Genomic DNA, 72,089 nt, shown 5'->3' on the forward strand with positions numbered 1-72,089 from the left:
AAAAGTGAGGAACATATTGAGCTTCTGCTCACTCTATGTAACAATGATGTAGACATCTAGAATATTGCTGTGAGAGTTATATTCCTACGTGATAATTTTTCTTAGGTTTGCTTTATAGACTCAAATCAAGGTGTGCAAGGACACACATGCTCTCTCCGAGAAAGGTCGAGTCGTGAACAACGATGATGTTGATGTTGCTGCTGATGACAATGATGATTAATAAGAATCATTATATACCAATTACAGAATCAAAGTGTAGCAAAATATATCAGAGTTAGTGGGATGTAAAAATATCATGTTAAAATTCATAAAGGCACACCCATATCTTACAAGTTTGAAAATGAAAAAATTTACATAAAAACACCGACAAACATCAATAATTTGATACACCCGCATCCATGTCTTCTGGACGATTTGATCATGATCATGGTCGTGCTTGCTACTTACATGGAATTCACTATAAGAGCAAGATTTACAAAGAAAATCGTTCACTTGTTAACTCGTCGTGTCATAGTCAAGCTAAGTTGTACAAGTATATGTTTCTTTATTTGGTTCAGAAGTTACTGTGATGAACTATGTTAAAGAAGTACAGGGCTTTTGCATCCGAGGGAGACACATCTAACAGTCTGTGCCTTGGATACTGGCCTTGTGCTGGGGCCAAGTTACTACAGAGGGATATGATTGTGTGTGTCCCAAATAAGTGATGACAATATATGGCCCAATTAAGTGATGATTATGGTTTGTTCTGGTTTGTTTAAACGATGGGCATAACAGATGCTTCACCTTAGACTTTTACGGTATTAACAGGTATTCCCATAGAGATGCTGGAATCAATTTTGATAAATTTATTTTTAATATGTATACTTATCATGCCATTTATAACTTCTTTAACACAGAGACGTGAATTCGTATGAAAACCAAATCCGTCCATTGTTGGTGAACTTGCCGTATCTCACAGGCAATATACTCTTCAGCATCAATTTCAAACAAGATGTTTATCGCCGTACTTGTGTAGTGAGATGACGCTTTATAGAATTCTTCCAGGTTGCATGATTGTCTTATAAAATATACAGTTGGACTAATATGTTATAGGTGATTTGGTATCCTTAAGTGTAGCACGATGTCCCTCCCATTCACATTATCCTGACACCAGCCTGACCAGTCCTAACACTAACCCCTGAACGCTGAGCTCCAAGCGAGGCAGCAGTTAGTACCACTTTTATAAGACTTTGGTATGACTCGGACGGGGATCAAACCCACGACCTCCCGCATCCGAGGCGGACGCTCTAACCACTAGGCCACCGGAGCGGTCTCTGTGAAAATGCAGATCACAATATAATAAATATGATTATGAAGATATACGGAAGCTTGCATGTAAACTAACTGTAAAACAGTTGGTGCATTACATCATTCATGGACAAATATTGGACACTGTTCGGAACATTTTCTTCCGCGTAAACGGACCGTGTTTTCATTACGCCGAGTTTACCAGCGATTGCAGAAATAGTTTAATAAAAGAAAGGAGTGTATGCACATATATTTATTCATTACGACTGGCTTAGGTCATTGTGTAGTAGTGCTTTACGTTCTGCCCACAAGCATGTACGACACTGGCTGCCAAAGAAGATTTCTGCTCCTCAGTTTTTGTTCCAGAGTCAACCAATGGCAGAAGCTTAAGCTGTAAAGAAAAAAAGAAATACATTAATGTAAATTAATGTCAATATCAGAATCTCTCTCTCTCTCTCTCTCTCTCTCTCTCTCTCATATATAGAAAGACGATATATAACAGGAATGACCCACCAGGCAGGCCCATGTTTTATCCTGCCGGAGATTAAAAAGTAAACTATTAGCATCAGACGACAAAAAATGTGTTGAAGACATAGGAGATATTATAGCACCCCTGAAGCCTCCACTACACAAAAGGTGCAGCCTGTTCAACAGTAGCATCATGTATTAACAGGTTTCAATATAAAATATAAACATTATTTTACCTCCAAAGCCGTCATGCCAGCGTCAGTATGGACGTCCACCTTTTCTTGGTCACTCAGTGTGAAGATGTAGCAATTCTGGTGATTTACTACCATCATCTTATGCTGAAATGAAGAATTTAGAATATGTATGTATGTATGTATGTATGTATGTATGTATGTATGTATGCATGTATGTATGTATGTGTGTGTGTGTGTGTGTGTGTGTGTGTGTGTGTGTGTATGTGTGTGTGTATGTATGTATGTGTATGTATGTATGTATGTATGTATGTATGTATGTATGTATGTATGTATGCATGGATGTATGCATGCATGTATGTATGTATGTGTGTATGTATGTATGTATGTATGTATGTATGTATGTATGAATGTATGCATGTGTCTAGGTTGTTGTTGTTGTTGTTGTAGTAAAGTTTAACGCCATTTTTCAGCACATGATAGGCTATACATGGCTACCAGTATTAATGGTGGAGGAAGAACCCGGGAAAACCCCGGAAAGAACCACCGACCCACGAGAAGCTAAAGGCAAGCTTTCTCACATACCCACATTGGCTGAATCCGAGACTCGAACCCACACAGACAGAGGTGAGATGGCAGTGATCCGTAACGGAGAGCGCGTTAGACCACTCGGCTGTGTCTAGGTAGTTATGTAGCTAGGTAGGTAAGTAGGTATGTAGGTAGGTATACGCAAGTAGTCAAACATGCATATGGTAACATATATACTCACCCACTAATGTACGTACGTATGTAAGCATTCATATATGTACGTGTGAATGAATAGATAATGCGAATGATGGATGGACGGTGGAGGGGAAGATTGGATTTGCTTGACTATTGTCCATATTATTGATATCTGATGGACAACCGAGTTTTGAAGAATATCTAGAAGAGTGGACAGAATGACGGACAGACAGAAGAACATACATTTATACGGAGAGTTTCAGATTAATAAAATGATAAAAATCATACACACACACACATACACACACACACACACACACACACACATATATATATATATATATATATATATATATATATATATATATATATATACTCGTAATAAAGGACTTTAAAGGAGGTATAGGTACAAATTGGCGGACAGTACTTACCGTGTGGAAGTCGTAGAAAAAGTTAAAGAATTCATGTACATTTGGCTCATGCGTAGGTCCGGTGCCAGTATGTGGATGATGAGTTTGCTGAAATGATGAATTAAGAACCGTGTGTACATATATGTGTGTCCATATTGATCTCTGATTCATTACGATGAAAAATATTTATCAATGGATTTTGTAAATCATTGTTTTAATGACATTAAACATTTGTTCTTTAATAGAACGAAAGAAACGATACAATTATTGACATTATATGTAAGTATTAAGAAAGAAACGGTATGGTCAATGATGTTATATTTACGTATTTGTCTTCGTTCAAAATACGTAAACTGTGAGGCAAAGTACCTCGAGAAAACACGTCCGCTGCATCGTTGGTAAAATGATTTTGCACAAACAATTAATTGAGACACTAACATTGATATAATTGTCGTTTGTATCAATTATTATTATTATTATTATTATCATTATTATTATTATTATTATTATTATTATTAGTAGTAGTAGTAGTAGTAGTAGTAGTAGTATTGCAGTTGTGCATCATATCTGGATGTCTCGAAGAGAAGGTAAAAAATGCAACTGCAATTGTTGAGTGATTTCCATAGTAACAATAAGTTTTAAAATTCAATGCACGCATTTATTTTTATTTATTTATTTATTTATTTATTTATTTATTATTATTATTATTATTGACATGTATGAAATTGAATTAGTCAAGTTTGAAACATAATATTCTACATGGATATATACATAATAGAGAGATAACCAAAGAAAGAATCATAAAAATAAAAATAAAATATGTTTCTTACTTACATGTCTGAATAACTTACCCCATACGAGATAGTAATAAGTACAGCTAGGACGACTACAAATTTCATTATGACGATGTTGAAAAGCAGCGCCAATCCGACTGAGTGACAAAGGAATTCCGACTGAGGGACGATCTTCAATACTCTCGTTATCATCTTTATATAGTCCCTCTTGTTGCTGACTTATCTCGGGGTTCATGTGCTAAGTCAATGACACATATCACGAATTGGCTTATTTTTCAACCAAGTATAATCACAGGTATCTCTATCTCATGGGGCCATGATGGAGACTCCACGATTTTTAGACATGATAAACGCAAATATCAAACATATATGAGAACCTATGTTTTACCTCTGTTCTACCAGCTTGGCTAATATATATATATATATGTGTGTGTGTGTGTGTGTGTGTTTTGGACTTTTAACGTAGCTTTAACAATTGTACAGTCACATCGCTACCATGTCTGCAGTGTGACAGTTTATAATGATGTCTAGCACTGGGGCATCATGCCTCAGACATGTAGCATGATGTTCCACCCAGTCACATTATCCTGACACTATTCCTAACACTAACTTCTTAATGCTGAGACCCAAGCGAGGCATGTGTGTGTATGTATGTATGTATGTATGTATGTATCTCTCTATCTATCCATCTAACTATCTATGTATCTATCCATCTAGTAGCGAAGCTGGTCTGCAAAATCAGTCGGTCTTTCCTATTATCCAGATCTGGAATGTAGAAGAGGGAAAAAGCTATATGCAGAAGATGATAAACTTTGAAGACATATTCTTGCAGTGACTTCTGATATTTATTTTGTCTGGTGACAATTATTCTCTTTACCAATTAACATATTCACTCTTATTCACAGAAATATACTTACGAGTCCAAACATATTAGGTGATTCTACGCTATTGTAAATGTTACGTTAATTCCTATTTTCTACAAAGGCGCAGTCTGCTTGTAAACAGTATAATGCGGGCGGATATTATACTTTTAAATAAGTTCTTTCATTGTTATGTCCAATTATCTAAACCGAAATTAGCAGGTAAAATGTTTGGATGTTTATGTAATGAAACATTTGGTTAGAACCATTATAGATTTCGTAATCTTCTACATCGAAATTCCGTAGATGAAATTATCTTGTCAAATGTTTTTTGTTTCCCCTCTCATTTTTTCTGATAGTCCCAAACTAGTTCTCTAACCTTTACACTACGGGCTGAATTGCTAGAAGTCAGAAATATTGTATAACGACTCCACTTATATACAAGGCTGACAATTTAAATATACTAGTAAACAAAGCATAGACTGGTGAAATCGATCGGCCAATGCAAAACGTCCTTACTGTGGGAACTATACAAAGAATTCCATGCTCCAGATCTTTTAAGTTCATAGGTTATTAGGAGATATGATCAGTAATGACAAACGTACCCGAATAGATGGTCTTATTCGGCAACTTTTGGTGCCTGTAATTATATTTAACACTATAGCTTTGTAAAACAAAATACGCGATATGATATCCGGCATTTCGATGTACGAGGGGACATCGGGTAATGCTTAACGGCTGCCAAACTAGTGTGGTGTGAATAAATTCAGCGGCTCTGGTGATTCTAGCGACGTAACGATGTACTATGTATAGTATGTACGCCTGTACCAGAAGTTGTAAAATAAAATTTCAAGGTGACGAGGCTTTCCGAGTTTGCAATAAACATTTATACAAGTTGTGTATCAATGATAAAACATCTAAAATGTACATGCATGTATATTCAGTTTATATAACATAGAAATATACATACTAGCATTCCCAATGGAGTTACATTTGAAATCTTCAAATCCGTGATCGGCGTGCCTGCTTAAAAATGAAGTCATGTAAAAAATAAATTGTAAATATTGAACATTTTGATTCCTTCTTTTTTCTAGCTTCCAGTTGTATTGATATTGATTTCTTAAATATGAAACACACTTATAATTTAAGTATGAAATATGTTTTAAATGAAAAATTAGAGCACGACAAATACAACAGGCTCAGCTTACTGAACATTAGACGTACAGCCATTTGCTTACGGCGAGGATATTGAAACGAATGGGGAATATAAACTTAGGGAAATGACAAACGAATAAGTGGTAATTCAAACATTCAAATGTACTTACAGTTTATTTAGTACATTATTATAATATAATTAACATTGACATCTAGCATCTTCTGCATTCTCATTTCCGTTGGTCGGTTTGTCTACAAATTTTACTTACATTTATTGGTCCAGAAACATCTCCGCACGACACAAGGAAAAGCCTATTTTACTTATATTTCTAATAGATTATCTTCCGTACCTTGCAACGATGGTCGAGAGTGAGAGAGTATACCATTGCAGGAAAATGGACATCGATTGGCAAAGCAACACTAACCAACTCGTGTACGATACATTGTGAAGCTGTCCTACAACTCGTGTTAATCTCTGACAGGATTGATTAACCTGCAAGTAATTTTCTGGCTTTATTCTTTTCTTTTTCCACTCCTAGAACTGTTTTTGTTTGTGTGTGCTTGTCGTGGTTTTCGTATTTGCTTGATGTTTGTCATATGATGGTGTATTGGTATATATTTATTTCATTTGCTTCAGAATTGACTGTCTTGAGAAAGGTTAAGGAATCAGAGGCTTCTGCGTCTGAGGTGCTTGTAGGAGACACATCTGGGGTAGATTGTGTCTAGGATACTGGTCATGCGTTGGTGTCCAACTTACAACAGCGGGATACAAATGTGCACGGTCATAATAAGTGTTGATGGGGTTAGCTTTTTTTTTTACAAAATAGGGGCATAAGAGATGCTTCTCCATAGAAAATTGGAGTGCTACTCTGTTGATGCTTGAATTATTGCATTTTCGATGAATTTAGTTTTCGTATGTAACATTCTCGTGTCATTTATAAATGGTTTTATCAGTCATAGTGGATAGTCAGAACTCTTGCCCTGTCACGGAGAGATTAAGCTTTAGTCCTGTCACTCAGAAATTATGCCTTTCAGCATCGACGTAAGCAAGAATTTTTGTCGCTTGATGTAAGTAGAGACTAGACGCTTTGTATAATTCGTACAGATTGCATGTCCTTTTTACAACTAATAAATACGCAGTTCGACTAATCTGTTACAGATGATTCATTATTTAGCATGTCAAAATCAATATATCAATATAATATATATGATGACGAAGACATATATGAAATTTGCACTTACATGATTGTAAACCAGTAGGTGTAAAACGCCTTGACTCATGATTATGAAACAAATATTGGACATTTTTCTGATTAACTTGCGCATGAAATATTGATTGTGTCTTTAGGGGTCTAGTAAAGAGAAACATATAACCACTCAATTGAAAACGTAAGCTTTCAGTACTCCTGTTGTTGATAATAGTACTCTTTATAATATATCCTGAGTTATGCAATATGGTCAAGACGCAATGAAATTGTATCTACTTTGGATGACCAATCGAATCAATCACACGCCTGATAAACCTGGTATGCACGATAGTTGTTAAGCTGAGTTTTCTTCCAAGACGTGTAGTAATTAAACTTTCGGGTAAATTGTGTACTATTATAAACTGTTTTTACATTGAATCAAATATTAAAATATAAAAATTAAAACAATCTTTCGACATGGTATCATTTTCTTGTTCGTAAAACGATGATATTATCTTTCAGCAGTTTTCCTCAAGGCTGATGTTTTATTTTAACAAACGAAATGAGAGCAGCATCGACATATTTATTAATTACAACATTTTACAGTGTATGGGCATATATATGTTTAATACAACTTTCTTAATCAATGTTATAATAGTGTCTTAATCCATGTTATAATAGTGCCTTATGTTCTGTCCACATGCATGTACAACGGTGGCATTCAGGGACGATTTCTGTACCTCAGTTTTTGATCCAGTGTCAACGAGTGGTAGAAGTTTAAGCTGCGATAAAAAAATCAATCAAATTAATGTAAATAACACAATCTATCTATCTATCTATCTATCTATCTATATATATATATATATATATATATATATATATATATATATATATATATATATCAACCTATCTATCAATCTATCTATATATCTATCTATCAACCTATCTATCTGTCTATCTAAATACGATATATAACAAGGATACCAGGCAAGTAGACCTCTGTTTTATCATGCCAGAGATTCAAATGTAAACCATTCTCTAAAAACAAAATGCATTGAAGAAATAGGCGTTATTAAAAACATTTGTGGAACTTAAGCCACTCAAACAATGCAACTTGTTCAACAGAAAAAAAATTGAAGATTTTAATGAAGAATAATACCATTATTTTACCTCTAAAATCGTCATGCCAGGGTCAGTATGAACGTCAACTTTTTCTTGGTCACTCAGTGTGAAGATGTAGCAACTGTGGTGATTTACAACCATCATTTTATGCTGAAATGATGAGTTAAAAGAGCTTGTATTTATGTATGTATGTATGTATGTATGTAAGTATGCATGCATGCATGCATGCACGCACGCACATACGTAGGTACGTATGTATGTATGTATGTATGTATGTATGTATGTGTGTATGTATGTATGTATGTATGTATGTATGTATGTATGTATGCATGTATATATGTGTGTGTATGTATGTATGTATGTATGTATGTATGTATGACTGACGGACTGACGAACTGACTTTATTTCCTCTTCAGAAGAGATGTCATTCAGTTAATTTTTCGTTAGTGCAGTAAAGATTGGAACATAGCTTGACATTAATGGACTTACAGTACAGTAAACATGTAATATATATATATATATATATATATATATATATATATATATATATATATATATATATCAACAAAAGTAAAGAAAACGCAATATCTAAACACATGAGTGAGAGAACTCATTGCAAACGAGATAAATACGCAACATAGATCAAGAGAGGAAAATAAAGGAATTAGAATTATTTACATTCGACTGGAACAATTTAAATGGATTATCATGTTCTCTCTCACTTAGAACACCTGTAAATAATTTATAAGATAGAAATGAAATGGGTCCATTTCCCTAATTTACTGAACAAGCAAAATACCAGATATGGTTTTCAAGTTCATTTGTTCTTCTGTACATCGTGTCTATACCTTCAGCCACCACACACATGAATGCCTGCCATGATTGATCATCCATAGAATCAAAGATGTCCACTCTCTTGCCTAAAAGGATATGAAGTAATGAGGCATTGTCCTGACATAAAAGCCAGTGCGAGTCTAGAATGTATATTGGATCTATTAATTTTTTCAATCAAAGTATTACGTTCGTCGTTTAGGGCTTGGCAGTATAGTAGCATATGCTTGGCTCTGTCTGTAGTCACTCTCCTGCAGAGTTTACAGCTATATTCATTCTCGGTTGAAATTGAACACATAGTTAAATAGGCAATGTTAGTGTAGATCCAAGGTTTGTTAGGAAAACATTTACCAAGCTTCCAGAGAGCAAGTGTTTGAAGACTAATATGGACACTTTGCATTATGTAAAATTTCAGGTCTCATTTCAAGTTTAGATCTACACAATGATTCTTCGCAGCAGTGATCTGACGTTTCAATATTCCTCCTCCAGTCTGGTTTCAGGACAGCATATAGGGTGTTCACGTATACGTGGAAGAAACCACCAAGCTGGTATTTCAAAAGAACATGATATATATCTTTAACAAAACCAGCTCTTGCTCTTGTGTATCAGGAAGTCAAGAAGTATTATGTTGACTATACTTTTCCATGCTAGTGAACCATTAGCTCTGCAGATTTTATTGAAGAAACCTAATTTGATTTTATCTACATATCCCACAAATGACCACAGTCCAAGGCTACTAATTGTTGTCTCTGTAGAAGAGCGCTGATCAAGCCCTATAATTCTTCTTGCAGCTTTTCTTTGACATACTTCTAGATCATTTACCTGGCTCTAGTTGGACCATTATTCGCATCCATATGTCATTGCAGGTAGTACTATTTTTGACCATATTTCAGTACTATTAATTGGATTCATTCCATCCTTTCCAATGCCAGTCCCAACAAGGGAATAAAATACTGATCTTCCTTTATCACAAGCATTTTTCACTGCATAAGTATTAGAAAGATTTGTGGAGAAAATAACTCCAGCATAGGTTCAGAAAAAATGATAGGAATCCTTTTATCTCCGATCATTAACATATCTTTTTGTATGATTTTGTTCTTCAAAAATATGACAATATTGCTTTTATCAGCATTGTACCGGAGTCTCCACTTCGATGCATAGTCATGGAGGTTGCGAAATAAAACACACATACCATTAAATGATAAAGATAGCAAGGTCATCCGCTAGTAAAACACAGGGGATGCTTAAGGTACCATCTTGTATTCCAGATTTTGTTGACTCCAGCAAGGATATTAGGTCATTTATCATGACTAAGAATAGCCATGCTGATAGCGTTCTTCCTTGTCCTACCCCTTGATTGACTGAGTATGGTTTCGAATGATGGCCGTTGAGCAGAACAAGTTCCCTAACTTATCGAAAAGAATTTCTAATCAATATCCACAGTTTTCCTTTAACTCCGAGAAAAAATAGCTTATAAAAGAGGCCATCATGCCATACCGTAGGCTTTCGGATACATACATACAATTCATACATATATACATACATATGTATGTATGTATGTATGTATGTATGTATGTATGTATTTACATATGAATGTGTGCGTGCGTGTGTATGCATGCATGCATGTATGCATGTATGTATGTATGTATGTATGTATGTATGTATGTATGTATGTATGTATGTATGTGTGCGTGTATGTACGTAGGTAGGTAGGTAAGTATAAGCAAGCAGTCAAACATGAATTCGGTAACATACATCGTCACCCACTCACGCGTGCGTATGTACGTATTCTTATATGCACGTGTGAATGAAAGGATGGTACAAATAATGGCTAGACGGTGGATGGGAAGACTGGATCTACTAGGTGTTATCGGCCGGATAACCAAGTGTACAACATATTTCACCACGAGTAGTTAGAATTACGGATAGATGGAAGATCGTACACTTAGACAAAAAGTTTTAACACAAGTAAAATGATAAAGTAAATTTAGAATCGTATGTACTGGCAAGAGAATGAAGAAGTGGTCAAATTATGGTGCCCAATGTTGAACGCGAGTATTTTTTTCTAAATGAAGAAAGGGAAGCAGGCAAACTGACAGATTGGCTGACAGTACTTACAGTGTGGTAATCGTAGAAAAAGTTAAACGATTCTTGCACATTGGGCTCATGTGAAGATCCGGTGTGTGTCTGATGTGTTGGATGAAGTGTTTGCTGAAATGATAAATTAAGTACCGTTAGGTATGCAAATATGTGTGTCCGTATTCATCCTTGATTTATTTAGATGAATTTTTTTCTTCGATGGATTTCTCTAATCATTAATTAAACGACATTAAACGATTTTGTATTTAATAAAAAAAAACGAAACGATATGGTCATTTACATTATATATATGTATTTGTGTTCGACATTTGTAAAATTTCAGACATTTAAGGCAAAGTAGCTCCACTAAAGACATCCTGGTTATTGACGGTAAGGTGATTATTACTCAAACAATTTAGTTGAGACATTATTATTATTATTATGATTATTATAATTATTATTATTATTATTATTATTATTATTATTATTATTATTATTATTATTATTACTACTACTAGTAGTAGTAGTATTACAGTTTTACAGAATATCACTATCACTCGAAGAAAACGTAAACAAATTCAATTGAATTATTCAAATGCTGCCCCTGGTAGCATTCATGTTTTAAAAAATATTATGCGGATCTTTTATTTTCATTATCATCATCGTCATCATCATCATCATCATCATTGTTATTATTATTATTATCATTATTATTATTATTATTATTATTATTATTATTATTATTATTATTTAATTGGTCAAATTAAACTGTAATATGTTATATGGATAAACCGATATTAGAAACAGTAAAATAGAAATTAAATGATAATAATAAAAATTAAAATATTTGATTGAATAACTTACCCCATATGAGACAGCAATAAGTGCAGTGAGGACGACGACAAATTTCATTATGACGATATTGAGAAGTAACGGAAATCAAACTGAGCGACAGTCTTCACTAGGGTCGTTGTTTCGTTATATAGTCGTTGTTGGCAGATGACCTATCACGAAGTGCATGTCCTAACTCGCGGAAAAATGTCACGAATTGATTTTTTTTTCCTACCTAAGTATAATCAAGGTCGTTGAGATTGCATCACGCGGCCAAGATCGAAACCCCGCGCTTTTCACACTGGCAACAGCTGTAAAAATTGCATCCGTTATTTTTACATTAAGTACACTTATTTTTAAGAAAACTAATTAATTAATACATGTTTGGCCTCATTAATTAATAATTTCTGGTCTAATTAATTAAAACATTTTTGGCCTAATTAATTAATACATTTCTGGCCTGATTAATTAATACATTGTTGGCCTAATTAATTTATACATTTTTGGCCTAATTAATTAATACATTTCTGGCCTCTGTTATATGGGCAAGTCGGTCCCAATTGTTACTGATTGCCGCATAATTGGAGACCGATCTTACAGCAATGAAGTATACCTAACAGTTCGCATCTTTGCGTCTCCCTTTACTCAGTGTTATCTTTTTTATGGTTTGTATATTTTCATCTCCAGCGTTACCAACAACGATCGTCGAGAGTGTATAGATACAATGCATATATTCCATTACATGCTATTGTAAGATAATATTGTTTACTGGATTGGACATTGTCCATAATAGAAACATTGTATCTAGTTTCTGACCTTGTTCAAAAATCAGCGACAGTTTTAGTGAGCAACATTTTATATATTTTTTTCTTTCTCAGAGTAAGAATCATTAAGCTGTATCAAGGTCATACCGACTATGTGATATTTATCTTGTAAAAAAAACCCTCTGTTTCCTGAAGAATGAACTCTTGACCCCCACTTGGGAGTTTGTTTTGTATTTTAGTTAGTCTTATAACTGATGTTATGATAAATGACTGCCAGTCGGGTTAAGTTGTATTATGTTGTGACCAGTTTGGGCTGAATTTTATTTTCTTCAAATTATTGAATTCAAGGGATTCTTTTTATCTGGAATTACAAATGTGCTTTGATATAATTCTTGGATAAAAACATTTCACTGGAATTTATAAAGGATTCAATACTGGAATACTTAGGACTTTTCATTATTAGGACTTGTATTTTTTATATTTGAATTATTTAGGATTTAATTCGTAAAACCGTAAGTTCTTTTTTCTCTTTTTTCACTTTTTGTTCTAGGGAAATAAATTAGTTCTTAAATGTTACAAAGCTTGTTATCTCTCTTTTCTGTTTCTTTTAAGTGACTCGTTACATTACACACACACACACACACACACACACACACACACACATATACAGAGATAGAGAGCGAGAGAGAATAATAAGTACACACCAAAAAGATCAGAGAGTGCTATCACTTGATTCTGAGGTCGAATGCTTGATAATACCGGGTAGGATTAATATTTGACACAAACAAAACTATCATACAGGTTAGAGAATTTATCGAACCTGTATGATGTTCCAATTTGTGTGTGCGTGAGTATGTATGTATGTATGTATGTATGTATGTATGTATGTAAACATGCATGTATGTATGTATGTATGTATGTATGTATGTATGAATGCATGTATGTAAGCATGCATGCATGCATGTATGTATGTATGTATGTAAGCATGCATGCATGTATGTATGTATATATATATATATATATATATATATATATATATATATATATATATATATATATATATATATATATATATATATATATTATGCGACCAATGAATGATAATGAATTATAGAGGGTTTATATCTGGAAATAGAAAACATATATACAATTATTATGCGCATTCATTATATGTACGTGTATGTGAGTGTGTATTCAAACAGATATAGGTGTAGACGCGTGCAACTGCATACTCTCTGGGACCGGATGTGCTTTTGGTTAACACAGTCAGTATACAGACTGACATGATTCTAAGTCATGCGCCACATGACTACATGCCTTATACTCGGCAACTCGGTCTAGCTGAGCCATCGAGTACTAAGGGATTGACAGTTGAGCATTCTTTTGCGATTTGCTTGGAATATTATCCGTAATGTGAAATGTGGACTGACATGACCACGAACATTTGCCATGTATATTTAGTTTTGACGGCAGCAGGTAAGAACATCGTGACCATTAGGTCAGATTACTGGCACCCTTCATTGTAAATAAACCATGCTGGCGTCATGTACAAAACGAATACATACATACATACATACATACATGCATACATACATGAATACATGCATGAATGCATGCATGCATACATGCATACATACATACATGAATACATACATACATGCATACATACATACATACATACATACATACATATGTTCATACATACACTGAAGTTTGTTAAAGACAATATTACTTTTGATACATATTACAAATGTATGTATGTATATATATATATATATATATATATATATATATATATATATATATATATATATATATATGTGTGTGTGTGTGTGTGTGTGTGTGTGTGAACTGGTCTGGAAATTTAGGTAGGCCTGTAACTTAGAATGGCTTTGACTTCCTCAAACCGTAAGGATAAAATGCCCAATTTGCTTCAGTTGACGCTAGCCAAAAGGCTAAAATGTTACAAAGGGGTCCATTACCTCTCGCGAGATGGATATAAAGGTGCAAGGGGTTTCACTGACTGCAACCACAGGGACAAAAAGGTGCAAAGGGTTCCACTAACTCTGGCCATATGAACACAAACTGCAAGGGGTTCCATTGACTCTAGCCACCGGAATACCAAGCTGCAAGAGGTTTGATCTAGTCATAGGGATAAAAAGGTACAATGGAGTTTGACTGACTCTAGTCATAGGGATAAAAAGGTACAATGGGGTTTGACTGACTCTAGTCATAGGGATAAAAAGGTACAATGGGGTTTGACTGACTCTAGTTAGGGATGAAAAGGTACAATGGGATTTGACTGACTCTAGTCAAAGGGATAAAAAGGTACAATGGGGTTTGACTGACTCTAGTCATAGGGATGAAAAGGTACAATGGGGTTTGATTGACTCTTGTCAAAGGGATAAAAAAGTACAATGGGGTTTGACTGGCTCTAGTCATAGGGATAAAAAGGTACAATGGGGTTTGACTGACTCTAGTCAAAGGGATAAAAAGGTACAATGGGGTTTGACTGACTCTAGTCATAGGGATAAAAAGGTACAATGGGGTTTGACTGACTCTAGTCATAGGGATAAAAAGGTACAATGGGGTTTGACTGACTCTAGTCATAGGGATAAAAAGGTACAATGGGGTTTGACTGACTCTAGTCAAAGGGATAAAAAGGTACAATGGGGTTTGACTGACTCTAGTCATAGGGATAAAAAGGTACAATGGGATTTGACTGACTCTAGTGAAAGGGATAAAAAGGTACAATGGGGTTTGACTGAGTCTAGTCATAGGGATAAAAAGGTACAATGGGGTTTGACTGACTAGTCAAAGGGATAAAAAGGTACAATGGGGTTTGACTGACTCTAGTCATAGGGATAAAAAGGTACAATGGGGTTTGACTGACTCTAGTCAACGGGATAAAAAGGTACAATGGGGTTTGACTGACTCTAGTCAAAGGGATAAAAAGGTACAATGGATTTGACTGACTCTAGTCATAGGGATAAAAAGGAACAATGGGGTTTGACTGACTCTGGTCATAGGGATAAAAGGGTACAATGGGGTTTGACTGATTTTAGGCATAGGGGTGAAAAGGTACACTGGTGTATGACTAACTCAAAACATAGAAATACAAAGCTGCAAAGGGTTACACTGACTCTAGTCATAGGGATACAAAATGTACAATGGGGTTTGACTGACTCTAGCCCTAGGAATGACAAGCTGCAAGGAGTTCAGCTGACTCTAGTCATAGGGATACAAAATGTACAATGGGGTTTGACTGACTCTAGCCATAGGAATACACAGCAGCAAGGGATTTGACTGACTTTGGGGGCGCTCACCAGATAATATGTACTTTTGAGAGAGTGACGTATGTAAGGTGAAGTAGTTCGCATTTAAAACATGCACAATGGAGAGAATGTTGGCATACCTCTATGTTACATTAATGTAATGTGAATGATTATTTCTTTTGGATATTGTACTTTTGGAAATTTTACATGATTTAAGCACACTGCTAACTAAAATGACTGCTCCCTTGTGCTAAAAAATCAGCCTGAATTAGTTCAAAGTACACTATACATAGCAGCTATTAAAATAGGGAAAATGAATTTTGCCAGACTAGACAATACCAGTTTCTGAGAGTGCAATGAATGAATTACCAAACATGTAAAATGTTTAAAAAGTTATCGGCCCTTTTTTTTATACAATTTACCTCCAAAGTTCAGGAAGTGAAAATGACCAAGCAGAGCTAGCACATTTTTGAAAGGTGCACATGTGAAGTAAGGCCAAGCTGTATACTCTATAACCCATAGTACACCAATCAATCATACACCAACATAAAGGGAATTAAAGATTCTTTGCATTATACCTAAGATATACAAGGTCTTTTTTAAATAGCCAGTATAACCAATGAGGAAAGCCGGGGAAATTATTTTTCTTTTGAATCCTAACTATGCAAAATACGAAACTGTATAGCGCCACCTTAGCCATAGGGATAAAAGGGTTAAATGGGGTTTGACTGACTCTAAGCGTAGGATTGAACATGTACAATGGGCTTTGCCAGATAATAGCCATAGTGATAAAAAATGTAGAATTGGGTTTGACTGACTCTAGCCATAGGAATACAAAGGTACAATGGGGTTTGACTGACCCTTGCCATATGAACACAAAAGTACAATGGGATTTGACAGACTCTAGTTATAGGGATAAAATGGTATAATGTGGTTTGACTAACACTATCCATAGGAATACAAAGGTACAACTGGGTTTGACTGACTCTAGCTATATGGATAAAAAGGTACAATGAGGTTTGACTGACTCTAGCCATAGGGATAAAAAGGTACAAATGAGGTTTGACTGACTCTAGCCATAGGGATAAAAGGTACAACGGGGTTTGATTGATTCTCGACATAGGGATAAAAGGATACAACTGGGTTTGACTGACTCTAGCCATGGCGATAAAAAGATAAAGTGTGCTGTGACTGATTCTAGCTATAGGGATAAAATGCAATATCTAGAAGTAAATTTAGTACAGATTTATTCAGTCTCATAGTTATTTAGTCAAGATGTCATATAAAGAGATATATACCAATATGGATATTATGTTGTGATACGAAAATATACACATAATGCCTAACATACTGTGTGAGTATACACTATATGACACGTTAGTTTGGGGCTCCTAGTGGCCGAGTGGTCTAATGCGCTCTCCGTTACGGATCTCTGTCATCTCACCTCTGTCTGCGTGTGTTCGAGTCTCGGATTCGGCCAATGTGGGTATGTGAGAGAAAGCTTGCCAGTAGCTTCTCGAGGGTCGGTGGTTCTTTCCGGGTATTTCCCGGGTTCTTCCTCCACCATTAATACTGGCCACCATGTATAGCCTATCGTGTGCAGAAAATGGCGTTAAACCCTACGACAACAACAAGTTAGTTTAATGAATTCATACTTTCCGCAAAGACAGAATTTTTACTAACATTATCACGTATGCAAATGTTATACTTTGAAATAGGTGGTGTCACTGAATATCTAAACCAAAATTTGCAGGTAAATATTTTGTTTGCTTATTTAGTGGGGAAAACAAGCTGTAATTGGATTTCTTGGTTTGAAATCTTTGAGACTATGCTCTTTAGTGCATCATAATTTCGTCGATTAAATGTTCTTAGTAAATGTTTTCATCTATTGCCTCTCCCATATTTTGATAGTTCCAATATCACTCTCTAACCCAGACTCTAGGGGCTGTCTTTACAAGTTCGAAATTTTCAGTGCAGACTCTGTTTATAAAGAAAACTGGCACGTGTAAATATTCTGGTAAACAAATCACTAATTGCTGAGTATTGCAATCGATTGGCCAATCCAAAACGATCATGTTGTGGTAACATGGCCACCCGACTGAAATTGATACAATGTCCGTGTTTCAAATCAACACAGGTAATACCATAATGGGATGTACGATTATTTACGACAAACATACCAGAATATATGAATATAATCTTTCAATTTTTGTACAGGTAATTTATTTGACAATCTTGCATTGTTGTACCAACTACGCGAAACTGTAACGAGCATTTCTGTGTATGAGGGATCAACTCAGAACGGTTACGTTTTACCAAAACAGCCTGGACTGAAGAAAAAAAAAATAAGTTGATAGGAGGATACACAAAGTACTGGCATATAGAATATACATCACTGAACCAGCTGTAAGCATTGGTGTGCACCTGAGCGAATATTAGAAGGATATGTGTTGGAAATGGGGTAAATTAAGGTTGAAATAGTATGAATAACTGAATTACATTTCCTAGATGACACTAAATGGAAGTAAGGGAGAGGGAGGGTGAGGGTGAGATACAAACAGAAAAAGTTTATCCATTCTCCAGATTGTCTCAAAGTGGATAACTCGAAAGAGTTCGTGATATTTAAGTCCCCTAAAGTCCCACGCTAATTGGATGCCTCTAGAACATTATAGCAGCAGAGGGGGCGAACAGACCAAAAGCTTTTTGCACAATAAGCCCTCCCCACGGAAACTATTCGATAGAAGGCTTATTTCGACGAAATAAACCATTTTATTCAGACCACAGAACAAAAAAAAATATCTAAAAAAATTCGGAGAGTCTCTCCTCGAGAAATTTTTCGAATTTCCCCAGGGATGCAATGCATTTCCGCTGGCAACTTGGGTTACTTCAATAAATCTGAAACAGTTTCCGTGGCGGGGTCGTTATTGAAAAATCCATGGGTCGGGTCCGTCCCCCCTCTGCTGCTCTACGAAGTCGAAGATTTCCAAGGAAACATTTTTATGTTAACCATACAGTGTATCAAGGCCGATACGGTATCGTGTCCGCGGGTCGTGTAAATTTATTGTCACAAATCCGTGAGGTTTTCTTTGAGCATGACTAAAGAAATTCTTAAACTTATTAATATCCATATCGCCGCTACACCAGGTTTGATGAATATTTCTCAGCGTGTGAACATCAACTCCATTAAACACAGCAAGAAGATTACAGTTGTCTCTGATCACTTTTGGTATCTGTGTGTAACGCTGAGTAACATAAATCACATCAGTGTTTTTATGACGACCCCGGGAAAATATTCTTGCAGGATTTTTTTGCTTGTCCAGCATCACATCATCATACACTACTAGGTTATTTATTTCCCCGTTAAGGTCTTCCACGGACGGAGCTTCTTCAATATCAGTTATAAATTCAACAACATCCTCGCCGTCTTCACTCAGCGCTTTTGCACTCTCATTAAAATCTTTTATAACATCATAACAACGTTGATCATCCACAGACGGAGCTATCAAGTATAGTTTGTCCCATTTCATCCACTTCATTATCATGTTCAGCAACAGCTGTGTTTTACCTGATCCTGACGGTCCTATGATGATCATTCTGATAGAATTTGGTAGCGCGGAATTATGCTTGACTGGTTCTTTCCTTCGCGTCGCAGAAAAATCAGTGATTTCCATTTGTATACAAAGAATAATAATTATGGATCTATATTGTGTGAAGTGTAAGGCACAAACCCCTACGAATGATTTAACAACCATTACAACAAAAAATAACAGACAAGCACTTTCTGGTAAGTGTGCGCGATGTGGCACAAAAAAATTTAGATTTCAAAAAAAAAGCCTGACAAAGTCAGCGGAGGTGACATCGCAGCAACCCTCGGACGACTTCCAGGTACCCCTTGGGCTAAATATCCCGGAGAAAAGCATCTCCCAGGATACAATTACTGCGGTCCAGGGACACGACTAGATATCAGACTTGATGAACAGTCTAAACCAAAACCGGGAGAGTATCCGATAAACGCTATCGACGCAGCGTGTCACATACATGATATTGCTTATCGAAGTAAAGATCTACAAGACAGGCATATCGCGGATGTGAAATTAATTCATGCACTAAGCGCCATAAAAAATAAATCATTTAGGGAGTCACTCGCTAATTGGTTAGTAAGATCAGCGATGAAATCTAAATTAGCATTAGGCGCTGGATAATTAATAACAATGGAAGCGATTTATTATTCCCCGGCCGGATACTGGAGGGGTAATGCAGCAATTAATAAACTCGCCAACGCGGCATCAGTAACACGCGAGGTTGCCAAAAAATGGCTGTCAAAACAAGCAATATGGCAAATCTACTTACCACCACCTCGACAAATCAACTTTGCACATTTTGATGTTAGTACCCCCAATGAAGTTCATCAGGCTGACATACTATTCCTGCCTCATGATACTGTCCGTAGAAAAACATACAAATACGCGCTAACAGTAGTTGATGTTGCCAGTAGATACAAAGAAGCAGAACCGTTAGCGACTAAAACAGCGTCCGAAGTCGCCTCTGCGTTTAAACGAATTTATCAACGAGGACCTCTAAACTGGCCACGATTATTACAAGTTGATCCTGGCAAGGAATTTCAGGGCGCGGTGTCATCGTTGACAAAGCAGCATAACGTTACCGTGCGACGAGGGCATACTGAAATTCATCGGGATCAGGCAATTGTTGAGCGATTTAATAGAACACTCGCTGAGAGATTATTCGGATACCAGTACGCGAGGGAATTCATTTACGATACGAGATCTCGTGAATGGGTTGCAAGACTGCCAAACGTGATAGCCGCACTGAATAATGAAATTACCAGAACAACAAACATGAGACCTGTAAATGCAATCACAAAAAAAAATATACCCGGCGTCGAACGTGGACATGTTTCAACGCAGCCAACGACGCTAGCGTCCCCGTTGCTGGGTAATGTCACCGTTAGGTATTTATACGAACCCGGCGAACTCGAAGGAGGAAAAAAAAGAGCAACCGATCCCACATGGAGTGTTACCACACATAAGATATCCAGCATAACCAGATCAACTGGGAGAAACGCAATCTACAGATTAGATTCGACTGCTCCTCAGCGTGGATTCACACGCGAGCAACTTCAGGTGATTCCCACGGATACACAATTACCACCTCGATCACTTAAATAACTGCAGCAGCACCTCTGCGTCGATTACACTCAAGACAGGTCAACATCACATTTTCACGTGTATGACCGCGACTGCTATCTATTCTATCTACGGTGAACTGCCTTGGATTATTTTTCGAATACTGCCACAGCAATAAACAATTACAACTCGCGCAGTGATTATTCTGCTGTTGTTGTAATTGTATAATAAATGTTTCGTCGAGATCAAACTCGTTGCCATTTTTTTTGTCGCTCTGTTTGTAACCGGCTAATTTCTTTCTTATTGTATCATCAGCGATTGATCTGTTGATGCTGTCGTTGATAACATCATCTAATACAATTCTTCGTAACTGACCTATCCTTCTTACTCTTGACACGGCTAAATAAACTAAATTTGACCACTCGATGCGATCATCAACAATCCAAACTGTTGTATCTGAAATAGTTAGTCCCTGCGAACTGTGGATGGTCATAGCGTATCCTAGCGTCCACGGGGATTTGCTCATTTTTAGTGCCTGTTCAACAGCATCAATATCAACTGTGACAATATCATTTAATACTAAATTCTGTTTCTCCGGACCCGACGCAGTCAGGCGCCCTGGTATATCAACGTCGGTATTCTGCAATCGCGTATCAGCTGGTCTATAACACAACGGCACTGGCAACATGGGAAATTTCTTCTGATGTAACTGAAATAACCGCTGCTGAAGTGTGTCCCTGACTATCTTTCTACTTGCCACAATTAAATCACCTGGTTTCCACGTTTCCCAAAAGTCGCTCAGCGAAGTCTCTGGAATTATTTCACGCATTATCTCACACTGGACTTTATTGGTTTGTAGCCTGATCAACGCCTTAAACTCTTTCAGCGTTTCATCGAGTGCTCTAACATCGTTAGTTATTTCCTCATAATAATCTACAAAAGTTTTCAGCCACGTGTGTGGAGATTCACCTGTAAATGGCGGTGGTTGACCATGATCGCCGCACATAACAACTGCGGTATTTTTCTTTAGCAACCAATCCAGAAACTGTTTTAATGTATCCAACGGCACAGTGTCTATCTCATCCCAGATTATTTTCTCGGGGATATATTTCGTTCCCATTCGCGTAGGAGTCCATGTGCCGCCGCTGTATTTGAAAAAACTGTGATACGTACACGCGTTAACATCCCGTTGTCGCATCTCCCTGGCAAGTCTATGTGTGGGTGTTAGCACAATCATGTCAGAGTTTCTAAATAATTCTATCGCGCGAGTTGTCTTACCGGAACCACCAGCCCCGTTGAGATAAACTGTTCTATGTCTCACAACAGGATCGTGCACCGGCGGCAGCGAAGTTGTCGTAGAAATTGAAAATTTCCCAGATATTTCTGCGCCGCGATATTCATCCTCGATTTCAACATCAGCTGATTCACAATATCCATGCAACATTTCATTTTTTATTCTCCATGAACCCCACGATGGATCATTCGGTATAACCTTATTCAACGCCGCTAAGTGTTTTTTATCGATATAGAATGAATCCGTTGCAACTCTCACTGCGTCAACGGGAAACCTATTAATCATCGACAATAGGTTTATTGATACATAAGCTAGCATCGAAGATCTCAAATGTGTGTACTGAGATGATTCTCCGTCGATATAACTAAAAACAGTTCCTAATTTTTCCCCGTTTGACAGAAACACATCTTCGCGGGTACAAAACGTATTATTCGTGGCGGCATCAGCGACAATAAGATCCAATTCGGCCTCGTCCATGATTAATCGACTATGATGTAGTTTATGATCATACGCTCCACCTTGAGTAAATTTTCCTATTATTCTTCGTCCTAGATCTTTTGCTGTGCTTTCATCAGTTCGGGGAGCTCTTTCGATGATAGTGTCGATAAACGATTCTGGATATTCTCGGAAATTTTCAATTTCTACGGTGACTTGCGGAGTTGGCAACCAAACTTCGGTTTGACGACAGTAGCATATAATCGCTTCACTGACCGTCAGCGACAGCAGTATTCGACTGTCAAGCATGTATCGCAATAACACTATTGGTGCCCATCGCTTCTCAACGAAATGTTTACCAAACCAAGCATAACACACAGGATGTAAACCCGTAGCGAGTTTAAACGACGACACACAAGCAACCCCGGTCAGGTCAAAATCAGGCAATGGTCCGTTTATGGCAACTCTTGTCATCGAGCTTGTAATATGACCAAACCGTTTAAAATACTCACTACATTCCCCCCGCCCAAGAAAACTTCCTGGATAACACGCCGTCATATCCACGGATATCATATCGCGGTGATCATACTGGGTATTCCACAAACCACCGTGCCCGTATTCGATACAGCTCTGTTGAATATCCTCGAGAAAACTCTTCGGGGTTGGTCTCCATGAATTTCGTTCTCGGGCTATATGCGTGACAACACCCGGGACAGTAAAACACTGCGTCAGTAACGTATCAGTGTTCGTCGCATGATATTTTTCTGCGAGTTTTTTCATTTCGTGATGTAATGCCGCCGTTCTGTATACCTCCCCGTTGGGTTTCACAAACTGATCAAACTCTCCCTCGAGGTCACTTCGGAATAACCACACCGACACTGGATCGGTTTTACTTATCTGATAAATAAAATCAAACATGGAAACTCTTCGAGTTTCAATGCTGGCATTTCCGCTCGTGGAACCACTAGCATTTTCCAATTCCGGATAATACTTTACAACACGATCTCGAGGAAATATCCTAACCGAGTCAGTCCAGGCGTGACTGTTATGATCGATAATAGTTATTGGTGCTCCACGGGAATCATATTTACTCTTGTACAATACCGTACCGGTCAACGATGAAACCGTTATAGGAAATTTTAGTAATCGTTCGAGCTCGGCAACATCATTTATTGACGCTCCTTCATCCACTACTTTTGCCGCCCACGCTGCTATTTTAGTCTGTCTTAGCGGTGTTAGGCCGTTTCCTCGCATTGCATTTTTAAAATGTTCCATTACTCGCTCGGCTACACAATTCAACCCTGGGGATTTTATCAATGACTCTGACATCTTCATCGGTTTGAGTTTATCAACGCGTGGTTTCTTCATCGGATAAATTCCATAAATGACTGCGGTCACAGGATACGCTCTGGCATAATACGGTGTATCAATCCCAACAAGTACTCCCGGGTTTGAGTCTTTGGTTACGACGACGGTTTTCCCCCGCCGGGCATCAAGAATAGGGTCTAGTTTGTCTCTGATAATCCACGTTGTTTCACCTGTTTCCGTGTCGTCGACGCCAACGATAAATTTTATCTGAATGAAATATTTTTTATCATCGAGATACCCAATTATGTTCGACGCGATTGTATCGTTGATGGTACCATCAATGATGGCATTTTCAGAAATGATTTTATACGAAGACCACACATGTGCGGCACCATCACGACGAAACTCTTCTTTGGCGTTCTTGATAACACCAATTACGAGTGTGAGTTCTCGTCGTCGTCGATCAAAAGTTAACCGGTCAAGATCGAATCGACCTCGGGGAAATTGGAGATTTCCAGGTTTTATTCTGGATAGTCTTTCAAAACTCATTATTATAATTAAGACAAGTATTTAAATAGACAAAAATATTATATATAATGAACGGAAACTCAAAGCATTTCTCTGGTGCGCCCGCGCACTCATGCAAGTGGATCAAACTAAATTCATCAGAGCCGTGTAGCAGACGTTGCAGAGGCGAATACTGTGGACAACATGCTCAACAGGTCCGCCGTGGAAGTCTAGGACCGATACCGTGTATCAGATGCGGCATTGGAACACGGGGAAAAACGCAATTATGTTCAGCGTGTGGGGGGAAACGCTATCGAGAACTAAAACGGTATTATGATAAAAAAAATCCAGACTCGAACACGTTCTCGGAGCGTGATTACATAAATAAGTTTTCAGGCAAATTATGAATTAGACAAATGATTTGCTTATAGTATAATGAATCAAGAATTCGTCCCCGAACAAGAATTTGTTCCACATCCAACTATTCCAAATTATGAGGCAAATCACGATGGGGTAGTACGAAACTGTAGGCTGAAGAAGCCAATCGGTGCTGCAAATAATGCTGGTTATTTGGTGTTTACTAGCCCCACAAGGAAGTATTTATGTCACCGTTTCGTTTACGAATGTCATCATGGACTGATCAAGGATGGTTTTGTTGTTGATCACATTAACGGTGATATACTTGATAACTCTATAAACAATCTTCGCATGGTCACCCAGAGCAAGAACTGCCTGTCGGGTAAAACAGGACGTAGTAAAAAAGTTGCAAGAAGAGCTATTAAATCTATAAACGCAATTACAGGTGAAGAAATTGTATTCCAGTCAATAAACGCCGCCGCGAAGTATTACGATATTTGTCCACCTTCTGTACAGAATGTCGCAGCTGGGATTAACAAAACAGCATTTTCAAAACGACTAAAACAAAAAATCTCATTTTGTTATATCGTCGACGACGATAACTCGAAAACGAAAAATGTTTCAACTTTGTAAGTCTAAGACTTCTCTGGAAGTCAATGACTTCTCAGTTAGATAAAAAAAAATAGTTATAATATATGAATTACGAAAATATTAATATCGTAATTGATGAAATTCAAAAATTGAAGCAGCGGGGTTTTAATATTTTAACAGACGCTGAAACAATTATGTCAGATTTTGAATCCTTGAATGAGCTATCAACGAAGAAGAATACTCTTCCTGCGAGATACAGGTTCATTAAAATGCTGCAAAATTGCATTTATAGATCACTTGCCACAGTTACCCACGAACAGGTATCTGAATTTATTCCGTTGACGCGTGCAGTTGAAAGTATTCGTCTTACACTATCACACGAGTATGAGACTCGAAAATTAATTAACTCGAGAGTGAGATTGTTAAAAAGTCAAATAAAGAATTCCGACGCAGAAGTCAAAGGGGTTTCTCTGGAAGTCTCTGACTTCTCATCCACGCTAGTGTTTCCAGAAGTCCAAGAGACTTAGAAACGCTCGCGTTTCCAGAAATGCTTTGATCCCCCCCATTGTGAGTTTCCAAGGGTAAAAAAAAGTATTATTTTTTTTTTGTCTTTGAAATTCTACTGTGGAAACGCTAGCGTTGGAAATGTGAAACATTTCTGAGCAATCGTGGAAATCTCTGATTTCTGAGATTGTCCTTAGATTTCTCAGAACTCTTTGAGTTCCAGGATTTGCTTGAGTGTTTCAGCATCAATACACGAATGAGAATAGTTCATGATGTGTTCTCGGTCACAAAAAACTGTGATCGTGTGATACTTCTGTAACTGTTCTTGTTGTGGCCGTGTCAACAAGAAGTCTTCGTTGCCATACTTGTCAATGAGTATTCCGACGGGGAATTCGACAGTGTCAGGTTCCGCAGAAACGCTTGCATTGGAAGTCTTTGACTCAGAAACTCTTTGAGTTTCCATGCTTGCATTTCCAGAAACGCTAGCGTTTCCAAATGCGGTTTTTATTGCCTCGTAAAGAATTTGCTTGTTATGTACGCGAACTCGGATATGGATATACTCGTGCATTATACACAACTGCAATTTTTTAAATGTGGAAATGCTTTGCATTTCCAATTTGGAAACTCGAAGAGTTTCAGGACTTCACCAGTAAGTTCACCGAGATTGTCTCGCCACGCAGGTCCAACAAATCCCCCCGTTGGTCGGTGAGTTTAAAATTTATCGTTGACAACCACGGATTATTACACCGCAGATAGACCACATTGATTGGTTCTTGCACAATCAGAAAACCAGGAGGGTCTCTTGGTGTGAACGTATACAGGATAAACCCCTGCGTCGCCGTCGTTGTGTCAGCGCTGTAACTGCCATCGATGACGTCACATACAAGATTGACCGCAATAACATCTGTGATATTTACGATCCCGGGTGAGATGTGTCTGCCATCCGCGGTAGTGCTGTTGTCGTGCTTGAGAATAACCGGCTGCGGTTTTGTTCGCGTGTACGCGTCAGTGATATCTTTGTAGGATTCCTCGATGAGATCCCGGACTGATTCTCGCAGCACGGGTGCGTTATACCCAGGAAATTTAAAACTAGGAATATCCTTCACGGGGATACCATACAAGGTTGCAAATTTTATTCCTTTGTCGGGATCATCCAGAAATTTTTGAATTACTAGTTGATGTATTTTTTCCATCGCGGCTGCGAGTTTGTTTAGTTTTTCTATGGTCGTGATAATGTTCGTGCGAGAACTGCTAGCGTTTCCACTTGTCGTATCAGAGATATAATCCTGGAAATATGCCCGCAACAGTTCCAATTGTTCTTTATGCATTTGTTTGATCGGAACAAATATCTGAGGTTCTATCGCGGTTACATGTAAAATCTTGAGATAATGATTCCCGGACGGATTAAATCCTAAACCCAAACCATCTTCGTGAGTTGAAGTAAACGCAACTTTTTCTATTAGTGGTTGGGTTCGAGATAAAACAAAACCATCGTCGCCAACCTTGTTGACAAGGTCGTGTACTTCTTCCTTCGTGGTCGTGAAATCCGACTTCGGTGGCAGTTCCGGACCCGGCACGAACCCGGGTTGTTTTTGTGGCCATCCTAATACTGTTCGAAGAGAGCTGCTATAAATATCCACGGCGTATTCCGGTGTTGAGATTTCAATGACCGCAGACAGCGTTGGTTCATGAGCTGTTATAGATATTTTGGCGTCCTTGCCGGTGATTCGTTTTATTTGGCGTTGTATCTCATTATTGATTTCTTCGATCTGATAACTCCCAGTGGGTAGCGTAATTGTATCCCATTCAAGTTCACGTTGTTGTGGGTCCGCGCTGGGTCTCCCGAACACAAACGAATTATTTGGCTGCTGACCGCCAAATGATTCCGCTCTGACATTAGGCCAGCTGTGATACGCACTGAGCTTCGACAACGCGATTTCGTTCACGGCAATTGGAGTTCGAAAATTAATGCTGAATTGTGGTGTCGTCGAGGACACTGAGATCATTGTGGTCCTTACCGGTGTTGTGTTTGTGACTATTTGTTGAAGCAGTTCCTGTGGCGTTGCCATCAGTGACATTATTTATTTGTTTAGTTTTCAAATAGTCATTGTACGCATCTGACATTAGTTTGAATTCAGAATCTGATATCAACGCGGCGTCGCTGGATTGCACGTCTAACGATGATGATATCAGCGATGATAATTTCTGATATGCGGTCGTGGCTGTATTTAATTTTGTCGTGTAATCGTGTAATTTTGTGTTAGCACATGATGATATTTTTTTTGCTATGATGCCGAAAACTCCTGCCGTGGTTGTGGTCGCACAAACAGAGATCGTGGCGGCGACTACTGCAGTTACCGGAGTGACCGCTGATAGTATTACTCCCGCGAATGCAACAACGGCGGATACTGAATAAACCATAATGTCTAACACTGTTATGCGTCTGCGGTATTTTTTTACCTTTCGACTGGTTACTTCGATGACAGTTTTTAACTCAGATTGCCACTCACGGACTTGATTGTATCGATATTGTTGAGCATCTGGAAATGTTTCGGATTTCAACGTTGACATATTATTTAAAATCGCTGGCGATTTTCAATTACGCGGTCATCAACTCAGGCGTTGTAGCGACAAATTCCAAACACCACCAGTAAGATGTTGATGTTAAAGTATCGTCCTCGGCTTCAAGCATAAATGTTTCCTCGGCGTTGCTGTTTAGTATTACAGTGCAAACCCCGGAATACTTATCGGTGGAATGTCTCCAGGGAAACGTTGTGAAGATTTCAAATTTAGCGGCTGAAAACACAGACAACCTGTAAACACCGGTGGCTGTTGCTGTATATTTGATAGTGTTGTTATTTTGTCGTGACCATGTTGCGAATCCCGATGATACCGTGAATACGATGTTGGCGATATGCCCGGGAGTAACTCCAACGGGGACTTTAATCAAACTGGTTTTGTTAACGATCTCAGGAATACCCGATACGATATTCTGCTGTGTTTGTTTGATCGTGCTAATGTTATTTTCTATTATCTGAACTTGATCTGAAAAACTTTTTTCCGTTCTGACTACACCTAACCGGGTATTAATCTTATTGATATCGTTGGCGTTATTAGTAAGATTTGGTATGATTTCAGAAAGTTTCGTGTCGACGACTGGAGGAGTTCCAAAGAACTTATCCACGGGTTCACTGGTTTTTTGAAGGTTTCTTTGGAGTCTTTTAAACCCGTTCACGTGAACATCATACTCTGACCGCAGCGTATTTAGTTTACCGTTGATGATGTCCACGTATTGTTTGTTTGACGCATCCTGGTCGGATTCGGGATTCGCTAACGCGGTTATTTTGTTGCCGCTCATGCTGAGTTCGCCGGTCATTACGTCGCCGGATTTTATTACTCTGTCGATGATTAGGCCAGCAACGTGTTGGTACTGCGTGTCGACGTATTGTTTATTTGCGGCATCTTCGAGACCTTCCGGATTTTTTAGAACGGTTATTTTGTTTCCATTCATGCTGAGTTCTCCTGTCATCGTGTCACCGTCTTTTTTCACGCACTTGTCAACACCTTTATCAATACTGTCTTTGATGCTTGCGATTGATATGTTCGAGTCCTTGATGCGGCCGCCATCACTAAATGCAACGAAGTTATCCTTGGTAGCTCCAAGAACTCTGCGAATTATGTCATTGAACTTAATGTTGCTCGTTCTTAGTTTTCCCTGCTTGTCCTGAAAAATAGCAACTTCATCTGGGTCAACTCCAGCTATATTCAAAAGATTATCGACTTCATCTCGGGTCGCATATTTTGAGAGATCAACATCCGCGCCAGGTTTGACTTTTCTTGTGAAAGGTCTTCCGTAAATATCCACCATTATTCTTATTGCTGTTTTTCAAATGCGAGCATGAAAATGCCTAGCATTGGAAACGCTAGCGTTTCTCGATGCGGTATATTCATGCACTACTCGATGCGGAGACGTTGCTGAATTTCTTGAGATTGCATCAAGAACATTTAAAACCTCGTTTCCACAAATGGGCGGATCAACTAATGTTTGTGTTGGTAGCGTCGACTGCCACACTGGAACATTAGAAAATCTGCTGTTGAGAGTGCGAGGCACTCCGCGGACATACCTGAGAAACTCAGTTGGCGGTGCTAAACCGTACGAATCGAAATAGATAATTCCACGTGGATCGATCGCGTAAGCAACCCAGTGAGTTCCCGGACCATCTTTGTTGTCGAGATTGATAATGCCAGTTTCTGGATTATTCGGCCGCGTCGGTAATTGATCTCGCATAAATACTCCTCTGAAATGTTTTATACGCAATTTTTTAACAGCATCGAGTAAATCAAAATTGGACGCTGGAAGCTTCAACGGCGTTAGAATTTTTTTGGATACCATGATGGTGGAGTTCCTGGTAGTCTTAGACCGCGTCCCTTTTTTTTCTTGTATCCTTTTCCCGTTGCCTTTTTTAGTGCCATTCCAGCTAACGGTCCAAGTGCACCGAGTGCTATCGCCTGTGCTGCCGCTGGTGATGGAGTTCCCGATAATCTTAGACCGACGCGCCCCCCCCCTATATCCGTTTCCGGTTGCCTTCTTTAGTGCCATTCCAGCTGCGGTTCCAACTGCACCTAACGCTGCAGCTTTTGCCGCTGCGCCAAGTAATCCTGGAATTGCAGCAGCTAGTATTGGGATGAGGGGAAATATTCCACCGGTTTTAGTCATGTCCTTGATAGCTGCAGCAGAGAAATCAAGGCGGATACCGGTTTTTGCTGTTAGTGCCTTATTAAAATGTTTAATCTGAGTATTAGTCAACGACAGCTTGTTTGGACCACCAGTAATCTGATCTCGTTTTAGTGTTATTGATGTCCCGCACGTGCTTGCGTTCTTTGATTGCAATTTCTTCGTTTGACCGGAAGTCAAGGTGACATTAACGTGACTGTATGACATTATATCCTAAGTTTGATTTTAATTGCGTTACATATTCTCGATTGGAGCGTCGATGACCCTCATTCGTCCGCCAACACCTTCAAGCAGCATTGCTTTATCGGAGAGTATGACAGCAATCGCTCTAAAACCAGCAGGCGGGCCGAGGGGAAACTCACCTACACGAGCTTTGAAGTGTATATCAACGACAGATTGTTTTGTTAGATCCAAATGTTCCAGCGAAAAGTAATAAATCGGATACAGCGTTGTAAAATCCAGTTGTGATATCTGCAACCCGGTATCAATATTTTGATCACGTCCCATAAATGTCATCAAACGATGATACGCCCGTGCAACTTCATTTCGCTCATAATCTATCAGTATATCCTCGGATGGTTCCTGATGCCCGTTTATTCGCAGCGAAACCTCAGAGACACCAAGTTTGTCAAATATCATATTACTCTGTAGTTGGGAAGACAACCTCGCATTTTGCTGGAGTGCAACAAAAATATGTCGCGGCGCTGATATTCCCTGTTGTGATGCTATGTGCCACGTAAACTGCCCAGCACCGGCACCTTGAATGGAATCTGTTGATGTTGTTAACCACGATATCAGTGATTTACCACCTGTGTCCATGAAAGAGAGTAATCGTTGCTCTTCAGTGATCGATGGGGACATCACTGGCATCCACAAAGCAAGCTTGAATAATATTACTTTACCGCCAGCAACACCGTCTTCTCGCCAGATAGCGTCAACGTCATCACTTTTTCGGTTAAGTACAACTGTATGATTGGCTCCAAAAATAACCTTTCTGACATGTCTGCAAAATCCAAAGATGTGAGACAGTGGAATTGCGCATGAAAATCTCCTACGTTCACCTTTTAACATTAATTTACGTGTAGCAAAACCTAAATTGTAATCTGGACTAGGCCTTAATATTGGAAATGCAGCACCTGGTCTGGCCGGAAATCCAGCCGGTTGCGGGTCCATAGCAGTGCCTTGTGCTGTTTGTACTTGAATAGTAGATCTGTGTTCAGGATGATCAGAATTATCCTTAGCGAACATCATAGTCGGACCAGCTGATCTAGTGTAATCATCTGAGTATCTCGCTAATCCCAGGATTGTTGTAGCAACGTCGACATTATCCTGAATTATTTCAATTTCTCTTCCGTCAATGCTATATGAAGCACTTTTGAACAGCGCCATGATACCGTTGTTAACAAAACCAACTCGAACATTAGCTCCGTATTCTGTATTAGCGGCAACATTTGTTACAATTTCACCCGTGACTTCAAGAAATGCTTCAGCGGGCAAGAAATATCTACTTGTATCCTGAACTCGCAATTCAATTCGCCCCGACTGATTAGGTACTGTTGCCTCATAAGAATAATACTGATAATCGCGCACGGACTCATCTTTTAGTGTTGGTGCATCCATGTCGAACGCTGGATCAGATATAGGTTTAAACATTTTATATAAAATTATTGTCTTCTAAAACGAAATCCGCTTCCTGATATCAGGCTTGTATTTATTTGTTCGGGTGTTTGGGTTACAAGCTCTGCAAGTTTTTGATTGGCAGCCTGATTTATTACTTTACTGACGTCCGCGGGCATAAGTTCAGTACTGGCCAGTTTTACCGGTGGCGGTTTTTTTGATCTACGAGTTAACCGTAACACTTTATCCTTGATTGACGTGAATGTCTTCCCGGCGAGATCACCAACAGATCCAAGGGCTTTATCCTTGATAACATCAATAGCTTTCATCGACAATTGTTTTGCAATTGGTAACACCTTAGGGGCTATTCTTGAAAACAAACCAGTAACTGTATCACCGAGACCATCTCCGTAGGTTGCTCTGTAGACTGGTAATCGCGAGTTCACTACGCGGACTGGTAACACGCTAGCGTGTCTAGGTTGAGAATTGTGCACGATCATTTTATTTAATTATTGTTTCTCTAACTAAATTTGCTAGTCGCTGTGGTAACCGTCTGCGAGTTCATCAATGAGTCCCCGGTATGTACCTATATCCATAAGACCATACTGAAATAGTCGCTGACAGATACCTGCGGCTTCGTTTATAATTTCCGGAGAGTTGTTTCCGGCGCGTTTTCCTCCGATGAGAACTTCTAGTCTAGACACATCGTTGACGACGCTATCAGGACAGATGTGGTTATTATATCCGCTGCCTGTTTTCCCCTGTTGTTGTTCTAATTCAGCAATTTTTTTTTCTATTGCGCTAATTTCTTCTCCTTTTTTGGTGTGTTGATCAATTGCGGCTTGGTATGCATCCTTATTTTTCTTATATCTTTGGTCCTGTTTCCGTTTTTCTTCTACATCTTTTTGAAGATCGAACTTTTCCCTCACCAGGTTATCTCTTTTTATGAGTAATTCTTTTAGTGCTGGTTCGGGCGGCGGAATGGGCGACGAAACAGGAGTGGAAAAATCATCATCATCATCGGGAGCGCTAGCGCCCATTTGTTCACGCGATAAAAATTCAGGCACTGGATCGGGCAGTGTCATTTGCGGGGTCTTTTTTAGAACTTGTGTTTTCCGAGTTGGTTTTTTATGTCGCTTTGTCTGTCGCATTTGGACATCAAATCGATCTGATCCTGACATATACTCTCGATAAAATACATCACTGGTATCTAACCGTTCGATACCCTGTTTTATTTTATAAATTCCATCGAGAAATTGTTGCTTAGATATCTTTTGATTAGGATCTTTTATAAACTTTTCTCGAGAGTGATAAGCCCTAGCAGAGTCAGTACCAAAAGCAATTATTTCATCTCTATTTCTGACTGGACGATTTTTAATTTCATCCACAAAACCTTCAATGAAATCCGTTTTATAATTAAATCCTTTGATTGGTTTCGGTTGAGCCTTCTTAAGTTCTTCTATCGCTTGAAGAAGACTTTGTTGCGGTTTATCAGGATCAGGTTTTCCTATGATAGCAGTTTTTATTGTTTCAGTAGCTTTGGTCACGGGTTTAAATAATTCCTCCGCGGATTCTGCAAAACCTTCCCGTGCTTGCTGTCTTAGTTGTAATTTTTGTTTGACGGAATCACGGACAGGAAGAAATTTCTGAATTGCTTTGAGACGTTCTCGAGCTAATCTAGTCGTATGTGCTTCTCCAATATTTGCCATTATTTATTTGTCAATGATTTAATTCCGCTGACATAAAAATGTTTTTCCTTGGCGTCGAAGCATTTCTCGCACGCTAGCGTTTTTCGAATTTTTTTAGATATTTTTTTTTGTTCTGTGGTCTGAATAGAATGGTTTATTTCGTCGAAATAAGCCTTCTATCGAATAGTTTCCGTGGGGAGGGCTTATTGTGCAAAAAGCTTTTGGTCTGTTCGCCCCCTCTGCTGCTATTATACCATTGGTCATTCTTAAATTTCATATTCAGGGCTATGGGTCGTGTTCTTTTTGGGTGGATGTGGGGTTTCCCAGTAAGAAGGTATGGTTAGTATGTGTAGGCAGTAGGATCTACCGTAATATGCAATCCCGGGTTCGTTTCTCAGTAAGGTGCGAATATATATATATATATATATATATATATATATATATATATATATATATATATATATATATATATATATATTTGTAAACTGAACGATACCGTTCTTTCTCAGGGCAAAATAGTCATATTATTACAATTCCCCCTGACCGTTCCTGTGGCCTAGTGGTTAGAGCGTCCGCCTCGGAAGCGGGAGGTTGTGGGTTCGAACCCCGGCCGAGTCATACCAAATACTTATAAAATTGGTACAAACAGGTGCCTTTCTTGGCGCTCAGCATTAAGAGGCTAGTGTTAGGAATGGTCGGCCTGGTGTCAGGATAATATGACTGGGTGGGGACATCATGCTACATGTCTGCGGCATGATGCCCCAGTGCTTGACATCACACTAAACTGCCACACGTTAAAAATCCTAATCACACACACACACACACACACACATCTCCCTACATGATCCATAGAGAAAACTTTCCTTCCGGTTTGGTACTTTTATTTCAATTTACAATAATTGTTCATACAATAATTTGATTTTAGTCAAAAGAATCCGTACTGATTATGCAATTATTGCAGAGTGAACTCCTAAGTCGTAAAGCATACCTATAAATATAAGCACACACGCACGCATGCACGCATGCATACATACATACATACATAACCGCTCCGGTGGCCTATTAAGTAGAGCGTCCACCTCGGAAGCGGAAGGTCGTGGGTTCGATCACCTGCCAAATCATTACAAAGACTTACAAAAATGGTTCTTACAGCTGCCTCGCTTGTCGCTCAACATTAAGAGGTTAGTGTTAGGACTCGCCAGCCTTGTGTCAGGATAATGTAACTGGGTAGGACATCAAGCTACATGTCTTCGACATGATGCCCCAGTGCTAGGCATCACTATAAACTGCCACACTGCATACATCGTATTGATATGACTAAAACATTGATGACCCACCCAGTCACATTATCCCTACCAGTCATAGCACTAACCTCTTAGTGTTGGCCGCCTAAAGAGAGGGCTGTAAGTACAATTTTTATATTTTACTTTGATATGACTCGGCCCGGGTTCGAACCCGCGATCTCCTGAATCCGAGGCGGACGCTCTAACCACTAGGGCACCGAAACGGTCATGTGCTTGCAGTTAAGGCAATGGCTTCTGATCGATTCCCGGTAATAGTAATCCTTATATGAATTAGTGTTTTGAATTTCTGCCAATATGCCTGATATTAAATAAAATGTGAATAGCTTTCATCTACGATTTAACCACGCTCTCAGTACTCAATGAACCGGGCAGACGAGGAAATCTGATCATCGTTTTATTCTTGTGCACGTTTAATGGCTATTATGTACACTTTAAATAGATACAAATAGTTTTTCCTTGGTGGTCTTTCGAGGAAAGAGCCCTTTTAAAATGTCGATACCTTCCTCCCAACACTTTTTCTAGCTTTGGTAATTTATTAGAATCGAGTCATAGAACAAGCTGTGTACCAGGTCCGCTGTAATGGTATCCAGTAATGCGCTATTCACTTGAATATTTATTACATGATGTTACTGGGAACTTTGTTAAACCATCCGTGATATCATCTGCACCGTTGACTTTTTAATTGAACGTGAACTTTTTGACTCAACATCAAATACAAATTCCAGTTATCGCTACTCGTCCACAACGTGCTTGAACTTGAGTTTGACTTGTTGTATTTGGGCTCGACATCGCAAATAATTTGAAGTCATGATCGTATTTTATGAGAGGCTGTTATTCAATGGTGTCAAGGAAAAAAATTCGCACTTGATTTGAGAGAAACCAGCGACATTTCTGTCATTGATTTCTCCGCATAAGCTACACCTGAACCGTTCAAACATGGTATGGAACTGTGTTCGAAACTCAGTTCCTGCGCTGATCCTTGGTCCTACTGGATCCTAAGGAACACACCTTTAGCTGAACGTGGTTGTACGATGGTTAGCCTGCGATTTGGTTTTATGTGATTGTACCATTGTCCAATGCTCAACCGTGTTATAATGTTTTACAAGATATTGAGAAAGAGTTGAGTAAACAAAAGATCGTTGAGACATTATTACAACGCTAAGACGATTGTTGTATCCCCCATCGATTTTGTTTCAACCATTGACGATTTATATGCACACAAAGCAATATTTTGATGTTCGACGATGTGATGCATGAAAACCACGTCAATCCTGCACACATAGTTTTACGAGGCCGGCTTAAAAACACGGATGTGATTTGGTTTACTCATCGATACGGCAAATGCTAAGAATGATCCCTTACAAGTGTATTATGCTGATGATATTTCGTGGCATTGACTCTCCCAACCTTCGAAATATTAACTGGACTTGGTGTGCCACGTACTACATGGTGGATTAATTTCGTGACATTTTTTGCAGGGCCTACCTTTAACCCGTTAGTTTTCTCATCAATGATTTGACTGGAACGTGCAGTCGATGGGTAAATATGGACCCAGTCGGAATGTGTGTATTTAACACACACAAACTCCATCACAAAGAAAGTCTGACCAGTGATTCCATAGAAGAGCGTGAGAAGCGATGCCGCGCAACTACCGAGCAATAACCAGAATTGATTCAAAATGTGATAGAAGGTCGGCAACAAGTCGACGAAATAATCCAGTCCCTAACGACTGCAATTTATCTCTAACAGGGAAGTTGAACAAACATTGGTGCCGATGAATAAACCCGCAAAATAAAATGCTGAATGTGCCTAGGATAGTAAAATGGCCATATACACAACAGCGGAAGAAGTGATAGCACCAAGTGGAATATAAAAAGCACCTGGCCCAGTTTGTAAGATAGACAACCGCATTAAGTATAGAAAGAATATCACGAGAGCAACAGTGGGGAAATTAGGGCCAGTTAGTAAAATAGCTAAACACACCAAATATATTAAAGGAGCAACAAGAGAAGCTGCAAAGACTATCTCACTCTTGCCAGCGAAGACGGATGGAGTAAGAAGACGATGAAGAGGCGTATATGCACCTTCAGCAAGAAAAATCCCACTCGAATATAAATAAATGTTAAAAGAACCAAACGATAAAAGACATGAAGAATCAGCACCGCAGGAAATCTATGATGATGCCTTTTTTGTACCCAATGAAAGACGACTAACTGGGCATATTTTGGAAAAGAAACTACCAGCGAATAAAGGCCGTAGTTACATTGAACAGCTCTGACCTGAACGGGTAGACAAAGAGTCGATAAAACATATGATGCAGAAGAGATCTTATGTGGATGAAATTTGTAAAAACGTATTAACATCTATCGATTGTTAGTTGCAGAGAAGACTAGGCTAGATGTACATAATTTTAAACAAAAGTTTATACTGGCTGCAATTCAATGTTCAAAAATCGAATGAAGGAGCTCGGCGTGTTATGCAACCACCCAAAGAGACAGCTTTAACCCCACCAAAAGACATACTGAAATAGATAGAAGAGATTTCACAATGTATGAACAATTCAAAAGACAAGAAAAAGAAGAAGAAATAGTAAAATAAGGAAAGGGTCTTGACGGGCTGTGTGACCCTAACGTCCTAATTTGATCGATTGCAAATACATGTGGAATCAATTAGAACAGGCAAAAACGCACCCAAAATCAGCAGCGCTTGCTCACTAACGATCGTATAGACATAGAGTGCGCTGATTCATGAACTTGTTGAAGATGTTCATTATATACATGACGAACGATGTTTGTTCACCGATGATGAGTTCTGACACGGTGAGTTCTGACGCGATTGAGACGGATCCTGTTTAACATGAAATGTATGCATCACTGCAACAGGTGGTTGGAATTATAACCCAATTTGCAAAGCGTGACCAACCTGATTACAATCTTAAGATGGAAACCATAATTGAATGTGGCCTTTCCTGCACCTTTAATAGCAGTTTAATTACCCACACTTGAGACCAAAACAAGCGTTGTTGCAAGTGTATTACAGTTGGCCTAATATCTGATCGCTACGAAATTTGTTCACCAATAATAAATTCGAAGGCAGTTGAAACAGTTCGTGGAGTGACGCTCCGCAGTGCAATATTTCGTTTTATGCGTGAAATCTGTGCCTCATTTCAACAGATGGTGAATTAGGTACACGTGGGATTGCACTAGCATCGTTGCGAGTTTATTACCGTTGGCATAATATCCGATCAAAACCTTCGGTGGTCTGCCCGCAAATAACTCATTTCCGTTTTCATCAGACACTGGTGTCAACTGGCATACTAATGCAATTCACTCTAGCGCGTACGACATATAATCGATCAATGAAGAAATTCGACGAAGAATTATATCAGTAACTAGCAAAGACTCTAAATTATATATATTCCCATGAGCCCACTCTCAGTTATCATTGCCGTAGAATCTCAGACTTAAGCGGTTGATATTGCGCTGTCCTCAGTAAGATCAGTTTTAGGTTGACTGGCCACATTCCACATGATAAATAATTTGTACACGCGGGATATCATGTCGCATCTGACACTGTGAAAATTACTTTACCAACCTAAGTCAGTGTAACTTGTGACGTCATCAGTGATGGTTATGGAAGCAGATCCAAAACGACAGGCGTAGTTCTTCATGGTTATGTTTTGTTTGGGATTTCACCTACCGTGGATCCAGACAATTTTGATGTCGAGTACGCCAACAGCACATGTGTATCTTACAAGACATACTATTATTCTGACCCATATTCCTTTTTCCCTTGTAGGTCAAGGCGGAAACGAGGTTCATCTACGCAGTGAAATATTGACGATACAACTGTATATTATAGATCGGCCTGACAATTAATAATAATAATAATAATAATAATAAGAAGAAGAAGAAGAAGAAGAAGAAGAAGAAAGTCGTGCGTGGACATGTGAAACCCGTTTGAGTATTTAACACGAGAAACTCGTGTACATTGCATACTGCGGAACTTGGCCCACTGATATTGCTCGCGACTTATTTACGAGCATACCAAAATCACTTATAACCTTATGTATCATCACGCGCTGCACTTATTGATAAATAAGTTACAATTCAAGTCGAGGATATTATTAAAGGTGTTAACGTAGATCGATTCAAACAATTGGATTTGCAGACATGTCAGTCGCTTCAAGATCGCATACGACGAATAGTAACACAAGCACCGTCATCGAAGAATCAATGCCGCCTTCATCAAGTACAATTATTGAAACGGCCACTAAACAGCGATTATCAGATTCGGCGCTTGCAAATCTGGCAATGGGGAGTGAATTTGGACGGTAGGCTATAAAGCCGTCAACCAGTGGTATTGAAGGAAATTAATATAGTATAGTTCTTGCAATGGAACATTTCAAATATGTATTTGATCCAGCATTTGACATGGAAGCGCATGTTTTAGTAGATCGAAGCAAGAGAGGTTGTCAATCATATCCAGTCAGAGACCTCAATCAGTTAAAAGTGTAGCTGGAAGTTGAGTTGTCAATCACCCTCCGGCAGAAGTATTCGATTGCTACCCGTCCCATGACCAATCTTGATTTAATCGCAATGGCAAAATAAATGAAAAATATTCGTGGTCTTTTCGTGCGAAATGAACTTGCATTGATGATGCCACGAACACGTGAAACAGGCATCGTCATTCTGGATTCATCAACGGGCCCTATCACTCACAGGGTTGCATACTTGGTAACACCTCTACATAGTACAGAGTGAAAATGTAAAAAAAAGGGAATGCGAATAAATTCCCAAATAATACCAGGAATTACTGACACAAGTCCTAACGAATAAAGCTCTGAATAACTTTTAGTGGTATTCCATATAATTTGGAACGTTGAAGGTGTTGATGTGCCTGTAGTGGTTGGTAGTCCCTAATGTACCAATGAGCGAATTTTAATGATGTGCAAATAGTCTTTTGTGGCAGTAATATAAGCAAAGGTTTCATTGTTTGAATTCACTCTAATGACCAGTTAATACCTCTGTAAATAGATAGTATTGAGCGCTTTTTATTACAAGAGAAGAATATTTTGAAGTAATTTCATCCAAATTAAAATAGTGTACACAACAATTATTCTACTTCAAGACCTTATAGCATGAATAAAACTTTTCCCAGTAAACAAGCTCTCTTCTTGACCTAGGTCTTTTAATGGAAAATGCCACTATAGAAGATTTTGTTGCTAAAATTATAATAGTGAACATGGTAAACTTAGTGAACATGGCAATCGCACTCAATGAACATGGTAAACGTACTCCTTGACTCAAATCAATAAAAAATATTTACTTCTACTGATAATGATCATAGTATTGGGCCTTCAATATTAGCTATGTGGTAATTCTTACAGAATAAAAAACGTCAATGATTCTGGTCAAGACAATGCATTTGATCTTGGACAAGGTCAGCTATGAAAATGATTTTTAAATGACCCATAGTATAGAACGAATAAATAGCTAATCAAAATGCAAAATGAAATATACGTTACAATTGACGTTGGTGGAGGTTGCGTGTATGAACTAAGACAAGCTTGGAGTAGCAGCAGGGAGAGCGAGCCGACCATATTTTAGGAAGCCTCGAATCTGTAACCAACCTATTTAAGTTTTCAGAAAGCACGCTGAAATCATACCAAGGCAGCGTTGCTTTGTCTTTTCTTGTCGCACACGCATACAGCGTGGGTACCGCGTTGACCTCGTTTGGGTGTCGCGACCTCCTTGCTGCTATGAATTAATTTTTTTATCAAGACCGATTCGAGAACGTGTTCGAGGATCATGCAAGTTTATCGTTATAAATCCATGCGGGGTTACCCGAGCATGACTAAATAAATTTCTAAAATGATTATAGTCCATGTCTCCGTTACACCAAGTCTGATGAATATTTCGTAACGTATGCGTGTCAACTCCGTTGAACACCGCAAGAATATTACAGTTGTCTCTGTTCACTTTAGGGATTTGTTTATATAGTTGAGTAACATAAATCATATCAGTGCTTTTATGTCTTCCCCGAGAAAATATCCGAGCTGGATTAGATTGTTTATCTAACATCACGTCATCGTACAGAACTAAATTGTTAATATCTCCGTTAATGGAATCAATACTTGGTGCTTCATCGATATCAGTAATAACTCAATAACATCCTCGTCCCGCTCATTTAACTCCCTCGCACGGAGCAACCAAATACAGCTTATCCCAGGTCATCCACTTCATTATTAAATTAAGTAACATTTGCGTTTTACCACTCACAGACGGTCCAGTTTGGATCATTCGCCTCGACAAAGTCAAGGGAATTTGGTAATGCAACCTGCTCTTGCATGGGGATTAAAAACAATATCCTGAGGTCCATCAGTTACTCAGAAATTTATTTCGGCCTCTGGCCCCTGGCATATATCCGCGGTTAACCCTCCCCACCTTGTCGGTCCTGGCTTATAGTACTCTGCGTGGAAGTATAAAAAAAAGGTAATCTATTCATGCATATCGGGCTCATGTGTGGGTCCGGTGTTTGTGTGCGGCTGATGTGTTTGTTGAAATTATGACTTAAGAACCGTTAACTGTGTGTTAATCACATAGTCGGTACACATTCCTTAAAGCGCGTGAAGTTTAAACTGTTTTATATACATGTTACCTTATTATTTTATGTAATTCTGATATAGCCATGAAATCTTTGAGTGTATCATCTTAATTATCTGTACATATTGGCTGCAATCGTAGGCAGTTTCTTTTACCTTTTGATTTATATTGCTATCAACATTTTTGTCGGCCATTTTTTCGAATTGACTACCCAAAGGGCACTTGTAACATTAAGGTCACATCTGACGGAATATAGTGAATTCACCCGAAATGGGCTCGTTATAAACAAAACTAAGGGTATTTGTCAATGGAGAAAGGAGATGGGAATACATTTCACATGGAATCTACCTAACATAAAGCGACGTTTAAATCCTAACTATAGAAGTAAACAAACACACATCTGTTCACGGAAGAATGTGCACATAAACCAGTCAAACATATACTTATCCTACCACGGGAGTTTTACGCGGTAATACAACACTAACGAGCCACCGTTTCTTTTTATGTGATGCCATCTAGACTCTAAATTAAATGTGTCATTGTCTACTGCTGTTTCAAATTATAAAAAAGTGCAAATATCCGATCAGAAATGCATTACAGTATTTCAGACAAATATTAAACAACTAGAATAATTATTAGTGAAACTTGCACATTATAGGATGAAGAAATGTAAAACTCTCATCGAAATAAGTTTCGTCCAATTTAACCCAAGTCAAATTTGTTACGTCACAAGGAATTTCCATTGGAAGTCCTGTGTTGAAAGATGATGATGTGTTAAGTGTTCTAGTAATTTGGAACGATTGTGTGTGTGTGTGTGTGTGTGTGTGTGTGTGTGTGTGGATATCTGTGATTATTGCGAGGAAAATTATTTGTATGTTTTCAATTGAGTTTGTAATTATTGTTACAACGACATAAAAAAAATTAAAAACGAAAGAAACGATACAAGTATTTATATCCTTTCGAAGCTCGTAAAATCTAAAACAACGCACCTTGCGTGAACACATCTCCAATATTGTCTGTTAATTTGTTTTGCTCAGACGATTTCGTTTAGATATATCTTCTTCTTCTTCTTTTTCTTCTCTCTCTCTCTCTCTCTCTATATATATATATATATTCAAGTGCAAAATACTTGGCTATATGGTTAGTGAAATAGCAAAATATGATAACAATAAAATAAAATAGCAACGGCATTCCAACTGAGTGGTAAAGGACATAAATTTAAACGGTTATCAACGTTTCTTGCCAAGCAAGCTCTTCCTCCAAGGAGAAAACAAAAGAACAAAAAAAAAACAAAAAAAAAAAAAACATCCACCCCCAAGATAAAAAACATCTAACACATAATCTACAAACAGTTATGGACACCTACGTGTTAGAAGCATTAGGGTCAATTTACAACAAGAGATTCTTATGTCTCATGTTTAGGCTCGAATGAACAGTAACACAAGAAAGATTGAAAACAACAAGCCTTGAAAAAATACAATATTTATTTCCCTGGAAAAATTCTGTAAAAATGAAAAAATATGAACTTACGGTTTTATAGGATCAAATCAAAAATAATCCAAGAATAATCCAAGAATAAAATTTTAATAGACCTAATACCAAAATGTTCTACTGCTTTCAAGTTCGAATCCCGACGGAGAATCCAAGATGTAAGACGATGGCGTGTGCTGTAACCTGTAGTTTTGAAGTCTACAGTTCCTAGTAGAACCAATAATTATCCCTTAGGTTTTGGAAAGCTGAATATTTTTTTAAAAAGAGCTGTCTTTGATTAAGAATCTCACATGATCACATGTATATTCCAGGAAAAAAAAATTAATCCTTTGAATCCAAATAATTTGAAATAACTCCAATCCAAGTAATTTGAAATAACTCCAAAAAGCACAACATAACTTCCATTGTAACAGCCCAGCTTCTACTTAGAATAATTTTCCAAAACATAGGTTATATCGTCTTCTAAACGTAAACAGAGGGTCACGTGATCATGTTCTCGAAGCTCGCAGTAATTAGGCACCTGTTAAAGATCACGTCCACCTAGTGTGGCCCTGAGGAAAACCAATCAGTTTATTCTAAAATATTGTTTCCATCTTAAACACGAAATCTCATCATGACCTCAACAATAACCAATCATTTTAAAAAAAATAGAACTTGTTTACGTCGTTGCTACTAATTTTCAATCAAGGTCAGTATCTGGATAAACAGCTGGTGTTTATAGAACAGACAGTCATGGTCAAACTATTTTCTGAAAAAAAATATCATCTCTAGTGAATAAATTTACATTACAATATCATGTAATGAAAAATAAAAATTATTTAAAACTGACAAACAATTAAATTGAAATAAATATATATTAAATCAGATATAATTAAATCAAAATTACATTACAAGATATAACAATTCAAAGTTATGCATAACTTGTGTCTTCACATACCGAACCAGGAGGTATGTTTTGACCTACTTCTAGGTTATGAGCAAAGGACGAGACAAAGCATATGGAGAGATCGACGCCAAAAATAATATCCCGGTAGAGTTATACAAATAGGTTTTGAAGGAAAGATGTTAAAATAATTGTGTGTCGGGGTCATTGACAAGAACTATAGTAATAATAATAATAATAATAATAATAATAATATACTTGTAGTTTGCTGCAAATGTGGTTCTTGCGATTATTCATTCGCTGTCTGAAATTAATAGTTTGAAGAACATATTGAATAACACATATCTTGCATGCAGAAGATATATTGTATTATTGGCGTGACATCCTAACCTCTGATTGATCGTGTAGTTAACTCATGTTCTCGAACTTCGGAAAGATTTGGTCTCGGGAATATGTTTGCAAATTAGGCAACGCTTGTCGTTGCAATGGTATGTTCCAGAATGTGTGGTCTTCTCTGACGTTACTCTGGCACGTACCAGACGGTCCTTGTTATTGCTAGGTCTGTGGTACCACAGGAACGTCTTGAAATAGACCCAATATACGCTCAGATGATTCAATATTGTGCCAGGGCCGACAAGGGGTGTGGGGGCAACCGGGGATGAATACCAGGGGCTCCGTCCGGTAAGAGGGACTTGGCGCAATAACACTTCTAATTTTTATAAATGAAAATACTTGTTTGAATAAGAACTAGGGGAGACCCGGGTGTTTCTTACCCCAGGCCCATCGCTCTCTACGGCCTTACATGGTGCCAATGCAGCAATTGTAGGTTTGGGGAATCAGGGTGAATAGTTAGCACGAAGCAGCTACGCTTGTTGGTTTTCTTAGTTTTACATTTCAGGAGTTTTCCTTGTCGAGTTTGCTTACTACCTCCCGTTTGTATCATCTCCTTTTTACTAAGGTATCCCTTGGGCTCATTGAGCCTCTTTTCAAAGGAGACATGATTAGAACATATGCTTTTGGTACGAAGGCACATACCATAATGGAGATTATTTTACATGCTGCTAGTAAAAGCTAGTCGGAGTAGATAATAGTGGGAATAAGTAGGATTCCAGTATAAATCAGTTTCTCTGATTCCCATTCTGATGGATAGATTGAATATCCCAAAAGTGTGCGTTGTGTGAAATGTATACAAGTTATATATCATTGATACAGCGTGCATACTGGACATGTATTTATTTATTTCATATACAAATTCACGTACCCATACTAGCATTTACATTTGAGTTATGTTTGGTTACATTCAACTTTGTATTAAGGGAGTGAATGAACTTTTCACATACGTGCTCAGCGTGTCCGTTTTAACATGTGAAGCTGTATCTTTTTTAGCAAATTCACAGTACTATAAGCAAATTAATATGTTGCTTCTATCTTTCAGCTTCATCTTTCACTGATATTAATTAAATAAATATAAGACACACTTATAAATTAAATAGGAAAGACGAGTTACATGCAGAAAGTAGAGCACTGCAAACACAGCGTGGATAGTTTAGGTGACACTGAACGCACATCCATTTATTTATGGCCAGTATATCTGAAACGAGTGTATGTGTGAGTGTATGTGATTTAGATTTTTAACGCAGTTTTAACAATTTTTCAGTCATATCCCTCCGATATCTGCAGTGTGGCAGTTTATAGTGATGTCTAGCACTGGGGCATCATGCCGCAGACATGTAGCATGATGTCCCACCCAATCACATTATCCTGACACCAGGCCGATTAGACCTAACACTAACCTCTTAAAGCTGAACGCCAAGCGAGGCAGCTGTTAGCACCATTTTTATAAGTCGTTGTTGTGACTCGGCCTAGGATCGAACCCACGACCTCCCGCATCCGAGGCGGACGCTCTAACCACTAGGATACCGGAGCTGGCGAAACGAGTTGGTAACACAAACTTAGCATAATCACAAACCGATAAGAGGGCATTATCATGATTTAATTAACATTATTGCAGACCTCCTAACTCTTTCCCCTTTAATTATCATTACTGCAGACCGCCTAGCTCATTCCCCTTTCCGTTAGTCGGTTTGTCTGTAAATTGCAGCACCATTAATAGTTCCAGAGACATCTTCGCATGACACAAAAAACTACTATACTTGTATTTTTATTGGATTATCGCGCATATCAAGCAACGATGGTCCAGAGAGAGAGAGAGAGAGAGAGAGAGAGAGAGAATAATTCAGAAAGTGGAAAAGGAGAGGCAATTGCAATACCCATGAACTGGTATAACTTACATTGCGAAATTGTTCTACTATTTCAACATATATGTTAATTGTACCAGCCATGGAGACAAATGGATGGATTCCATTTCACAATAGTGCTACGTAGCAATGTATGTTTCGCAGATTGAAGAGTACGATATCTGACACCGAAGCCTTTAGACAAATTTCATTTGATCACGTGAGTTATTTACATCACGAGGGCAAGATTTACAAAAGAAGGTAACACAACTGCTATCTCATCTACCCACGTAATTGATTATATTTCTTCTTAAGACTCAGCAAATGTCTTTCGTACAAAGCATAGCTTCCTCGTGACGGTGCTGATGGCTGTTGATAATTTGTGGATATCATGCATATTGAGGTTTAAACCTAGAATGACACCTCTGGCTATATGCATTTGCTTTCACTTGCATTTTGTTCTCTGGTATGATTAATTAGGTCACCAGTATTCCTTTGTGCAAGAATCTCTCTTAGGTTTGGGAAACTAGTTTAATATCTTTTTTCTGGTTTTCATTCGTTCGTTGTTTTTGTTTAAAACTCTTTTTCTGCTTACATATATATATATATATATATATATATATATATATATATATATATATATATATATATATATATATATATATATTATAAAATAAACAACACCAACACGTAGAATGTGTGACCGGTTTCGCTTTAATGCTTCATCAGACTCTCTACACATTCTACGTGTTGGTGTTGTTTATTTTATAATATATATATATATATATATATATATATATATATATATATATATATATATATATATATATATATATATATATAGGCTCAGTGAACATTTTATGAGCATTAATTTTTCATTTATTTACGGTTGATAGCGAATGACCCTTAGCCTTCATGGCTGAATGAATATCGAAAATTGCAGAACCTGTCCTTGAGACACCACTTGGGTGTTATTGATGGTGGAGTGATGTTTCAGGTGTAGGCGATGGCTTTTATGATTCCAAGAAGTGTCGAGATACATATTCTTTCTTAAATTGTGGACTATTATAAACTATTTCTTCTCTTAAAATGACTATAAAGAAAGGTAAAATGATCTTTCTACATTGGAAAATTTTCTTTTTCGTTAAAAAACGCCATAATCCTTATGCAGTTTTTATTCGAGTTTAATTTGTTTCGTAAAACAAATGAGTGTATGATCATATATTTATTCGTTATAACTGAGTTAATACTAATAACTAGCTTAGGACATGGTGTAGTAATGTTTTATGTTGTGTCCACATGCACGATCGACAGAGGCTTCCAGAGAAGACTTCTGCACCTCAGTTTTTGTTCCAGAGTCAACCAATGGCAGAAGCTTAAGCTGTAAGAAAGAAGAAATAAATTGATGTCACTATCAGAATCTATCTATCTATCTATTTATCTATCTATTTCTTTTTCTATCTATCTATCTATCTATCTATCTATTTATGTAGCTAGCTAAAAAAAGACTATATATATATATATATATATATATATATATATATATATATATATATATATATATATATATATAGATAGATAGATAGATAGATAGATAGATAGATAGATAGATGCATGAATGTATATAAATGTGATATCCCACAAAGTAGACCACTGTTTTAGCCTGCTGGAGATTCGAAATGAAACCATTCTTTTCAGGTGAAAAAAAATGTGTTGAAGACGTTTGAGTTTTGAGGTAAAACAAACCATATAAACACTGCAACTTGCTGCATACAATTGTTCTTTACAAACATGAGTCAATGTAGAAAAAAATTACTATTTTACCTCCAATGCCGTCATGCCAGGGTCAGTGTGGACGTCCACCTTCTCTTGGTCACTTAGTGTGAAGATGTAGCAATTCCCATGATTTACTACCATCATCTTATGCTGGAATGATGAGTTTATAATTATGTATGTATGTATGTATGTATGGATGGATGGATGCATGCATGCATGCACGCACGCACTTACGCATGCACGTACGTACGCATGCATGTATGTATGTATGTATGTATGTATGTATGTATGTATGTATGTATGTATGTGTGTGTGTATGTATGTATGTATGTATGTGTGTGTGTGTGTGTGTGTGTGTGTGCATGCATGTATGTATGACTGTCTGACTGACTGACTGCCTTTCTTTATTTCCTCTTCAGAAGAGATTTCATTAAGTTAATTTTTCGTTAATACAGAAAAGATAAGGAACATAGCTTAACATTAATGGACTTAAGTATACTTTATATATATATATATATATATATATATATATATATATATATATATATATATATATATGCAGATACATACATATCAATACATATACACATATACACACATATACATACATACACAAATATAATCATATATATATATATATATATATATATATATATATATATATATATATCAAGAAACGTAAAGAAAATGCAATATCTAAACAGATGAGTGAGAGAACTCATTGCAAACGAGATATATACGCAACATAGATTAAGAGAGGAAAATAAAGGAATTGGAATTATTTACATTCGACTGTAACGATTTAAATGGATTATCACATATGTACATATTTATACTTGCATGAAAGGATGATACGAATGATGGATGGACGGTGGAAGAAAATAATGGATGCCCTTGACCAATTTATTGTTGTTATCAGAACTAAGTTTGATGAATTTCCACCACGACAAGATAGAGCTATGGACGGAAGGAAAAATATACGTTTAGACGGAGAGTTACACCATACTAAAATGACAAAATGCATTGAGAATCGTATGTACCGCCAAATATGTAAATGGGATTATTACGTTATTGTGTCCCTGTTTGGACGCGAGTGTTTCATTGTTACTGAAGGAAAGAAGCAGGCAAATTGACAGATTGGCGGACAGTACTTACGGTGTGGAAGTCGTAGTAAAAGTTAAACGATTCATGCACATTTGGTTCATGTGTAGGTCCTGTGTTTGGAGCATGTGTTGGATGAACTGTTTGCTGAAATGACGAATTAAGAACCATAATGTTTATATTTATGTCCATACTGATCTCTAATTTTTACGAAGAAAACTTTTTTTTTTTCCCAAACGATTATGCTAATTGTTGTTTTAACGACATTATGCGCTTTTGTATCTAATACAATCGAAGGAAACGATAACAATCGTTGATATTACAAATAGTTATTTGTTTTTGTTCGAAATTCGTAAAATGTGATAAGACTTACCCTGAGTAAATACATTCCCAATATCGTTTGTCAAATGATGTTTGCTCAGACCATTATTTGAGACATTATTATTGTTATTATTATAATTATATCAATTATATTATTGTTATTATTATTATTATTGTTATTATTATTATTATTATTATTGCAGTTGTACATCGTAAAAAATATAATATATGCTGTACAAGGTAGCCTACATTTTTAAATTTTCTACCAAACGCACTTATTATTATTATCATTTTTATTGTTTTTGTTGTTGCTATTGTTGTAATAATAATATTAATAATAATAATAATGATAATAAAAATAACAATTAATAATAATAATATAAAAAATAATGATAATAATAAAAACAATTAATAATAATAATAATAATAATAATAATAATAATAATAATAATAAAAATAACAATTAATAATAATAATATAAAAAATAATGATAATAATAAAAACAATTAATAATAATAATAATAAAAACCACTACTTCTACTACCACCACTACTACTAATAATAATAATTATTATTATTAGATTTTTAATGCATCAAGTTTACTGTGCTCTACGTATATAAAATATGTGTTGGTTTTGGCTTACCCCATACGAGAAGGCAAAAAGTGCAGCGAGGATGACAACAAATTTCATTCTGTCAATGTTGAGAAGCAAAGGCAATCCGATTGAGTGGCAATCTTCAGATATGGTCGTTGTCTTCTTTATATAGTCGCTGTTGTGTGCTGGCTTATCGTGAGGATAATGACCTAATTCACGAAGTGATTTACTTATCACCCTAGTATAACGAAACTCTGCGACATGGGATCAAGACGGAGATCGCACGATTTTCACCTGTGATAAATACAGTAAAATTTTGCAGCTGTTATTTTCACATTAAGGACGCTAACTTTAAAGAAACAAATACACGAATACATTTTGCCATCGGTTTAAATTATTTTGTTGTTGCTCATAGCGGTCAAAACTCCACGTACTTGGAGAGAAACCTCTCAACTATGCGGACTACCTAGCGGTCCATAATTTTGTAGCTATATATATATATATATATATATATATATATATATATATATATATATATATATATATATACATATGTGTATATTACTTATAGACATATCCACCCGTTCCCAACAACGATCACGAGAATGTTTAGGTAAAATTTACGAGCAACATGCAACATGTCCACCTGGGCGAATCGCCAGAGTAATGCAAGGAAATTCCGTAGATACCCGTGCAGTACATAGTACTGATTTGACACACACACACACACACACACACACACACACATTCTTGTATTTGGTAGATATAGAGGACTTGTGTATGGAACCGCGTTCCGAGGACATTTGTTCTGGTGATGTTAGAGCAAAATCAAATACTGTTTGAGGCAGTACATTAATAGGAAATGGTGATGTATCAAGGAGGGAGCTGTATTATTAATTCTAAGGAACATGAAATTTATTAATGCAAGCGAGGACGCACACGTATACACAAATTTTCTGTTTAATCCATACAAACTAAGGACGCACACTATTTGACAAAATCACGGAGACCGTGGACATTCGTACATTATGATCAACAAGGACATATTTGCACATCTAATCCAGTCTTAACAATCAGTACGACCGGTCTGGTGGCCTAGTGGTTTGAGCGTCCGCCTCGGATGCGAGAGGTTGCGGGTTAGAACCCAGGCAGAGCCATAACAAAGACATGACAATGGTACTAACAGCTGCCTCGTTAGTCGCTCAGCATTAGGAGGTTAGTGTTATGAATTAGTCGGCCTGGTGTAAAAATAATGTGACTGCGTGTGACATCAGGCTACATGCATGTGGCGTAATGCCCCAATGATATACATCACTATAAACTGCCACACGGCAGACAACGTAGCGATATGACTGAAAAATTGTTAAAGCTACGGTAAAATCAAATCTAAATCACATATTATTATTACGTAACTGTAACCTCTATAAGAGTTTCGACTACAACTGGTCTTTAGGGCAATTCCAATATTTTTTGAATATATATCTTGTTGTTATTGACGGACTGATGAATTTATTGATTTACTGATTGTCCTGCAATTAGACTTTGGTACGACATAACACGTTTCGGACTAATCCATCGCTTTGGAGATCATCTCGTAATAAATTTGGAGTATGCGCATTTGGTTGTAGCGCCCCGTTTTAAGGAATTCTTAGATTTGTGTGATTACTTGTTTGATTATTGGAAGTCGATGCAATGGACACATTCCTTGGCCTAAATTACTAGCCACTGAGTAGGAGCAAATGTCAAGGAGTGAAGTATTAGTGAGTTTCCATGATGCCATGGTTGACTTTTAGTGAATTCAGGTCAGAACCGCATGGGTGTCCCTGGGTAATATAGTCCCTATTAAAAACTAATGGTGTACATTGGTTGTGCGACTGCAGTGGCAGTATTTACGGCAGGAGACCGGTAAATTACACAAAAGAATAAACAAGAAGGTACTTGGCAGATACCGTTTATGTCGCCATGGTGGCAAATGTGGCGCAGTTGTACTGGAGAAATGTGCCAATAAACCGTGAATTGACAGGCCTAAGGTGGCGCAGGAAAAATAGTTCCCTGTGTTAGAGGATATTTGTATAGTTTCTACGGAGTGAACTGCTGACGGTACGGAAAGTTGATGAAGAGAAACCATGCAGATGTGCGGTTGATATATATTTGGCAAATTTTGAGATCTGTGTTCTTGCATTGATTAGCGAAAAATTTATGTATATAATGGACACGTCGGGCTTTCTAATTTATAACCGAAGTTGTAGAGAAGTCTTTGGAAATTTGGGGTAAACTTATGGCTTCTAATATAATCATGCCAGGGATTGATACTGCTCGGTCAAGCAAATACCCCTGGATTATATCAGTACTATTTGGCTGGATTAGATCATTTATGGCAGGAAACTCGCCTTATTGGCAATGACTATTCGCTTTTTGACAAAATATAGTAATATCTTTGTTGCATAATACGCGTACGAATCTTCTCTCTTTCTTTCTCTCTTTCTCTCTCTCTCTCTCTCTCTCGGGCATGTGCAGATATAAAGTTGAAAATAAGAACGAATGTTTGTGTTGGCCATATTGTGTATTTCACGGAGACTTTTTATTTTTCAAGTAACTCTGGTTGAATAAATTGATGATCCATACAACATTATTTCTGTTGTAATCTGTATAATGTTTTTTCTCAACCTCAAGACAAAGAATAATGATAGACTAAAACGTCGACAACAGCAACAACAACAACAACAACAACTTATCTATGTTAACTGAATCAAAACCTCTTAAAATGATTTAAAGTTCAGTAATTGCAGAGGCGAAGAACAAAGTTCTATGAGAGTAGATGTATGCATACATTTAGTGGATGGGGATACTTGTCTAATACCTTTTTACAACCAGTTTATTCTGGTTTTTTTTGTTTGTTTTGGAGCCATGAATGAACAAGAATATACGTTAATGGTACAACACTCTCTTGGTTCACCTTCAGAATCATTTAGTTTATACATTTGCTAATTCAGTGTATCACGTAAAGGTGTTTTGTATCGCTGATTGGAAGTTTTAAACAGTTTTTTTTTCCCCGCGTCGCCTTCTGTATTAAACATACTGAATAAAATACTAAATGAGTAAGAATATTACAGTCTAATGCAGCTCTAAGTAAATGTCCTGTTAAGTTATAAATACAAGTTCGTCCTGTAGAACATCCTGGGCGTTTTGGCTATTGTTAAAAACCTCTTTAAATTTGGGAAAGCAATATAGATTGACGTCTTGTATTTATATGTTGTGTGTTGTTTTAATAAGACTTCGTTTACAACAGAAATAGCGATACAATAATTCATGATATGTTCAGCAAAGTCATCCAATCACCAACGGAAGCAAGCAAATACATTTAAAAGAACATTTAATGCATTCAACAGTGTATGGTTGCGTGCACGTTTAGTCGCAGGTCTTAAGAGAGTGATAATGGAAAAACATATTCCTGTAATTAAATGTTTCATTTTGGGACTGATCATCTTGATGATAAATGTCTGAACTCTGTATAATACATTTATCTTTCTATATATTTACTAAAGTTCTGTGCATGTAACTTCCAAATTCGGTTAGTGATAATTCGATTTCATCGTGACGGGATTTTTTTTTTAACTTGAATCACACATGTTATATCCTGTTTGAATATTAAATAGGCAAATTATGAAATAGGGGAGGATATAGCTCATTTAAAAATCACAAAATAAATTTTGCATATCAAGGATGTCTTTTCAATATCTTAACGTGTGTAAAATCTCGCCGCACACAGGACGTTTTAACTTTACAGATGGGTCGGATAATTAGCAGTTTCATTCCAACTCTACAATGAATTCATGCGTATTTCTAATAGCATTCTGATGTACTTATTTTGTACATGTCATAGATTGAACGTGTGTGGTATGAATATATCCTGAGTTTCCCAACACTATTGTATAATATGTATGAAATATTAATACACATACCAGGCACTGTTATATGCACCAGCTTATCTTCTTATAGTTTAGCTTAGTAGTTTGTATCGGATGCTTGGATCTAAAGGGAGATAATACGTTTTTGCAACGTGTAATTTGATAGTGGAGATCTCTCTACAAGTTTTCCACCGGGCAATCGAGAACATGGTTTCGGGCGTGTGTATCACCAACTTAGGAGGATAGATACACTCCAAAATCGCGAACAAGTACCATGCGTGTAAACGGGGACCTTCCTACAAATCATGATTTTACGTTATTCTAGGCTAAAATAGTTGGGAGAAGCAAGATTTGACTATTTTACTAACTGAGGACATCCTCGGTAGGAGGTGTGTCCTCGGTACATTGGTGTGTAATCTCATTAATGTCCTCGGTTTACACCAAATACAAACGCACCCGCACACACGCACGCACGCATGCACGCAGACACATACATATTGAAATTCAGACCCATCTGATGCCATGTAACGCATCACAAATCGAAATGTTTATGTGTGTGTGTGTATGTGTGTGTTGACTATCGTATCATGGTAATGGCTAAAACCCTTTAAAGGTCTCGAATAGAGGATTTTCGTATGTGTGATGCCACAACGTTTCTGGACTTATGAAGAATGATGGCTAATGTTAAGTCAAACCGACCAAAGGAGAGAGAGAGAGAGAGAGAGAGAGAGAGAGAGAGAGAGAAATAATCAAAGAAAGAAAGAAGGAAAGAAAGAAAGAAAGAGAGAGAAAGAAACAAATTTATGGTCGTTAGTACTGTTAATTAAAGCAGAATGATGACTTTTATCAACTATAAATATATTAAAATCAAACATTGTTTGGACTTCATTTGAAACAGAGTGAAACAGACGTTTTGGACTTTATCAACATCGTTTGATAAAGTTTTCTGTGCAACAGGAGTTATGATGGGAAGTGGTCATTTGTATATGACAATGTGATCAAGGCAGATATTGATGACAAATTAGACATTTGCTTGTGTTACTGATTGAGATGTACCAAGGTATCATTTCTTGCTTTAATTCATGATTGTGGAACATTGGCGACGTAAAAAGAAATCAAAGTCCTTATCCACATTCGATTTCTGTAGAAGACACTCTTATCAACATGGGTGATGGATGCTATCTGAGCGAAGATTTCAGAGAACATGCTAGCTGTGATAGTTTTCAATCGGACTGAAAATAATGCAACGGAAATAGTGTCTTAAGAGGACGTTGCTGTGTGAAGCAAAATAAAAGTATAAATTGTTGATACATTACAATTGAACAAAAAGGAAACAAAAATTTAAAGAGATACAGTTTCCGTTCAAATAGAATGCTTTGACATGTCCATAATGTAATTAATGCGCGCTGCAAACAAATAAACACATATCATCATATATAGGCAGTGCTACTTTATATATGATACCTAGCATATCGAGATTGTAAGACTGGAGGAAATCCATGTACTGATAAGCTACCGTGTGGCTGAGTAAGTAAATATATTTGCTGGCAATTTTCTGACCGGATAAGAAAATTAATTTACTGGTAAATTTCCTGCGACTGAATAAATAACTTTGGCACCTCTCTAACTCTTACAAATGATTTTGATTACATATCTGCCATGTCTTTCACATATATATTTAATTCGTAGACACAGTCTGTTTTAATCTTCTCTATCACACCTCTATAATTTCTACATGTCAGCTTTAATCTTCTGTCATAGCTATGAAATTCTACACGTCTATTTTAATCTTCTGTCATAGGTATATAATTTCTACACGTCTGTTTTAATCTTCTGTCATAGCTATATAATTTTTACACGTCTGTTTTAATCTTCTGTTATAGCTATGAAATTATACACGTCTGTTTTAATCTTCTGTTATAGGTATATCATTTCTACACGTTTGTTTTAATCTTCTGTCATAGCTATATAAGTTTTACATGTCTGCTTTAATCTTCTGTCGTAGCTATAAAATCATACACGTCTGTTTTAATTTTGTCACAGCTATATAATTTATACACGTCTGTTTTAATCTTCTGTCATAGCTATATAATTTCTACACAGCAGTTTTAATCTTCTGTCATAGCTATATAATTTCTACACGTCTATTCTAATCGTCACATATAGGTTTTCATCTTCATGCACGCAACTTTCTAATTCATACACATGTCAGCCATCTTTGAAACGTTCTAGACCATTCTTCCTAATCTGTGGAATGGTTAATACGTTACACATTTTATAGTCAATAATGTCATTAAACGATATATTTTCATTCATGTCGTTTTAAACGTCCAATGTGCAGCCAATTGCTACCAGTTGCTATAAGTATCAATCTGTTGGAGCGGGGATGGTTAGATATCCGCACAGGTCAGCCTGGATCGGGAGCCATGAGCCTTTGGGAAAGCCAATTACCTACAATTTCTTTGTCTTCGGGACGTGTTTTAGTATCTCCAATGATATGCTGAAAGTCCCACTTTAACCAAGTAATTCTATCACCATCTTTGGTTTAAGTTTCTTGTGGGAAAATTCCTTTTGGTTAGTTCTATACTGTATATCTATCATGATTAAGTTGTGGTTTTCCTTCGAAAACCATCTAATACCAGAGCGCCATCATTTAGTGTTATTCTAGCTATCAATCCGTTTTGCATCTGCAACATATTTAAAACTATTTATTGATTAAAAGAAATTATTTGTCAGAATTACTTGCTTCTCTGTATCAAACGTGTATCAGCTCTAGATTTCCGTTTTTCAGTATTGCAATTCCAGCAGGAAAACTCTGTGCATCTTTTATACTTTCACGTTGAACGCAGCGTACAGTTTCAAAAGTATAAAGTGAATTACTTATTTTTATAGTGTATACAACGAGTACATGCGTTATTGTGTATATAGAGTTGTGGCAATTGTGCCAATATATATATATATATATATATATATATATATATATATATATATATATATATATATATATATATATATATATTTATTTATTTATTTTAAAACAAAAGTTGAAAATAAGGTACTTTTGGCTTTTCACCCCCCGGGGTGCCAAACCGACAACTTTGGCAATATAAACAATGCACCCAAGCAAGCAGCATGATATCCCACTGATCACAACTAGCACCATTGAAGTAGCAGCAGAGAGTCTGAGCCCACCAACTATTCCGTCCAACAAAACACTCTATCGAGAACACTTTTGATAGAGGATCTTATTTCACAAAATAAACCCTCTATTCAGAAAACTATGATAAATAACCCTTCTCTGCTGACTAGAAGAGTTATTTCATGAAAAATAACTAACTATAAAAATACTTTTGACTCCGGGGTCTACTAGACGAAACATTCGGTGGCTCAGTCTCTCTACTGCTAGAAATGTAAACATTTTAATCCTATTATTTCTAATTAAAAATTGTATCTAACCCAACTCGATACCGTGTCCGAGGATCATGTAAATTTATCGTTACAAATCCATATGGTTTTGCCTGAGCATGACTAAAGAAATTTCTAAATTTATTTATGTCCATGTCACCGCTGCACCAAGTTTAATGAATATTTCGTAACGTGTGTGCGTCAACGCCGTTAAATACCGCGAGAACGTTACAGTTATCTCTGATCACTTTCGGGATTTGTGTATATCGCTGAGTTACATAAATCACATCAGTGTTTTTATGCCTGCCGCGTGAAAATATCCTGGCGGGGTTTGATTGTTTGTCCAGCATGATATCATCGTACACAACTAAATTATTAATACTCCCATCAATATCATCGATACTCGGTGCTTCATCAATATCAGTTATAAAATCAACAACATCTTCTTCACTTATCGATTTTGCACTTTCGTTAAAATCTTTTAACACCTGATAACATCGCTGATCGTCCACAGATGGCGCTGTCAAATATAATTTATCCCACTTCATCCACTTCATTATTAAATTAAGTAACAACTGTGTCTTACCCGACCCAGATGGACCTATAATAATCATTCGAATTGAATTTGGTAGCACCGAGTTATGTTTGATTGACTCTCGTCGCTTTGACGCAGAAAAGTCAGTAATAATATGGATTTATATTGTGTGAAATGCCGAGCACGTACCCCAACTGCGGATATGACAACAATTACAACAAAAGATAATCGACAAGCGCTTACAGGCAAGTGTGAGCGATGTGGCACAACAAAGTTCAAATTTATTTTAAAAAAAGGGAGGTGATATCGCAGCCAAGTTAGCCAAGTTACCAGGAACACCGTGGGCTAAATACCCAGGAGAAAATCATCTTCCAGGATATAATTACTGTGGTCCTGGAACCCGACTTGATATCAGACTTGATGCTCAAGATCAGCCCAATCCAGGTGAGTATCCGATGAATGCTATTGATAAGGCGTGTCATGCGCATGATGTAGCTTACCGAAGCAAGGATTTGCAACAGCGCCATCTCGCTGACGTGAAATTAATTCATGCGTTAAATGCCATCACTCATAAATCTTTCAAAGAAAAGTTAGCATCCTGGTTGATAAAATCCGCAATGAAAGGTAAATTAGCGTTAGGTACTGGTATATAATGGAGTCGATTTATTATTCCCCAAGAGGATATTGGAGAGGTAGCGCAGCAATTAGCAAACTCGCTGAAGCAGCAAAAGTTACAAAAGTTGCTGCTAAAAGTTGGTTATCCCGACAGGCAATATGGCAAATTTATCTGCCGCGTCCTCAACAAATTCACTTTGCACATTTTGATGTTAGTGTGCCAAATGAGGCTCATCAGGCTGATATATTATTTCTACCACATGATACTATCCGAAGACGTACATACAAGTACGCGTTAACTGTAGTTGATGTTGCAAGTAGATACAAAGATGCGGAACCGTTAACGACTAAAACAGCATCTGAGGTTGCTTCTGCGTTTAAACAAATTTATCAACGTGGTCTACGTTGGCCAGATCTATTACAAGTTGATTCTGGTAAAGAATTTCAGGGTGCAGTATCATCGTTGATGAAGCAACATAACGTTACCATCAGACGAAGACATACTGAAATTCATTGCGATCAGGCAATTGTTGAGCGATTCAATCGAACTCTTGCTGGGCGGTTATTTGGATATCAATACGCGAAGGAATTTATTCAGGATACGAGATCGCGCGAATGGGTTGCAAGATTACCAAGCGTGATAGCTGCGCTAAATAGCGAGATTACACGAACAACCAACATGAAACTTGCCATCGCTATCACAAAAAACATATACCCGTACGACGTGATTCTTCAGCACAGCCGATACTGGGTGATGTTACAGTTAGATATTTAGATGAACCAGGTGAACTTGAAGGTGGTAAAAAAAGAGCAGCTGATCCTATTTGGAGTGTTACCACACACAAGATAACCACCGTGACAAAATCCACTGGTAGACCAGCAATCTACAGGTTGGATTCAACTGCTCCTCAACGTGGATTCACACGTGAGCAACTACAGGTAATTCCCGAGGACACAATTACCACCGCGATCACTTAACTAGCGCCAAGGGTGCCAGCACCCCGACGTCGATTGCACTCAAGACAGGTCAACATGATATCATCACGTGTATGACCGCGATTGTTATCTTTTCTGTCTACGGTAAATTGTCTTGAATTTTCATTCGAATACTGCCATAGCATTATACAATTACAGCTCGCGCAATGATTATTCTGCTGTTGTTTTAACTCAATAATAAAGTCAACATCAAGGTCGAAATCGCGATTATTTTTTTGTCACTCTGTTTGTAACCGGCAAGTTTTTTTCTTATTACATCACCATCGCTGTTGTTTTCATTATTAATTTTATCAGCTATTGAATCTTCCAAGACAATCCTTCGCAGTTGAGATATTCTTCTGACTCTGGACACCGCTAGGTAGACTAAGTTTGACCATTCGATTCGATCATCAACAATCCAGACAGTTGTATCACTGATAGTTAGTCCTTGAGATGAATGAATTGTCATTGCGTATCCTAGCGTCCACGGGGATTTATTCATTTTTAGTGCATCTTTGACAGCATTAATATCAACTAACACAATATCATTCAATACTAAATTCTGTTTCTCTGTCCCTGACGCAGTCAGGCGCCCTGGTATATCAACATCTATATTCTGTAACCGCGTATCAGCTGGTCTATAACATAACGGCACTGGCAACATTGGAAACTTTTCTTGTTGTAATTGAAATAACTGCTGTTGAAGTATGTCTCTGACTATCTTTCTACTTGCTACTATCAAATCGTCTGGTTTCCACGAGCTCCAAAAGTCGCTCATCGAAGTTTCAGGAATCATCTCGCGCATAATTTCACATTGAATTTTATTCGGTTGTAATCTGATTAATGTTTTAAATTCTTTCAACGTTGCATCAAGTGCTCTATGATCATCAGACACTTCTTCGTAATAATCAACAAAATCCCTCAGCCAATCATGTGCAGATGCGCCGACAAACGGTGGTGGTTGACCGTGATCGCCGCACATAATCACTGCAGTATTTTTCGTTAGCAGCCAATCAAGAAATAGTTTTAATGTTTCCAGCGGCACCGTACATATCTCATCCCAAATTATTTTCTCGGGAATATATTTTGTTCCCATTCGATCTGACGTCCACACACCGCCGCTGTATTTGAAAAAGCTGTGATAAGTACAAGAATTGACTCCTCGTTGTTTCATCTCCCTGGCAAGCCTGTGTGTAGGTGTTAGCACAATCATATCCGATTTTCCAAATAATTCAATCGCTCGAGTTGTCTTACCAGACCCTCCCGGCCCGTTTAAATAAACAGTTTTGTGTCTAGTGATTGGATCATACACAGATGGTGCGTTCGACATTTCTGACATTTCTGATTTACAATAATCATCCTTAATTGCAACATCAGCGGATTCACAATATTCGTGTAACATCTCCGCTTTTATTCTCCACGAACTCCATGATTCATTGCAAAAGTCTTCGACTTTCCTTGTAAAAGCCAGTGATTCTGAATATTTTTTATTGATATAAAATGAATCCGTTGCAACTCTAACTGCGGTGTCAAGAAATCGATTTATCATTGATAGCAAATTTATAAAAACATAACCCAGCATTGAAGATCTTAAATGTGTGCACTGAGACGATTCTCCGTCGATATAACTTACAATTGTGCCCAACTTTTTCAAGAACACATCCTCCCGATTACAAAATATATTTCTCGCAACAGCGTCAGCAATTATAAAATCCAATTCAGCATCGTCGATAATCAGTCGCGAGTGATGTAGTTTGTGATCATATGCACCACCTTGAGTAAATTTACCGATTATTCTTCGTCCAAGATCTTTTGCTATTTTTTCACTATTGCTGAGTTTGATCTTAAGAACTTTAGGAGCTTCTTTAATAATGACATCCATCGGGGTATTTGGACTCTCTCGTGCATACTCGCTAATAACTTCATCTACACTGACACGCTCCGGTGTTGGCAACCAAACTGAGGTCTGCGGTTGATATGATATGATTGCTTCATTGACAGTCAACGATACCAGTATTCGGCTGTCAAGCATATATAGCAATAACACTATTGGTACCCAGCGCTTTTCACTGAAGTGTCTGCCAAACCAAACATAACAGCACGGATGAAGTCCCACGGCGAATTCAAACGAAGTCACACGAGCAAATCTCGTCAGGTCAAAGTCGGGTAAAGGACCGTTTATAGCAACTCGTGTCATCGAGTTCGTGGGATGTCCAAATCGCTTAAAGTATTCGCGACACTCGCCCATCCCGAGAAAGCTTCCTGGGTAGCAAGCAATCATATCCACGGAAATCATATCCCGGGAGTCATACCGGGTATTCCACAACCCGCTATGCCCATACTCGACACAACTTAATTGTATATCCGAAAGAAACTGACTTCGGGTTGGTCTCCACAAATTTCTTTCTCTGGCGGCGTGAGCGGCAACACTTGGAACTGTAAAACAATTAACCAATAACTGATCATTGTTTTCTTTCACATATTTCTCTCCGAGTTATTTCATTTGTTGTTGCAACGACTCCGTCCGGTATAATTCACCGTTGGGTTTTACAAATTGATCATACTCGGAATCTTCGGAACTCTTAAATAACCACACTGACACAGGGTCGGATTTACTCAGCGTGTAAATAGCATCAAATATGTTTTCCGAGTAAAATTTGACAACACGATCTCGTGGAAATATTGTAACTGCATCAGTCCAGGCATGAGAGTTATGATCAATAATTTCAATCGGTGATCCTGACTTTTTATAATGCTTCGAATTATATAATATTTCCCAGGTTAGTGTTTTTACTGTTATTGAAAATTTTAATTTACTTGATAGCACAGCAACATCATTTATTGATGCTCCAGCATCCTTGACTTGCTCAGCCCATGGTGTTATTTTCTCACGTCGCAGATCGGTTAAACCGTTTCCTCGTTTTGCATTTTTAAAATGTTCCATTACTCGCTCGGCTACACAATTTAACGTAGTCATTGACTTTGTCAGTGTTGACGAAGACGTTCTCATCGGGGCGAGTTTATCAATTTTTGTTTTTTTTACCAGATAGATTCCATAAATGATTCCATAAATGACTGCGGTCACAGGATACGCTCGAGCGTAATGTGGTTTATCAATCCCTGTCAGCATTCCTGGTTTGGAATCTTTACTTAACAGAATGGTCTTTCCGTTAGCAAGAACAGGGTCGAGTTTGTCACGGATAATCCATTCATCGTCTTCAACGTTGACGATAAATTTTATTCTGAAAAGATATTTCTTACCGCGTTCATCACTTTGATATCCATCAGCGAGATAATCAATAATTGTTTTTGCTCGGGCATCAGTCATTGTAGCATCGATGACTTTGCTGGTGTCAACAAAGTCAGTGTTACGGATAATTTTAAATGACGACCATACATGAGAAGCGCCGTCGTCACGGAATTCTTTTTTGGCATCCCTGATAATATTAAATAGATCAGTTAGATTCCGCCGTCGTGAGTCTCTGTTTAGCCTGTCAAGATCGAATCTCCCAGCGCCAAATAAACCCTTCATATTATATTTAAGACAAATATTTAAATAAGAAATATTATATATACAATGAAGAACTGCAAGTGGTTAAAAATTGGATCCGTAACAGTCTGTAATAAGCCCTGCAGGAAGGAATTCTGCGGTGAACAAATACAAAGCATCAAACGAGGAAGCACAGGACCCATACCGTGTCTTCGATGTGGCATTGGTGTCAGGGATAAAACACAATTATGTGCGGGATGCGGGGGAAAACGATACCGTGAACTCAAGCGATACTACAATAAAAAAAATAATGGAGATGCGCTGAAATCCGAGAGCGATTATATAACTAAGTTTTCAGACAAATTATAAATTAGACAAATACATGAAGTATAAATGAATCAAGAATTTGTTCCACATCCTATCATCGAGAATTATGAAGCATCCCGCGAGGGAATAGAGAGACACTGTAGATTGAAAAAACCAGTTGGTGCTGTTAGTAATACTGGTTATCTAAGATTTAGGGCTGGGGGTACAAAATATTATAATCATATGTTTGTGCACGAGTTTTTCCATGGAGAGATCAAAGACGGCCTTGTAATTGATCACATTGATGGACAGAAACTTAATAATAATTTATCCAATCTGAGAGCCGTGACGCAGAGCGAAATTTGTAGGGCTGGTAATACTGGCTGTAACAATAAAAGAGCCAAGAAGGTTGTTTCCATAAATTTAAATGCAAACGAAGAAATAATATTTCATTCGATGAATGCAGCCAGTAAGCATTTTGGTGTTTGTAGGGCTTCAGTAGGAAAAGTCGCAGAAAATGTATATAAATCCGCGTTGTCAAAAACATATAATAAGCAGAAAATTGTTTTTCATTATTGTTAGGTAATTTACTATAATCCGAGGATTTTCCAAACGGAGATAACTCTACAGCGACTGCGTGAAAGTCAATGATACAATTATTTCCCCCTTGTCACCTTGACAGCGCCCTATAACACTTCACAGGTAACAGCAGACGGTTTTCTGCACAAGGAAGTAAATAATTTCCCTTCATTTTATCACCGTTGATTTTATCAAGGTGACAGCGTCAAGAATGATTTTATCCCTGACTTTGTCAGGGACAAACGCGTATTTATCTTTTTTTTTTACAGACAATGTCACTATTTTATTACACTTGTTCGGGTTTATGGTACATCTGTATTTTCCACACGATCATATTTAAGAAAAAAACATTTTAAACAAGTCACGCTGAGCTATTTTTGAACTTCCAGGTATCAGTCGGTTTATATACAATATCGTCCGAATAATATACGGGGTTTCGAAACCCAACGAAGTTGCACAACTTTCTCCGTTATCGCCCCATTCAGGGGTGGTCTTTTATCACCCAACGGGATTGATTTTGGGGGTGGGGTGCAACTTTGCTGGACGTAGAATATAACCCCGCATCTGTCTGTGTTGTCTATATGTTTGTACCGTCCTAGGATAAGTTATATATGCAATTGTAAATATAACTGCTGTAAATATGCTTCTGCTGTAAATATTGTAAATACAACTGCTGTAAATATGCTTCTACTGTAAATATTGTAAATACAACTGCTGTAAATATGCTTCTACTGTAAATATTGTAAATACTATGTGTTTGTGCCGTCTTAAGATAAGCTAGAATTAAGTTATACTACTGTGTAAGCTTGCTAAAATGCGGTGGCAATTTAGAAGCTTTACAGATGTAAATACTACATGTTATGTGTTGTCCCTATATGAACCTTGCTAGCATATCAAATGGTAAGCTAGGGGGTTCACAAATGGGGAATGTCTCGTCGTTCGCAAACACACCTTTCTAGACTGTTATTTGACAGTTTAGGAGCTGAGTTTGGTAGCCTATCATATGATAAGCTCAAGGAGATGTGATGTTTTTTTTTTTAAATATATAAAAATATATATAAATATGAATCACGAAAATATCAATAATGTGATTGATGCTATTAAAAAATTAGAAAAACAAGGATTTAATTTATCACTAAATCCTGAAACAATTCTGTCTGATTTTGAATCAGTATATGAATCTAAATGCGCAGGGCGTTATATTCTTCCTGCTCAATATCGATTCATAAAGATGATTCAAAATAATTTGTATAAATCACTAGCTGGCGTAGAAGAAGCACAAATAAATGAATTTGTTCCATTGTTTCGTGCAATTGAAAAAATCAGGCTGGCATTGGCAGGCGAGTATGAGATGAAAAAGATAATAAATAATCGCGTCCGAAAATTGAAACATTGTATGTCCGCTCAAAATACTTCGGATGAAAATCCTTCGGATTTTGAAGTAGATACCTCATCTTAAAATTCTTTAGAATTTTCAAAAATGCTTTGCATTTTACTTCGATAAAATCAAGGAAGTGAAATCGAGTACTTGGAAGTGAAATCGAAAGTAAAAAAAATATTACTTTTTTTTTACTGTCCAAATTATGCAATTGTCCGATTTCTCTGGTTTTTACTAGCAAATACCCTATCAAAATCAGCAACTTGGACAATTTCTCTTTTTTTTTTACTAGCAAATACCCTATCAGGATTAGCAATTTGGACAATTTCTCTGGTTTTTACTAGCAAATACCCTATCAAAATCAGTAAAATCAACAGTTTTAAAAAACATATATACAATAAAATTATGCAATTGTCCGATTTCTCTGGTTTTTACTAGCAAATACCCTATCAAGATTAGCAACTTGGACAATTTCTCTGGTTTTTACTAGCAACTACCCTATCAAGATTAGCAACTTGGACAATTTCTCTGGTTTTTACTAGCAAATACCCTATGAAAACCAGTGAAATTGTCAGTGTTAAAAAAAATATATATAATATTTGAAAATTCTAAAGAATTTTCAAAAAAGCTAGCGTTAAAATCCTAAAGGATTTTCACTGCAGTATCTTATTAAGATGATCCTGTGAAATACACGAGTGAGCATAATTTGTCTGGAAAACATGTGATCGCTATGATATGATTCTCTTGTAGTTGTTTCAACTGTGATTCTGTCAGTAAAAAATTATCATTGCCGTATTTATCAATAACTATTTTAACTTCACCTAATTTCATCATTGATGAAATCGACGACGTTCCGCTGAATATTTTCCTGATATATTCTTCAAGTACCTGCTTGTCGTATATGAAACATTTCACGTGCTGATACATGCTATATTTTTTTTTATCATTTAATGTAATTTATTGTGACAGTGCTGTCATTGATGGTGATGGCACTGTTATTGGTGCCGACATCTTTGTCGGTGTCGTCACTGTCAGTGGAAATGTCAGAGACATTTTCATCACTGTCACTAACAATAAAATCACTGTCAGAAACATTTTCATCACTGTCACTAACAATAAAATCACTGTCGGTGTCACTGTCAGAGACATTTTCATAATCATCATCATATTTTTTCGGAAATGCTTTGCATTTCTGGGAAGTATTTGACTTGAAAATCGAACATTTTTTGGACATTATTATAAGATGATATTATTAATTGAAAATTTTTTAGGATTTCACCAGCAAATTAATACTAATAGTTTCATTTCTCAGGTCCAAAAGTCTATCCTGTTGGTCAGTGACTTTAAAATTCATCCTTGTCAGCATTGGATTTAAACACTGCAGAAATACTGGATTAACTGGCTCTTGTACAATCAAAAACCCAGGTGGTTCTTTAGGAGTAAATGAGTATAGTATAAACCCTTGCTGAGCTTGATTTGATACTGTTGTGTCTATGTTGTAATTGCCATCAATTGCGTTACACACAAGATTGACCGCGACCACTTCAGTGATATTTACGATTCCCGGAGAAATATGTCTGCCATCACTGGCTGTGGAATTATCATGTCTGAGGATATTTGGCGGTGGCAATATTCGCTTGTGCTGGTCAAGTATGTCATCGAAGTATTCATCGATGATATCAGTGACGTATTTTCTCAAGATGACCGGGGAAACATATCCTGGAAATTTAAAATTCGGCAAAGTGGCTTCGGTCAGTGAATATGCAGCTAGAAATCTTCGTTTATCGGTCAGAACTTCGGTATCAGTTTGATCAATTATTACCTGAATTGCTCGCTGGTTAATATATTCCATGTCTGCGGCAAGCTGATTTAATATTTCAATCCGCGTAATAATTTTGCTGTGTGAACTTGTTATATCGAAAAGATGTTCTTGGAAGATCTGCCGTAGCTGCGTTAGTTGTGTTTTATGTAATTGATTAATAATTTTTAAAATATTCAATAATATCTCTTAAGTCAAGAATAAAAGCAGTAGTTCCTCCTCGGGTAAAAGCCCACCAAATACTGTCTTTGTCGGGGAAACCAAACCTACCAGCCAACGTTGCACTTTTTATATCATCCAGACGCGGTTTATAAGCCGGTGTAATTTCATGATATGACTGCGCGTCAGTGATATAATCAGACTTTTTTGGTTCTGGTGGTATCGGTGGTGTCGGTGGTGGATTTTCAGGCCATCCTAATACTGTTCTGATTGAACTGTTATAAATGTCTACGGCGTAACCCGGTGAAGCGACTTCGATGATCGTTGACAACGTTGGCTCGTGGGCGGTTATTGATATTTTTGCTTCTTTTCCCGTGATACGCTTTATTTGTCGCTGTATTTCTTTGTTGATTTCTTCTATCTGATAAGACCCTGTTTGTAAATGAATGACGTCCCAATCTGGAGTACCGTCGGGGTTATTCTGATACGAAAATACAAATGAATTATCTGGCAACTGTCCGTGAAATGATGTCGACCTGATGTTGGGCCAACTGTGATATACTCGTAATTGTGCCAGTGCGATTTCTTTTACTGGAATTGCAGTTGGAAAATTAATATTAAACTCTGGTTGCATCGAAGATATTGTTATCATTGATGTTTTTTTTACCGGAGCTGTATTTACGGCTATCTCTTGAAGTATCTCCGTCATTATTTATCTTCATCGTTTTCAAATTAAAATTCTTTGTGTTTTCGTAATCGTTGTATGCGCTGGACATCAATGTGAATTCGGAATCGGATATAACTGTATCGTCAAGGCTGGATGATATCAACGAGGACAATTTCGAGTAGGTGCTTGTGGCCGCGCTGTTTAACTTTTCATATTCGTGTAATTTTGTTAGCGCACACGAGGATATTTGTTTCACAATAATATTAGCAACTCCTGCAATTGTCGTTGATGTTGAAACTGTAATTGTAATCGCGATTGCAGTTGTCACTGGTGTCAGCGCTGATAATAGCACCCCAGTAGACGCAACTACCGCGGATACCGAATACACTATTGTGTCTAATACAGTTACACGCCGTTTGTATTTTTTAATCTTTGTTGCGCATTTGTCAATAGTGTTTTTTAACTCTGACTGCCATTCGCGTACTTGATCATATCTATATTGCTGCGCACTTAATGACTCTGTCATTAGAGTTGTCGTTGATGCCATTTTATTATTTTACGCGGTAACCAATTGAGGCGTTTCAGCTACAAATTCCAAACACCACCAGTAAGATGTTGCGGTTAATTTCTTGTCTGCGGCTTCCAGCATAAATGTTTCTTCGGTTCCCTTGTTTAATATGATAGTCACAACCCCGGAATACTTATCGGTGGAATGTCTCCAGGGATATGTTGTGAAGATTTCAAATTTAGCGGCACTGAATACAGATAGTCTATACACGCCAGTGGCTGTTGCTGTATATTTGATAGTATTATTTTGTTGGGACCATGTTGCGAATCCCGATGATACCGTGTATACGATGTTGGTGATATGCCCAGAAGTAACTCCAGTGGGGACTTTAATCAGACTGGTTTTGTTAACGATCTCAGGAATTCCCGATACGATATCTTGCTGTGTTTGTTTGATCGTGTCAATGCTATTTTGTATCAACGCGATTTGATCTGAAAAACTTCTATCTGTTCTGACTACACCTAACCGGGTATTAATCTTGTCGATATCGTTGGCGTTATTAGTAAGATTTGGTATGATTTCAGAAAGTGTCATGTCGATTTTAAATGGCGTTTGGCCAAAGAATTTTTCTATGGCATTTTTGCGAAGGCTTCAAAAATTATTTACGTGATCATCATACTCGTCCCGCAACGTGGTTAGTTTACTGTCAATGGCGCTAGTGCTTGTGTGGACACTCGTGTCTACATATTTTTTGTTTGCGGCATCTTCCGGAGATGTTGGAATCGCTAACGCGGTTATTTTGTTGTTGCCGAGATTGAGTTCACCTGTCATTGTATCACCGGACTTACTTACACGTCCCCCTGCGGCTTTTCGTGCATCATCTCGCAGCATCGCAATTGATATCGACGAATCTCTGATTCTGCCGCTGTCAGTGAATACAACGATGTTGTCCGTGGTAGCTCCAATAACCCTGCGAATTATGTCATTCCACTTAATGTTACTGGTTTTTAGCTTGCCATGTCGATCTTCAAAAATTACAACCTCATCTTGGTCTATCCCGGTCAGATTTAAAAGATTATCAATTTCATCTTTGGTCGCATACTTTGATAAATCGATATCTTTCTTTTCTTCCTTTGTTCTGCTTGATCTTCCGTAAATATCAGCCATTATTAGTTATGGGGTTGTTTAAATTTGGAAATCACATCTGTGATTTCAACGTGTATTCATGCACGACTTTGTGAGGAGAATACGCTGATTTCGAGATTGCATCAAGAACATTTAATACTTCACGACCACATATCGGAGGATCAGTTAATGTTTGTGTTGGCAACGTTGAGTACCAAACCTTTGCTGACGTTGTCCCTGTCTTTTTTAACGGGGATACATATCGAAGGAATTCAATTGGCGGTGCTAGCCCGTACGAATCGAAATAGATAATTCCACGTGGATCGATCGCGTAAGCAACCCAGTGAGTTCCTGGACCATCGCTGTTATCAAGATTAATAATTCCTGTTTCTAGATTGCGTGGCTGTTTCGGTAATTGATCTCGCATAAAGACACCTCTGAAATGTTTTACGCGTAATCGTTTAGCGGCATCAAGTAAATCAAAGTTGGACGCTGGAAGTGAAACAGAAGCACCTTGTGTTTTCAAAACCTTTTTGGGTACCATGATGGCGGAGTTCCTGGAAGTCTGAGACCTCGGCCTGTTTTTTTTCTATATCCGGATCCTGTTGGAGCTGATCGTTTCAATGCTGACAATACTTCAGGCATGGACATTACTTTTCGTATCGCAGGAGCTAAAGCTGCTGAGAATTCTCTTCCTGTTGAGTTTAATTTACCAGTTAGTGCACGATTCATTCCCATGAGTGGCAAGAGTATATTTCCTCCTTGTTTCTTATATTTTACCCCAGTTGCTTTCTCCACTATTTTTTTACCCGCGGCTCCAAGTGCTCCAAGTGCTACGGCTCCTGCAGCTTTTGCTGCTAACGCCGGCGCCGCTGCGGCGAGTGAACCGAGTAATATTGGGATAAGTGGAAATATTCCACCGGATTTAATCATATCATGGACAGCTGCGGCACTAAAATCCAATCGAACCCCTCTCCGTTTCGATTTAGCCTTGGAAATTTGATTAAGTTGTGTTTGAGTAACCGATAACTTATTTTGACCACCACTAAGTTGTTCATGTTTAAGTGTTATAGATGTCCCTGTGGCATTTGCCTGTTTTGATTTCAATTTCTTCACCTGACCAGGAGTCAGAGCAACATTAACATGACTGTATGACATTTTATTTAATACGAGATTGATCTAATTGTTACGTATCTTCGGAAAACTACAAGTTTTCTACTGGTGCATCAACGAGTATCATTCGTCCACCAGCACCTTCAAGCAACATTGCTTTATCGGAAAGTATGACCGCGATTGCTCTGTAATTAGCTATAGCTCCTACGTCTCTATTCACGGTAGCCCGAAAGTGAATGTCAACGACAGACTGTCTGGTTAAATCAAGATGCTCCAGCGAGAAGTAATAGATTGGATAATGAGATATAAAATCCAACTGTGATATTTGCAAACCAGTGTCGATATTTAGATCACGCGCTAGATATTTCGTCAATCGTTGATATGCACGTGCAACATGGTTGTTAGCAAAATTTAGCATTATGTTCTCAGATGGTTCTTGATGTCCCTTTATTCTCAGAGAAACGTCAGTGATACCAAGTTGATCAAATATCATATGCGAATGTGTTTGTGAGTTTACTCGTGCAGTATTTTGAAGAGCAATAAAAATAGGTCGCGGCGCGGAAACACCCTGCTGTGATGCTATATGCCATGTAAATAAACCATTGATGTTACTTTGAATACTATCTGTGGTTGTTGTAAGCCACGATAACAACACTTTACCACCTTGATCCATAAAAGAAAGCACTCGCTGTTCTTCAGTAATTGCAGGAGTCATTAGCGGCATCCACAGTGATAGTTTTGTTATTAATACTTTACCAGCATCACCAGCTTCTCGCCATAGCGCATCATTATCGTCGTTTTTTCTAATAAGCACGACTGTATGTTTTGCTCCGAAAATTACCTTTCTGACATCTCGGCAAAATCCAAAGATATGCGACAGCGGAATCGCACAAGAAAATTTTCTACTATCTCCGCTCAACATTAATTTACGCTTATGAAAACCTAAATTAAAATTTGCATTACCACCATGAACCACCGGCCACACATCAGCGTCATTGTTGTTGGCAAAGTTTCTTGGTCGTCTAATATTGTACTG

At 37.6% G+C, this 72,089-nt stretch overlaps 3 protein-coding genes across 3 annotated transcripts; all 3 read right to left on the reverse strand.

The window, feature by feature from the left end:
• Nucleotides 1-1,525: 1,525 nt before the first annotated feature.
• LOC149789545 (uncharacterized) lies at nucleotides 1,526-4,085 on the reverse strand. Its single transcript, XM_089973315.1, has 4 exons — nucleotides 3,931-4,085; nucleotides 3,101-3,187; nucleotides 1,992-2,093; nucleotides 1,526-1,678 (listed from the first exon to the last, which is right to left on the reverse strand). Exons 1-4 carry the CDS (start codon nucleotides 4,063-4,065, stop codon nucleotides 1,559-1,561), a joined length of 444 nt encoding a protein of 147 aa, XP_089829441.1. The 5' UTR covers nucleotides 4,066-4,085; the 3' UTR covers nucleotides 1,526-1,558.
• Nucleotides 4,086-7,643: 3,558 nt separating this feature from the next.
• Nucleotides 7,644-12,115, reverse strand: LOC149789546 (uncharacterized). Its single transcript, XM_089973316.1, has 4 exons — nucleotides 11,972-12,115; nucleotides 11,147-11,239; nucleotides 8,246-8,347; nucleotides 7,644-7,857 (listed from the first exon to the last, which is right to left on the reverse strand). Exons 1-4 carry the CDS (start codon nucleotides 12,017-12,019, stop codon nucleotides 7,738-7,740), a joined length of 363 nt encoding a protein of 120 aa, XP_089829442.1. The 5' UTR covers nucleotides 12,020-12,115; the 3' UTR covers nucleotides 7,644-7,737.
• Nucleotides 12,116-47,887: 35,772 nt separating this feature from the next.
• On the reverse strand, nucleotides 47,888-50,678 carry LOC149789547 (uncharacterized). The gene is made up of 4 exons (XM_089973317.1): nucleotides 50,520-50,678; nucleotides 49,609-49,701; nucleotides 48,502-48,603; nucleotides 47,888-48,058 (listed from the first exon to the last, which is right to left on the reverse strand). Exons 1-4 carry the CDS (start codon nucleotides 50,565-50,567, stop codon nucleotides 47,939-47,941), a joined length of 363 nt encoding a protein of 120 aa, XP_089829443.1. The 5' UTR covers nucleotides 50,568-50,678; the 3' UTR covers nucleotides 47,888-47,938.
• Between the last annotated feature and the right edge of the window lie 21,411 nt (nucleotides 50,679-72,089).

Source organism: Sinohyriopsis cumingii, chromosome 10, assembly GCF_028554795.1.
Source record: "Sinohyriopsis cumingii isolate HCF-2022 chromosome 10, ASM2855479v2, whole genome shotgun sequence".
NCBI classification, from domain to species: Eukaryota; Metazoa; Mollusca; class Bivalvia; order Unionida; family Unionidae; genus Sinohyriopsis; species Sinohyriopsis cumingii.

What these genes read in the sequence shown, in the direction of transcription:
- LOC149789546 (XM_089973316.1), bottom strand. Translation starts at nt 12,019, where the DNA reads ATGAAATTTGTCGTCGTCCTCACTGCACTTATTGCTGTCTCATATGGG. An exon ending in TTATTGCTGTCTCATATGGG is followed by an intron (nt 11,240 to 11,971) that starts GTAAGTTATTCA and finishes TTATCATTTCAG; the next exon opens with CAAACACTTCATCCAACACA. An exon ending in CTGGCATGACGATTTTAGAG is followed by an intron (nt 7,858 to 8,245) that starts GTAAAATAATGG and finishes TTTTTATCGCAG; the next exon opens with CTTAAACTTCTACCACTCGT.
- LOC149789545 (XM_089973315.1), bottom strand. Translation starts at nt 4,065, where the DNA reads ATGATAACGAGAGTATTGAAGATCGTCCCTCAGTCGGAATTCCTTTGT. An exon ending in TTTTCTACGACTTCCACACG is followed by an intron (nt 2,094 to 3,100) that starts GTAAGTACTGTC and finishes TCTTCATTTCAG; the next exon opens with CATAAGATGATGGTAGTAAA. An exon ending in CTGGCATGACGGCTTTGGAG is followed by an intron (nt 1,679 to 1,991) that starts GTAAAATAATGT and finishes TTTTCTTTACAG; the next exon opens with CTTAAGCTTCTGCCATTGGT.
- LOC149789547 (XM_089973317.1), bottom strand. Translation starts at nt 50,567, where the DNA reads ATGAAATTTGTTGTCATCCTCGCTGCACTTTTTGCCTTCTCGTATGGG. An exon ending in TTTACTACGACTTCCACACC is followed by an intron (nt 48,604 to 49,608) that starts GTAAGTACTGTC and finishes TCATCATTCCAG; the next exon opens with CATAAGATGATGGTAGTAAA. An exon ending in CTGGCATGACGGCATTGGAG is followed by an intron (nt 48,059 to 48,501) that starts GTAAAATAGTAA and finishes TCTTTCTTACAG; the next exon opens with CTTAAGCTTCTGCCATTGGT.